Source organism: Strix aluco, chromosome 20 (assembly GCF_031877795.1).
Source record: "Strix aluco isolate bStrAlu1 chromosome 20, bStrAlu1.hap1, whole genome shotgun sequence".
NCBI lineage: Eukaryota > Metazoa > Chordata > Aves > Strigiformes > Strigidae > Strix > Strix aluco.
The window spans coordinates 12,774,513-12,845,229 of NC_133950.1; the positions used below are offsets into that span (position 1 = coordinate 12,774,513).

Below are 70,717 nucleotides of genomic sequence, written 5' to 3' on the forward strand. Positions count from 1 at the left end.
AAGGCAGGACAAGTGAGTGTGAAAATCAAATCTTTTGAAAAAATTGCATCTGAAATATGCCTTTCCGTAGGTAACAAAGCACCATGAAGCTATTTTCACCACGCCTGGAATAGCCTTTATCTCAGCAGGGGGGAAGAGAGCAGGACCCCAGTGAGCAAGAGGCACTTGGCTCCACAAGGGGTTTTCAGAGAGGCAGAAGGAGAGAGGAGATTGCAGAGCCAGGAAAGCTCCCAGCGAGGGAGGTCACTGGTCTGCTCTTTGAGGACAAAATAGAGAGTTTGGTTCTTTAAATCTGGATCCTAGTAAAGGGCAGAGAGAACTAGGCCATGGGAATTAAGGGCCACCATCTGGCCCTGTGCAGGGAAGGCAGTGGATGGGGCTCTGCGAGGTCCTCTGCAAGGACCAAATCAGCTGAAACCCAGCCCAGGGGCAGGCAGGGGCAGGCAGGAGCTCGCTGTCTGCCAGGGGAGCAGCAACATCCTCAGTTGAGACCCAGAGTGGGAACCCCATGCCTGTCCCTGCAATGCACAGCAGCACCCAGCTGCCCATGCCCTGGCTCTGCAGATGCCTCTGGATCCCAGCACAGAGGAAGGGACTGCCTGCCATCCCCTGGCATCCCTGCTGTCCCCTCCCTGCCAACCCTGCCATCCCTGCCATTCCTGTTGTCCCCTCCCATCCCCTGCCATCCCTGTCAGCCCCTGCCATCCCTGCTGTCCCCTGGCATCTCCTGCCATACCTGCTGTCCCCTGCCATCCCTTGCCTTCCCTGTCATCCCTCCCATCCCCTCCCATCCTCTGCCATCCCCTGCCCGCCTGGTGCCTTTGCACTGAAGGCAGATCTGCATCGCGGCCGTGGGCTGCTCTGGAGGGCAGCGTGGTCTGGAGAGCAGAGTGCTGGCCTAAATCATATCTTACACATCAAGATGAGAAAGGAGAAGTGTTTTGATCTCCTCTCCTGCATCACACAGCAGAGTTTCACAGAAGGCTTCTTGCCTGTAGTTTCTGGAGGAGCTGGGACACATCTTTTGGAAAGGCTCTTGGCTCAGATTTAACTATGTCAAGCAATGGAGAGGGCACCATGCCTTCAGCCGAGTTATTTCACAGTCTGATTATCTTCCCCTGAGGAGAAAAACAGGTCCTACTTCTACTCCAAACTGTGGACTCTTGCTTTGACTTTTTTTTATCAGATAAAAGAGCCTTCATGTACAAAAACCTTCCCCCAGGCAGCCTCCTCTCAACCCTCCCTTTTGCTGGTGAAAGAGCTGGAGCCTCTTTAGTCGTGCTCCATGGGCAGGTTCTCCAGACCTTGAATCCTTTCCAAATCTCTGGAAGTATTTTTCAAAGTCTGGGTAAGACACTGTGGGAATCAAAAGATCCGGGTTGTGTTCCCAGACTCCTCTGTCGTGTCATACTGGGCAATTTTTTCCTTTTATTTCTTTTGGTTTCTGTGATTTAGGTCCTGGGAGGGGATCTTTGTGGGACAGGGCTCTTTCCCAGAGGAAAGACTTTACAGAGCCTCACACTCCAGACCCTGGAGCTCAAGTTCAATAACAAGGTTCTTTGTATTAATTAAGAAAGACTTCAAAACAGGAATAAATTAAAACAAATTGCAGAGCTGATGCTTTTGTCATTTACCCAGGTGCAAGCCATGACTATTACCATGAAGGTCAAGGAAACTAGATGTGTATAAAAGCAAAGGGGGAGGAGAAAAGAGATTCCCTGTTGGGGACACGCTGTTGCTGACTTGGAAAAGGTGCCATTTCTGAGCCTGATCCAGTGCCACTGTGGAAAACAAGGGGAGTTCTTCTGTTCTGAGGTCTAAAACACCCGGAATGAAGTCACCTCCCAACAATTCAAGGTGAAGATGATCTCATCATTGAAAATTTTTGTGTGAAAGAAACCCTTATTGCCAGTGCACCTCTCAAATCTATTTTCAGCCCTGTGAGCTCCAGCAGCACCTGGGGCCTCGCATAGAGCATCCTGAGCTGCACCAACCATGCGCTGCCCTGTGTCACAGGGTTAATAGGAAGCCGCTCAGGTGGTTTTTGAAGGCACTTTAAACAGTGCACCAAGCAGAGAAACACAGCCGTGTGTAACTTGCTAGTCCCCCTTCCCTCCCCAGATTTTTGGTGAGAGCTGATTCACAGGCAGGACACCCCGCTGCGATCCCTGCCCAGGGGAAGGTGATGGCCGTGATAAAAAAACACCTTCTAAGGCACCAGGGGAGGATGTGTTCAAACCCTGTCATACCACTGATGCCTTTGGCCTTATTGTGCTGCTCTTGATAAAGTCAAGGGGAGCTTAATGCTTTTTAAAGGTCCTCAGCTTTTATGAGCTATAAAGCACTGACCTTAAAGGGAGGTGCTGAGGGAAGTATATTAAAGATAGATCTATGTGGGATAGTCAGACGTGCCAGCTTTCCCACAGCTGCTCTCTGGATTGCCTTTTTCTAAGCTCTCTTTAAACTAATGTGTTGATTACCTTCCTAGAGAAGAGCTGCCTGAAGCTGCAGGGTGCTGCTGAAACCCAATTTTAGGAGGTCTGGGGCAACCTTCCCTTGGATGTTTGCTGATGGCAACACACAGAAATCTTTTTCCAGTTTGTTCTCAGCTGTTTGTCCCCACTGAGCCTCACCCTGGGGTCACCGTGCTGCAAATTTCCCAGCTTCTGCTTAACGCTGTGCTCTGTGATCCCAGGACTTGTGGAAAAGGCCCTGTGTCAGCTCATCACTACAGAGACCCCATCTCCCACACCAGTAATAACCAGTACCAGAGACTACAGGAGGAGAAACCCTTCGCAATCAAGGGGGAAAATCCTCTTGTGGGGGCTGTGCTAATTGTGGGCCTGGGGCAAGTGATTTCTATTAAATCATTCAATAATCATTAAGAGAAGACCTGCTTTACATTTCTTACCCCTGGAAAGGGGGGGTGATGCTATTCACTTGCATTGCCCAATACTGAGAGATTTAACAGTATTTCTGAGGTCCTGGGAAAACTGTGGTTTGCGAAGCATTTGAGGAGCGTGTGTGAGAGAGAAATGAGGGGTAAGCAATCCCGATGGACCGTGGGGAGGGGAAGGGCACAGCCAGAGCAGTGTGGGGTGGGCACTGCCTGCAGCCCCCTCCCCAGGGTGCATCCTCCCTTGCATCTGCTCCCAGCACCCTGCAAGGGAGGATGCTCTGCAGAACAGAAGGGCTGTCACCGTGCTCCTACTGCCTTAAATTAATTTGAGTCTGAGCCTTACAGGGGCTGTTGCTCCGAGAGCTTGGTTTGGGAAGGCATCTTTGCTTGGGGGTTGGTGCTTGGGGGAGATGAGACGCCCCCCACCCACCCACCGGCACCCCCGGAGAGTGGGGGCAGCTCAGCAGCTCCTTGAGCTCCCAAGAGGGATGGAGGGCGGGAGGGGGTTACCGCCCCCCGCTCACCCCCAGCCCAGCTCCGCTCCCCGCGGTGCCGCCACCCCCCCGGCCCGGCCCTGCTCGCCCCGCACCGCCGCTCCCGAGGCTGGTTTTGCCGTGTTTAGTTAAATTTCCCCCGCCTTAGTTGATGTCACATCCTGTTCCACAGCCATCCCCTGCTAGTAGCCAGCCCTACCAATTCCTTTTTTTTTTTTTTTTTTTTTTTTAATCCCTGTCCTCTCCCCATCACCCCCCCTTTTCAAGGCAAACTTTTGGCAATAGCAGAGATAATCATTTCGTGCTCCGTTGAATTTCTCCTCGCAAATGTCTTTCGATCAGGGGAGCCATTAAAAAAAAAAAAAAAAAAAAAAAATTACCAGAGAGCCAGCACCGAGAGCAGAGGAGAGAAACTGGGATCCCAATAAATATGCAAAGTGAAGGCTCTGCTAAGCAGATTTCTTGCATTGCTTCCTGGGGGTGCTGAGAGCCGCCCGGAAAATCATTCTGATTTTTTTTTTTAATTGCATTTTCTTGTCTTTTTTTTTTCCTTTTTAATTAAAATAATAATAACACTAAAGGACTGAGGAGGCAGCGAGGCGCTCGGTGATCGGCACAGGGAGGCTCGCCCGGGAGGTGATCTGTATGCAAGGTGCCTAGAACTGGGTGCGAGACATGCAACCGGCAAGCAAGCTCCTGACCCTCTGCTTTCTCATCCTGATGGGCACAGAACTCACTCAAGTAGGTTTCTCTCTTGCTTTTCCCACTCCCCCCTCCTTCTCTCCCTTTCTCCCCAACGCCATTTTCTATTAAACCTCGAGAGCACAAAAGAAAACTGGAGTAGGAAGCTCCCCCCCCCCCCTCCCCGGGTACCCGTCTTTGCTCAGCCCGCGGTGCGGGGGGACCCGACGGGGTGTCGCGGGGGTGAGGGGGCTCAGGAGAGCAGACCCCCAGGGAAGGGGGGGTGCCCCGGCGTGGCTACCCCCGAGGGGTGTCTAGTTGCCCCCCACCTGCCCGCCCCACTTGTGGGGAAAGTTGCTGGGGGGTGTGTGTGTGGGGGGGGGGTGGGCAGCGGGACCCCCCGGCGGGGCCGGGGCTCTGCGAAGTTTGGGGCTCCCTGTCCCGGGTCCCCGCAGGGACGCGACGCGGGTGCACGGTGGCGGTCCCTCCTTGTCACCCCCCCCACCCCAGCTCCTCATGTGGGGGTAGCTTTGCCGATTTTAGGTGACATTTAATGTCCCTTGATGTTTCCATCTGTGACAGGCTTGTGGGAGACAGGAGCATCTTATCTATCTCCCTCTCCCTCCTCTCCACCTTTTTTCTTTTTTCTTTTTTTTTAAACTCGATTTTAATGCTTGTCTTTACTGTCCCAGCCCCTGGACTGAGTGAGTAGTGGGGCTGGGGGGAGGAAAGGAGGCACGCAAAAGCCATTTCTTGTAAGTGGAAATAAAAACTCCATTTGACTTCTTTAAGATAACTGGGGAGAGGCAGGCAAGGAGGTTGTCTTTTGTGTTTTTTTTTTTCCCCAGTCACTGAGGAAAGGAAGAAAAGTAATTGCAAGAGGATGCTCTAGATTGTGGGGTTAATTGTGATGCTGCCTGGAAGCAAAAAAGAAAGAAAAAGAAGCTATAAATAGGAGGGGAGTGGAGGCTTCTTAATGTAGGAGCAATTAGCAGCTGGGCTCTCATCCTGGATGCTTTATGTAGATTATTTTTTTCCTTTCCCCTGCTGACAATGCTCTCTCCTGCCACTGCCCTATTGCTGAAGTTTCAGTAGCTGAAGCCTTTTGGCTTTGCACCCTCGGAGTATTTCTGCTGCCCCCCAGGAAGAAATGCCTAAAGAGCTGCCTTAATTGCATGGGGCCCTCCGGAGAAGGGATGAAAAGGTAGTAATTTGGGGGGGTGGGGGGGAAGCAAAGACATCCAAGAGCTTCGTGGATGAGGAGGGGTGGGAAGGAACCAGAGCTGCAAGTGAGCACCCAGGAGAAGCCCATTGTGTGTGAGAGGATGCACGGGGGGATGCGCATGCGCCGCGCTGGACAAAGCAGCCAGCGACCGCCAGCATTGCTCGGGAATCAGCAAAAAAGGGGCTTCTCGCTACGCACCCGGCCCGGCCGAGGTCACGGCCAGCCAGGGACCACGGCAGCGTCGTGGCGAAGCAATGTGGCAGGGCTGTCCCTTGTCCTGCTGCCCCTCCAGCCTCCCCAGGCGCTGTCACCCTAGGCTGAGGGCACCCACAGCCTGGGGACCTGGGTGGTCCCCCCCTTGCCAGGGGCTGTCGCCGTCCCTCATTGGCCTTGGCAGCCCCTGTCACTCTGCATTGGTGGGTTTTTTCAAGGACGCCAAGTTATCACCTCTTGCGCCGAGGATGCTGCTGTGCTTGGCTACTTTTTCCTTTTCTTGCCTTTTTTTTTTTTTTTTTGAGAATGCAGCACTCATAAGTTTTCAACCAACTTTAAATCAGGGTGGGGATGGGGAATCAAATCTGCTCTGAACTGTGGGGCCGAGCGCTGTGGGCTGACTTTGGCGGAGTTACCTCCCAGCCCGTCCCTACCCACTGGTGGGAGGTTGGAAGCCCCTGCTAAAGCCCTGGCTTTGCTGAGCTGGCTTTGCTGGGGCTGGTTTCAGGTCTGCAGTGCCTACCTGGGCTTTGCTGCCTGCAGGTAGCTGAGTCCTGCCAGGCCCCGTGCTCTGGCCATGCAGAGCTCTCCCGCCAGCGTGCCTGCTGACTCGCTTGGCACTGCAGAGCCCTTTCAGAGTTTTAGCATCTCATTTCTGTAGCACAGCTGCCAGATGCAATCCCCAAATATGCCTTTCAGCCCAGGCACCGCCCAGCTCAGTGTCTTCCACATTTAATTCCGTGCTGGATTTACATCTCCATCACACGCGTGGAGTCTCTCCCATCCCCTACTGAGATCTGATGCTGGGGGAGGAGGGATCGAGGTTCAGGGGAGAGAGGTTGCTGATTTAGGCAGCTTTCCCTGATAATGCAGAAGCTACTGCTGTCCTCTCCTCTCCCTCCCTGCAGTGACACTGGCAGGCCAGCACACAAGAAAGAAAGAAATGGGGAGAGGGATGGCTGTTAAATAGGGCTGGCGGGGGTGAGCACATGGCTGTCCTTCCAGCTGGGTGCTGGGAAAGCTCTTCTTGTGGAGGGAAGGGAGTTGTCTTCAAGGTGTTGGGACTGCAGCATCCTCTGATGGTCCCCTGGGGTGGGAGGAAGGATGCCCATGCCTGGCTGGGAGCACACAGGTGATGCACACACTGCAGGCTGCACCCCCAGGCTTGGTGGGGGCTTTGAGACCCGCCTGAGGTGGATGATAGTTTTACCTGTGCGAAACAAGGGGAGAGATGCCCCTATGTGCCCCTGTCCCCTCATCCCAGTCCTTTGCAGAAGCCCCTGCCTGCCCCTCGATCCTCCACATCCTCCACATACCCCTGGCAGGCAGGGCTGAGGGGGTGGCAGGAGCCCCAGTCCCAGAGCGAGACCTGCACGAGGCTCTGGGATTTCTTCTAGCTGTCAAAGGGCTCCTAGTTTGCTTTGGCCTTGACTCAGCTCTCCACAGATCAGCGATCAAAACCTGAAATGACATATTTTGGCTGGGTTGAGCAGGCTGGTTTTGGGGTGCAGCGATGGGGGGGCAGAGCTGCTACTGTGAGCACCCCAGGGTGCAGCACCCCTGCTCTGGCTATGCATGCAGCTCTGGGCAGAGCACGGGGCTTTTTTCTCCTTGTCTCCTTCTCAGTGAGACCCAGGCAGCTCTCCTGATGGCGTGAAGGAGCAGAGCCAACTTACGCTCTCTAAGGATCTGCTCGTCACGTGCAGGCAGAGAGTGCTGCCAAAAGGGCAGAGGATTCGGGCTTCTGTAGTAAAGCCAGAGGTATCGGCAGAAGGGGTCTAGGATGCCATCTGCTTGTCTGTCTGTCTGTCCGACCTGTCCTTTTGTCATGCTTCGTGCTTGCTGGCGGCTGCTGGGATATTACCAGTGAAAACCTCTTTGCATTCCTCAAAAGTTTTGCAGGCGCAGAGCGGGCAGCCGGCGCTCTGACATCCACTTACCCGGTAATCATTGAAACCACACAGGAAGCAATACCTTCCTGGAGCAGAGAGTTATTAAACATTTAGGGTTTCTGCAAGAAAAAAAAAAAAAAAAACCAAAACAGAACAAAACAATTTTGCCATTGATTTTTCTAAAAGCACATTGGGTCCCTCTTGGGGCTATTTTCAAGGGAAGGGGGGAGCTACCAGGGATGCATGCTGCCCTCCCCAAAGCTGCCCGTGCCCCTCTGCCCCAGCAGCACCCAGCCCGGCTGTGCTGGCTTCCCTCCATCCATGGGGGGCTTCCCAATGCCCACGTTGGTGGCCGGGCTCTTCCCTCCCCTGAGACAGAGACGTGGAAACTGGTAGGATTAAGCTGCAAATCTGCAGCCTGTAACAGGAGGCAGCTGCCTCATCTCATAAACCAATTTGTGACTAATTTCACTAACTTCAGCTTTAACCAATAAAAAAGAAAGGTAATTTTCAGCCCTGGGTCATATTTATTGCTCAAGTTATCAGTCCTTGTAATCAGTATTAGCATCACTGCGTAAAGTAATACAAAACTAATTACTATCTGAGTGAATTAGATAGATGAAGGCTGTAGACTGCGTTGACAGTGGAAGAAGCTAATTCTTGAGTTATGAGTGATAAGTGTTGGCTTTGCTCTGCTCTGATGAAGCCACAAATGAAAGCAAACTGGGCAAGGACACCCAGGGAGTGTCCCTCTGGGGTTTGTAGCCTGTGGGGTGCCTCTTTGGGAGACCTGGGTGGGCAGGGCGATACCTGAGAGGTTGAGTCCGTCAAGCAGTCCCCCAAAAAGGGGAAGATGCACCTGGGAAACTGAGGCACAGAGCCTGAGACATGTCATAGCACCAGCAAATCCCAATTGTGGGGAAAGAGCACCTAAAAATCCTGATTTTTCTTTCTTTTGTAGACTGTAGCTATTGCTTGCTACTGCCCTCCCAGAGCTGAGCCCAGGAGCCCTGGTCCCAGCCTATGGACTGGCTTTGCCCTGGGTTTTGGCCCTGGGAAGCTTTGTCCCTGTTGAGGACCCAGGTCCTGGCTCCCAGCCCCCCATCCCAGCTGGGAGGCAGCATTCAAAACCAGCCAAAATGCAAAAGATCTCCTGAAAAGATAGCAGCGGGGCAGCGAGACGTGTCAGCCCTCGGTCCAGGAGCGCGCAGCAGCGAGCGACACCGGAGCAATGCCGTGTTTTCTAGCAAGCAACGTGCAGATCAAGTTTTCAGTGTAAAGGTACTTTCTGACAGGAGGCGTGTGACTGATCCAGGGAAATATGCCCCCCCAAAAATTCATCATCCCTAACCAAAACATCCGAGTCACGGGAACCCACTGACGCACCCGCGAAACCTGCGCCGACTTGAATGGGCTCTGATCTAGCCCAGAGGCTCTGACACGTGTTGGCACTCGCTGTTAGAGCATGGGTTTAATGTCAAGAGCAGCTTTAGCTAAACACAGATTTAGCAAAGTGAAGAACCTGCAAAGGGGATTATTCTGTTCCAGTGTAACATAAGGAGCGTGTTCTTTCTGCTGCAGAGTGTTTCTGCTCACTGTGCCGGTTACAAAAGGGAAGGTTGCAGAGTGTTTTGTGTGTGGAAGGAGTAGTCCCAGTGTCTGTAGCTGGGGGTTAACTTTCTGGAGTATTTTGGGCTGCCTGATCCCGGAACACGGCCGCTCCTGGAGCTAAGTGCAGCACCAGGCACGGGCAGTTTCACACAGAGTCCCACCAAGAGCTGGCAGTGTTCTCCAGCACTGTGGTCACTGTTTCCTAAGCACTTTGGGGTCTTTAATTGCCATTTTCTTCCTTCGCTTTCCCTATCTGTCCACCCATACCCTCCCCACAGCAGGAGGGGATGAGTTTGCTCTGCGTTGGTACACTGCCAAGCTGACAGGGTCCAGCTCCACGACTGAGGTTTGTGTGAGTGATGGTAGCACAGATAGTGACAAAAGCAGACAAAGGGGCAAGGATATTTGGAGTTCAGACCCCAAAATCAGGGAAGCCTGGTATCATTTATTGCTGTGGCAGTCATGACCTGCTGAGGGACAGATGCCCCACGGCAAATGTGACAGAAGATTGTCCCATGCTCCAGAGGCGATGGGTACAAAGTGTATGTTCCTTAATGAGGATGAAGGTACCCACGCTGCCTCCCAGGGTAGGTGGGGTGCCACGTCTGCCTGGCACCATTCACAGTCCTCCCGCTGCCCACAGGCTGGTGCGAAGGGATTTCGGATACCTCCTGCCACAAGCCCAGGCAATGAGGAGTGTGAGGGAGGGGGGTGAATGTTTACGGAGTTGAAAGAGGGATGAGAAACATCGTCCTTCTCTCAAGAGCAGAGTCCAGGGCTCTCTCTCCGTAACTGTGGTGCTGGGCAGAAAGCAAAGGGGCACAGCGACCACCAAGCGCTGGGGTAGGCTTGGAGCCCCGGCCTGAGCCTGCTGAGCTCTTTACCCTCAGCCCTGAGCCCCACTGCAGGGACCCCCACGCAGAGCTGCTGGGCATCTCCCTGCCTTCAGCAGCCAGACGTGCTGTGCAGTGCCCAGGAGCGCGGCCCCTCGCCCTGGCTCTCGGGGTGCTCTCCCATCCGTGCGTGACCAAGGGGATCCTTCCCACCCCGCAGCTCGCCAGCCTCCTCCATGCAGTCCCCACTCCTTTGCAAGTGCAGCAGCACCTGGCAGTGGGGCAGCAACAGAGACTCTGGCAGCCCGGCATCAGGCAGGACACCAGGAGGGATGCAAAGAGTCAGTGGAGACAGAGAGTCCTCCAAGAGGCTGGTTCAGAGCTCCTCCATCAACTACAGGAGAAAAGTCACTTAGTCCAAGTATCTAAGGAGGATCCCTGAAGTTACACAGCAAGATCCTTCCAGAAAAGACAGACCCTTCCCCGCAGCCCCTGGCCCCAGGGCATGGCACATCCTGTGGGTGTCCAGTGCAGAGAGGAGGAGCTGGAAAGAGCTGGAGTATGGGCTGTCTCACACACCACAGAGCTATCCTAGGGCAGACCTGAGTGCCCTGCCAAATTGCAGAGCCCTGCACTGCCCAGACAGGAGCCCTGTTCCCAGACAGACCTGCCAGCCCTTCGAAGGTGCCTGGGGCAGTGCCCTCCATTGAGCAGCCAGCTCAGCTGGACATATCTCAGCTGGAGATGTCAAGTGTTAGCTGAGATGGCTCCAGCATTTACTGAGCCAGCTTGGAGCACCAGCAAGATTTGAGGCTGTTAGAATAGAGGTGTATGTATTTTAAAGCAGATCCCACCCTCTCACCATGCATTAAATAGGAGTTCTCTGACTGTGGTCACCATCTCCTTGTAAACTTGGGAGCAACAGGAACTTCAGCACTTCTTCTCTGAACCAGCCAGGAGAGGGAGACAATGACCGCTGCGTCCTACACACACACACACACACACACACACACACACAGAGGAGTTGGCCCTGTTTGCAAACCTTGACCCTTGTAGTGCTCCTTTAGGCAGACAGTCACATTTTCATTATCACTTCCCAGCAGCCATATTTTCCACTAAGCAGCTATTTTGGAAGACCCTGGTCTTTGCTTTTTTATCTGTCATTCCTCCTGTTCCTCTGCTCAGAATGCATGCAAGGAGGATCTTTTGTTCCCTAAACAGCTCATCTTTTCCTCCTGTTTCCTCTCTGCTTGCAGCAGGAGAGGCACCCAGAGGGCAGCTCAGCACCCCCTGCTCTTGTGGGGTGGGTGTCTGTAGCGAGTGCATCAGGACAAGAAAAACTTGGGGACATCATGAGGTTTTTTTTCAAGGCAATGCCCTGTGCAGAAAAACCCCAAAGTGATCAGGAGAAAGGTGAATTCAACCAGTTCAGCCAAACTGGTACTGAAGAGATTTCTGCAGACATTACGACAGAAAGTTGCTCTTTAAGGGCCGGATCCTGCTTGGCCCTGGGAAGGTCCATCAGTGAATGCCATCAGGTCAGGAGGAGTCATCTGAGTCTCCTCCTTCTTGATTTTGCCACAATTTCTTCTGATTTGCTCTAGCATGAAGACAATGTCAGGTCTCCCACATCAGGTTCACGTCCTTACTGTTTTTTGCTGTGTTTCGTTTTGTTGCCATGTTGGGCTTCTAAAACCAGGGAAATCATTAGGGTAGGGAGGAGGTTTCCATGTTTGCACATCACCTACTTTAGGCACTGGGATGACAAAGGTCATTTTGATGCCCATGACCTAGCACAGCACGAGGTGACGGACAGCATCTCCTCGCACAGCAGCAACCACTCCCTCTTCCCTCTGAATAGCCCTTCACCCCTAATAAAGGGAAACAGCAGCATTTTGGGGAGCCTCTTTTTTGTCAGGTCTCCACTTTGGACCAGCTGATGTGGGCTCAGCTTGCGTGGCCATGCCACGAGTAGCCTGATGTGCTGGGGAAGGGCCGTGGTTACACCCTTTGGGCTCAGGACCATCCTGCTCCCAGCACAGGTCGTTATTGCACTGAACTTTCTGCAAAGGTCTGGAAGAGCAGCCGATCTTTTGACGTCTCTGCCTTAACTCCCTTTATCTTACCAGCAAAGAAAAGACTCCCCAAAAACTTCTTGGGCTCTTTCATAAACACTGGAAGCAAGAGAAAGAAAGAAAATCACCTGGATTTCTCCCCCCCCCCGTTATGACATGCACAGCCCCTCTTTCAGCTGACATGAAGGGCTTTGCTCCAGGGAAGCGGAGCAGCTCTGCCGCTGCCAGAGCCCGGCCTCCCCCCACCTGCACAGACCCTCCGTGCCAGCCACTGGGAAAAGTCTCCCAGTGATGGACCCCCTCCTCAGCAGGGACTTGTGGCTGCTGCTCCTCTCTCTGTGCCTCACTGTCCCCATGTGCAGAAGCTTTAATCATTGCAAAGCACTTGAAGGGCATACGAATGAAATCACCTGCGTGCACTGGTAGGAAATGAGCCTTTCTTTAGTCCAGGTGGAATCCAGAGCAAGGCAGAGGAGTGCTTGTTACCCTGCTGAATACCATTCTAAATAATAAAGTATTCATAGGTCTAATTCCCTTTGTATGTGTTTGGAGTAGACAAATATGAGGGATAAACTTTACTTACAAACTCAGTTTCAAAATGAACATTAAGATGATTTAAGTGTAGCACTCAAGTGTTTTATATGGTATGAAATCAGATAAGCAATCAGGGTCTCAGCTGCTACAGTGCTGAGCACAGCATAAGCACCCGTTAGAGCAGAACAGGCTGAACTGGAACAGAATGGGATTTATTCTAAAAGATGAAAGCCATCGGAGGCTTTTGCCTAATGAACCTGTGCCTACAACCACAGCCTGAAGCACCTCCTTGGTGCTGACCTCCTCAGGCACAATGCTGCACCACCTGACAGCAGTTTTGCCGTGGGAAGGATGCTTGGTGCCTGGGCTGGGTGAAGCTGATTTCACGGGGTGGAAATAGTTTGTGTCCTTTGGGAGCCCTAGGCAGGACAGTGTCCGATTCAGAGGGCAGGAGTGTTTTCTAACTGATTTCAGCAGAAGATTGACCTGTCTGCTGGCTGATTTAGCTGGATTAGAGCTGGCCTGGCCTGAGCAGGGAAAAGGGCAGGGGTGACACAGTCTGAGGGGGCTGGGAAGCGAGGGAAGGGAATGGCATTTCAGCTACTGCAGCCTGTGACATGCACCAGCTGCTGCCTCCCAGCTGCCAGCATCTGATTCTGCTGCTGTGTTGTTTGGGGGGGGGGGGGGGCAGGATCCGACCTGGTGTCAGCGCTCGTACTCTAAAGCATCTCTTTTTCTCCACCTGGTGGACTTGCTAGATGTGCTTTCATTGCAGTGCTTCACAGAAACTCCCCAGCGCTCTCTGCAGAACCAGCTCCACTTGGCTGTCACTGGTCTCTGCTGCCTTTGCCCAGACCAGCAGTGCTGGGGGGCACTGGGATGATCCCACGCCAAGGGCCAGGTCCCCAGCTAGGAGCAAGGTCCTGTTAAAGTGGGACAGGTCAGCTCAGCAGCGATCGCACTTTCAGGCTTCCCCAGTTGGGACTTGCTCCGCACACCAGCCTGGATGCTCTATGGGTCAAGGCCTTGGGGCACCCCTCAGCACCCTCAGCTGTAGCCCAGCGAGCTCCTGGGGAGGGGGCCATGAGACCCACAACCCTGGGGAGCCGTGCCATCAGAAGAGCAGCTCTGGAGGGGGCAGGATTGGGGCTGGGGTGATCAGACTCCAGTGGGAATGTGGTTGCTCCCAGATCCAGTACAGCCAGCCAGGCTGGGGTGGTGGGGCCATGGAACAGCACAGGGTCTCCTGGAGACCAACATGCTGAGGCTGGTGCTGTACCAGCAGAGCGAGTGTCACTTCTATCCTCTGGAGAGGGCCAGGGGATTAATTTCATAATTTGCTTCCCATGGGGTGTTTAAAGGTTGACTTAGGGAAGGATGTGCAAGGAACTGCAGATCTGTGTTGGTCTGAGACTTTGGTTCTGAAGTCACCAGGACAGTTCTGCAAACGCCTTCAGGAAACCCAAGTTGTGAACAAGCTCCGTCTTACTGCAGACTGTTTGCCAGGCCCGTACAGACGGGCTGTTTGCTGTGTAACAGCCCGTGGGGTTCCTTGGCAGGGTTGGCCTCAGAGCTACACCAGCCACAGAAAGCCTGGAGTTTTCTTCAGACTCTGGGGTGGGATGTTCTGGCAGTGTCTGACACTGTCCCATCTCTCCTGTCCATGCAGCCCTGCCTGGTGGGAATGGGGCAAGAGCAGGGCTGGTGTTAGGATTGGGGTAAGAGCAGGACTGGGGCAAGAGCAGGGCTGGTGTTAGGATTGGGGTAAGAGCAGGACTGGGGCAAGAGCAGGGCTGAGGCAGGAATGGAGCAGGAGCAGGGCTGGGGCAGGATTGGGGCAAGAGCAGGGCTGGGGCAGGATTGGGGCAGGGCTGGGGCAAAGAGCAGGGGTGGGGCAGGAACAGGGCAAGAGCAGGGCTGGTGTTAGGATTGGGGAAAGAGCAGGAGTGGGGCAGGACTGGGGCAGGGCTGGGGCAGGAGCAGTGTTGGGGCAGAAATGGGGCAGGGCTGGGGCAGGAGCAGGGCTGGGGCAGGAGCAGGGCTGCCAGGGCATTTCGGTGCAGCTCAAGCAGGTCGGGTCCTTCGTGCTGACGCGGGGCGGGGGGTGCAGAGCGGGGTCAGGGGGCAAGCGGGGAGGACGTGGGGGGATGCTCTGAGGACCTCAGGCCTGGGGGACCACCACATCCCCCTCCCCTCCGCGCCCCACGGCGAGGAAACGCCGCGACCGACGGACGGACCGACGGACAGAGCGGCCCCGCGCCGCCAGCAGCCGGCAGGGGGAGCTGCAGCGCCGCGCCGCAGCGGGGGACCCGCCCCCCCCCCCCCGCCCCTCTCCTCCTCCCTCCCTCCCTCCCTCCCCAAATCTTTTCCGCCTCCTCCCCAATTCTTCTCCGCTCTCCCCAAATCTTTTCCCCACCCCACCGTATCTTTCCGTCTCCTCAGATCTTTTTTTCCCCCTTTCCCCCCTTCCCAAATCTTTTCCCCTCTCCCCAAATCTTTCTCTCCCCTTCCCAAGCCTTTCCGCCTCTCCTCAAATCTCTCCCCCCTCAATTCTTTCCCCTCTCCCCAAATATCTTTTCTCCTCTTCTTCCCTTCGCTCCCCCTTCCCCCCCTCTGGAAAAAAAAAATTCTTTCCCTCCCCCAAATCTCTCCTCCCCAAGTCCCTTCTCCCCTCCTTCTCCCCTCCGCCTCCCACCCGCCCATCCGCAGTCGCTCCGGCTGGCTGGGCGCTCCCGCCCCCCCTCGCCCCCCCTCGCCGCCCCTCCCTCCCTGGTCCCGTCCCGCCTCCTGCAGCCGCTCGCTCCGCTCCTGCTCGCCCGACGGCGGCGGCGGGCGCAGGGAGGCAGCCCCGCTCCGGCGACACCGGCTCCGGTGACACCGGCACAGACACCGGCAGCACCATCGCCAGCGCCGGGCAGGGCCGCGGCGGGGCGGCTGTGGACGATGGGCCGGTGGCGAGCGGCGGCGGCGGCCGGGCGACTGGCGCAGCCCGTCCCCAGCGGCATGGAGCCCGGCGCCGGTGCAGAATGAAGGGTGCCTGGCGCCCCCCCCCGCAGACATGTCTGTGCCTTTACTCAAGATTGGAGTCGTCCTCAGCACCATGGCCATGATCACCAACTGGATGTCGCAGACGCTGCCCTCCCTCGTGGGGCTCAACACCACCAAACTCACGGCGGCCACGGGTGGCACCTTGGATCGCAGCACGGGAGTAAGTGCGGGGAGGAGGAGGAGGGGGGGGGCTGCCCGGAGCATCCCTGCCTCTCCAGGGCGGCTGCACCCTTCCCCCCCACCCCCTGGCCGCCCTGTTCCTCCTCGCCTGGGTGTCCTGCAAAATCCTGGGGATTGCCCTCCCGCCCCGTACCTCCCCGGCAGGCCTTGCAGGAGCCCCCCCCCCCGGCTGCAGAGAGCAGCGCCCCGGGGAGAGGCAGAGCCGCCCCCCCCCCCCCCCACCTTCGGGGTGATGGAGGGGCGGGGGGGGGGCATCGCTTGCAAAGTGCCCCCGGGGGGCCGTGTGGGGACAAGAGATGGGGGGGGCGGTGCGGGGAGCACCTCTCCTCCTCCAGCTGCCCTGGGCAGGGGTTTGGGGGAGACCCGGGTGCCCCCCCCGCCGCCTCCCCGTGCCTTCAGCTGAAGGGTCGCAAAGTTTCCCCGGTCGCCTTTGCCGTCGCTGGGCGAAGCGGGTTGGGACGGCAGGTGCGGGGCCCGCAGGATCTCCGTTGCCTCCCTGCCTGTAATCAGTAGTCGTTAATTGGATGGGAAATGCGGTGGAGGAGTTGCGGTACATTTTGGTCGGGCCGTATGTTTCCTGTCCCTGTTTTGCTGGAGGGCTGGTACGGTGCCTGGTCTTGCCACTTCGGAAATGGCTGAGAAAAACTCTCCTTCTGTCTCTCTTCCCTTAGCAGGGAAAAGCGGGCACCCTTCTCCTCCAGGCTGCGTGCCTGCGCCTTCTGAAAGAGCTGAGAAATCACAGCTCTGCTGGTCCAAGACGAGTATTTCATGTAGTGGTTCTGCTGATTGTGAATGAAGCTGGGGTGGTTTTTTTTTTTTTTCCATGTTACCAGAGATTATAAAACCCATTTATAATTTTTTTTACCCCGGTTGTTTTAGCGAGCGAATCAAATTCTTTGTCTGCCTAGCTGCCTCTCTCAGTGCGTCTGTCAACATGGGTATTTGCAAGGTTATTTGTAATACACCGAAACAGCAGAAAGAACATTTCCCTTCTCTGGGCAAAACGGTGGTACCTTCAGGGTGATGGGAGGCTGCGCTGGGATTAAATAACATATTTTGCAAAGTGCTGTGAGATCAAAGGAAAATTAAGATCCGAGAGGTTTGGAGAGCCCAGGGGGCACGAGGGGGGCTGGGGGACGTGCTGTGTTTGTGGCTGGGCTCCCTCTCTGCCGTCTGTCCTGGAGGCTCAGACGGAGGCACCGATCCTGCCCTCCGGACCGCGTCCCGTGCTCCACAGGGCACGGCACTGGGGTTTCCCTGCCCGGGACCTGCAGAAGGTTTGGAGGGAAATGGTTGTCTGGTGAACCTCCCCATCCTCGGGAGAGTCTGGCAGAGGAGGGGGGAAACGTAACTCCCGGTGTCCGTTTACTCAGGAGAGCTGATTTTCCCGCTGCCGGAGCCGGGCGAGCTCTGCAGAGGCACGTTGATCACTGCTCAGCCCACAGCCAGGACACCGTATCCTCACGGGTAGCTCGGGCACATCCTTCTCACGGTGTCAAGGAGAAGTCAAGTGCTTCGTAACAACAGCCGGGCAGCGGGTTCCCCACCCCGATGCGCTCGGTGCCTTACGGCACACCACAACCCTCGCTGCTCTGTGGCTTTCCTCGTGTCTCCATGCTTTCCCCCTTGTGTTGCCTTCCCACTTCAGCTCTTGCTCTCCTTTTCAGACCCTTCTTTTACTTGTCCCCAATCCATATTTTTGCATTACAAGTGAATTTTGCCATCTGGGCCCTCAGAGGAGCCTCCCTTCACTTCCAGTATCTGCCACGTCCGTCCTGCTTCCTCCACTCAGCCCCTTTCATCTCCCACACCCCTGCCAGGCCTCCCCCCATTTACTTAACCAGTCTTTCCCTTTGTTAATTAGGTGTTGCCAACCAACCCAGAGGAAAGCTGGCAGGTCTACAGCTCTGCCCAAGATAGCGAGGGACGTTGTATATGCACAGTGGTGGCACCGCAACAGACGATGTGCTCGCGTGATGCCAGGACAAAGCAGCTGAGACAACTATTAGAAAAGGTAATGGTTGACCCCTTCTGGGAAAGGTGGTTTGGTTTGGCATGACATTGAGGGTAAAAACCTGAGCGAGCTGGGCTGAGCCTTGGTTTCCAGGGAGGATGGACCCCTTGGGCTCAGCCCTCCCGTTCCGTGGTTGTCCTCACGCGTGTGGTGGGGAATAATCAGCCACAGTTGGGAGGATAAATCTCTAGGTGTTTCTGAGGCACAGAGGAAAAGGGACCGTGGCCTAAGGTCAGGTTAAAACTGCTGAGATCAAAGCAACAGTATTGAAACATATCACTAAAATAAATTAAAAAAAAAAGAAATATGTAATTTACTTATTTTTTTCATTACATTAACGCAAGCAGTTTCAAAGGATGAGCCTCAATGAGATAAGAGAAGATAGAATTAAAAGCCCAACGCCCATGCATTCCTAGCCAAGGTGCTATTAAAAAGGGCAAATAAAACAGGACAAGCTATCGACATCAAATAGCACAGAAATGACAGCTAGTAGTTTTCTTTCTAATGTTGACATCCACTTGATTAGTTTTTGATAGTCTGCTGCCCAAAGAGATCAAAGAATCTCATTAGGGAAACATTCCTGATAACAAGAAATTTTCCAGATAATAGATTTCATTGAAGAAATGCTGTTTCATGTGAAATGGTGCTCTTCTCTAAAATATGAGTGGACTCCTGTGCTGGATATGTAATTATCCCTCATGCCCTAATGCTATGTTGGCGTGTGTACTGCATGACAAAATAATTTTTATTCTGCTGCTTTTGGGAAGTTGATGTATTAGTCACTCATAACAATATCAAACCTACACTTAACTGATTTTCCTATGTGATAAGGACAATAAAGTGAGGCAGGAAACATTTAGCCCTAAAACACGTCTTTGGTATGTCAGAGGCTTCTAAAAATAATCCCACTCAAGCTTTTATTTCTCTGAGCAAGAACGGCAATCGGTCCAACAGCACATTTGTCTAAGAGGCAGCAGCGTTATATTAGCAGCTGACACAGGCGTCTGAGAGCCATCGTGTTCCCAGAACTGCTCGTATGCATTAAACGAGCAGGATTTGACCCAATGCCCTCTGCTAATGGACAGGCGAGTTGGGCGTACGAGTCCTGGGATAACATCGGTTCCCGTGCGGAGGGTGTCAGTGCTCAGTGATTTTTTCCTTATGCAGCTCTCCGGCTGCCAATGAATACAGCGAGGGAGGAGCGGTATTTCAAGGCATGTGTTCTGGGGATATGTTACCTGCCTGCTAATCTGTCTGCATCTCACTCCTACGCTAACCTATATGAAAACCCCAAAATAAAGAATAGGCTCTTAGTGCCAGACATCTGATCTTGACGAAGGCTGAAATGATAATCCCTATAGGAAAATGCAACTGCAGAGAAGAGCTTCCAGCTTCCCAGGAAGGATTTCAAACCTGAAAATTCCTTCCCTCGTCTGACTTCTTAACTCTAGCTTTGTGATGGGAAAACTCACATCTCCTGATTTCTCTGCCAGCAGACGAAGAAGCATAATGTGTCAAAGAGGTAATTGTATTTGGATTTTCAAAGGCGGAGACCTGGCAGTCACCAATGGAGATAATAAGGCATTGCTTTTATGGGCAAGAAATAAGCTGCGTGTGTGTGTGTGTATGTCTGTGTACACAAAGCAATTATAGAATCATCTTCAGTGAAAATATCTGCATGGAGGCTTCAGCAGCTGAATGTACTTTGAGGTTCCAAGCTGCCAAGACCCCATCTACCCACAACGCATGGGCATATGTGTAGAAACTGCAGTTCATGCTGCTTGGAAGTGAATCCTGGGCACCCCATCCGTTTAAAGAGCAGGCATTAAGTGAGGTGAGGTGAGCCAGGTCTGCTTGCCACCGCACAAACTGTTCAGCCCGTGTTTTGACACAGAGGTGTCTGAGCTCATCTTTGGCTGGAGTACACAGAGTCCTTCCAGCCTTATATGTGTCAGGTGCTGAGTCCAGATCTTGGACTGCATCCAAACCAAGACATCACCTAAATCCTGTTCGTAAACAGATTATGTTTTATCTTCAAACGGATTTTTATTTATTTTTTTGGCCATGTTATCTGGGAGGACTTCCTCCTCTGATGGTTAAACCGTTTTTGGTTTCCTGCCAATTCTTATGCTTTGCCAGCACTGATTTCCAGATTAAACAGTTCTTTTTGTTCCCTTGATATTCACTCCAAGGTGTATATAAGGAGGATAATGACATGTCAGCCTTCACTTTGCCTTCTACAGACCTTAAAAGATGAACTCTTCATGTCCTGGTCCATTGGCAGAGTCCATCTCTGCTAATCCTTCCTCTAGACCATGAAAATCTCCCTCGAGATGCCTCCTACTATTGCTCCACCAGCTTGTCTGGCTACCCAAAGCTAAAGGTTCATCCCAATTCAACGGCCAAAGATGGGCTTAGAACAGCCCTTTTCTGAGCTGGCATGAAAGGCTGATCCACAGGGAAGCTTGAGCAGGGTTTAAACCATGGCTTTGACTATATAAATCTCGCTAGGGTCATCAGGCCAATATCAACTCTCTGTTACTCTGGCTTAATTCTGAAACAACTCAGTGTCAAACAAGATAACAAGAACAGCACTGGAAGTTTTGTTTGTATCAATTTTCTATTTCGGATGCTAAAATTAACTCTTTTCCCCAAGACAATCACAGGTATCTCTCTCACATTAGCTCGATGGAAAATGAGGTTTCATGTTACGAGTGCGTGCTCCACCAATGGAGGCAAAAAGCATTTTAGCTGATGTTTGAGGATAGCGGTTAATGGATGAAGCTGAGGGAATTTGAGAGACAGTATCCTTGAGTCTCAGTTCATTACAGCACTTATGTACATGCTTAAGTTTAAGCTGTGAGAACAGTCTCATTGAAATCTAATCATGTGCCAAAGTACTTTGCCGGATCAAGGGCGTAATATGCTAATGAAGGAAAACAAGTAGATCTTCAGCTGATGAAGCACACATCACTGTCAGAGGTCAGCAGTGATGGAGACTGAGTTTCTACAAGTCTGGCCAGAATCTTGCCTGGTTGAAAACTATATGGGCAACAAATAGCGAGAGTCCGGACTTGTAAAACACATCCCCGAAATAGCACAGCAGCTAATTTTAGGTGTCTCAGTTTAGAGACATGTGAGGAGGCTATTTTCCTCTGCAGTCAGGGAAGAAGCAGACTCCTCCAGAGGTGATTCAGAATAGAAGCCTGAGCGAGATGCTCTGATTCATTTCCTAGCAGAGTCTGTCTCTCCCTCCCCACCACCCAGGAGGCAGCGTAAGGAGCCTCCCAGAGCCTCACTCAGCCCCTGCAGGGTCAGATACTGGTGTATCGTTACAGAAATGCACTTTCCTGATTACTTGCAGCTTGGCCTTTAAGTGGGGTTAGACATTAGTGGAATAAATGAGATCAATTTTGTATGATCCCTACAAGTCATTCCTATTCCAACCCATTGGAACAATTCTGCTATGTAGATACCGCTTGACTCGAAGGAGCGTAGAGTGGATTACCAGAATAAAAATATCTGCAGTCCAATCATGCTTGTCTAAGACTTCCATTCTCCTGCCTCAGGGTAGAGAGAGGTCTTCAAACTCCTCCACATCCAGCCCAGGTAAATTAGCACCCAGGCATGTCCACTGAGAGCTCGCATACCCCAGGGGAGGCACGGCTGAACAGGAGCCACATGGGCTCCAGCTGAGCTCAGATTTGCTCTTTTCCTCTTCAAACCAAGAGGGGTTTGTTCTGCTCTTCCCTGTTCCTCACACCTCCCCGAGCAGGGGTGGTGGTCAGGGTGGGTGCTGGTTCCTCTCTGGGTGATGTGTTGGGACTCTGAAAATAGCTTCACCTTTGCTGAGGAAGGCTCTTAGACCCCCGGAGCAGTTGTACAAAATGTTTCCTTACTGTTGGCCTTTGAAATACAGGTTGTCCATGCATTTTTAATAGTTCCCCATAATAGTTTTCTTGTCGTTGTGCATGAGCAATGGGCATTTTGATTGCTTCAGAGATGCAGACGCCAAAGTTGGCATTTGACCTATGCTGGTTTCAGCAAGTAGTCTCCGAGACCTGGCTGCACGCGGGTGTCCCGCCGTCCCCTCGCTCTGTCCCTCGAGGTAAGTCGCAGCAGCCCCGTGTGATTTGCTGGAGGAAATATTGCACTTGCACCGTTCCTTCCCCCTCCCAGGCCGTCCGTGCTTGGCTTTGGTAAGGATGGAGACAGGAGTGGATGTGGCAGCGTGGGCTCTGGGAATTGTCTCGGAGCGGATCTGCAGGGACGGTGCTGGCTCACAGTGGGGTTTTGCTCAGACGCTCACAGATGAAGAGACTTGAACCAGGATGCCTTTAATGTGAGGGCCCTGATGCAGCAGCATGCCTGGATGCCTGATTCATTTTAAACACAGGCATCATCCCTACCAGTGCCGATAGCTGTATTTCTGTGGGTAACGCCGCAGTGGCAGGAGCACCAGCCGTGGTACGAACACAACTGCCCCTGATGCAAAGACCTTAAATTACCCCCATTGCTTCATGCTAAATAGGTGCTTAGGTGCCGATGTCGGAGCTTCATTTACCCTCTCCTAGCCTGAAAAATGAGAGAAGGGAATATCTTAATAAATCAGATGGCAGCCAACCTTCAAAATCAGGTCAGCCTAGCTATCGTTTCCCTCCCTTCCTTACACCTTCAGCTCTTTTTCTCACGATGAACCCAGCCAACCTTCTTGCATCATTCCTTCGGCAGGGCCAGATGGGCACCGCGCAGGGAGCCGCGGGGATGTGGCATCGCTCGGCTAGAAAAGATGCCGACGCGGCACAACCGCCCAAGTGGGCAGGCACCGGCGGGGCCAGGGCATGCACGCTGCAGCCCCCGTGGTACTTCCCAGCTTCAGGGTGCCCTCACCTGCAGCTGGATTTGTTGTGGCAGATGCTGTATAAACAGTAGGGCTGTTTGGATAATGACATTTTTGCTAGCTGGGAGTAAAGTTTGCACTTAGGCAATCAGTAAGTGTCACTTGCGTACATTAAGGAATTATAATGTGCACCTCGGCAGAAGCGTCTCTCGTAGTTGGATGTGCTTCTGCTCAACCAAGAGCCTCTCCTCGCGCGATGGTGGGTGTCGTTCCAACCTCTCAAAGAGGCCATCGTGAGTGATGTATTTTAGCCTTGACTACAGCCCTTATTTGCATGTGTGATTGTTAAATTATTCTCTGCAGCATGGCAGAATAAATGTTTATGAAACCAATTTGCTCTGTTTTAGAGCATGGGGTCATAATTCTATGAGATGCTGTTGATTAACTAGTAAATAATGCATAGGCTGATTAGCCTTTAGCTTTGTTGACTGTGTAGGAAAAGGTCAGCGTTCAGCGTTGGGATGCGAGTGGGGCTGCCTTGCTGCTGGGGAAGCACCTTCTTAACGAGTCCCTTCTCATTTGGCAGGTGCAAAACATGTCCCAGTCGATAGAGGTGTTGGACAGGCGGACTCAAAGAGACCTACAGTACGTTGAGAAGATGGAAAACCAGATGAGGGGACTGGAATCAAAATTTAAGCAAGTGGAAGAAAGCCACAAGCAGCACCTGGCAAGGCAGTTTAAGGTATGTCTGCTTTCCACACTGCTAACGAAGCTGTGGCCAGGGATTTAGCGGGGTGTGGACGGGACCGTGGCCCCGGTTCCCATCAGCTCACGTAGCTGTTGGTCCGGTCATACACGACGCTGGCAGCTCCCTCCTGCCCAAAGCACAGCCAGATCCAGGCTGCGGCATCGCACCCTCAGCCACAATGTATTTTCTATAGGGTAAAAGCATAAATCTCCACGTTCCCCTAGCACTAACCACCTGGGTGCCCCAAACAGGGCAGTGGAGGCTCTGTGAGAGGGGGAGGGGGGTCTGCAGGGAGATCCTGGGGCAGTTGAGGTCAGGGCAAGGTGGGCTCCCCCCGCCCCAGCCAAGCAGCCCTTCCCCACGCTGTGCCCAGGACCCCATTTTTCTGGAAAAAGCCAGGAGCTGGGGCTCTGTTACCATTCCTGCAGCACGTGGCAAACCACAACCGGCTGTCACCAAATCACTTCCCTCCTTGGGGTGGTTGTAGCAATGGGGCAATCGATCAAACAAATCAACCCCCTCAAAAAAACCCTAAAAGCACAACCATTGCAGGTGTCCTCGGGCTGGCAAACTGCACGCCTCAAGGATGTGCAAATGCTTAATTTTGAAATAATGGTGTTGGCAGCAGAGCCAGCACCTTCTGATGGATTATATGTGTTTAGTCCTGGTGTTGTACTAATGAGAAATAAAGGTACCAGCCTTTTACATGACCTGTCATTGCGAGCAGTGGTCAAACTTTCAACAACTTGATTGAGAACAAGTGAAATTGCTAAAAAAAGGCTGTCAGCAAGATTTGGAATCTTAAATTTTAGTGATGCTTTGAATTAATAGGTATAAAAACCAAATCGAGAAGATTTCTAGTGAAATTTGGGGACATTTCTGATCAGCCACCCAGCTGATTCCCATCCTCATCTCCAGGCAGCTGCTCAGCTGGCTGGTGTTTTAAAGCAGAATTTTTTTAATTGATATGTTAAATACTGAAATACCAAGATTACATCATAAAAAGCTGGGAAGAAGGTTCTTAAAACTTTTTACCAACTCCACCTCCTCCACCCCCCATCTCCAGTTACCACAAGACCCTAAATTTAGCTCCACAGTCTGGATGTAAGGACCATCTTTCTGATTTAAGCATGAGTGAGTTTTTTTTTCTTTTTTTTTTTTCCCCCCCCCGCCCTCCATTCTGATGAGTTTAATCCTCCCCATTGCCTGCCAGGGAGCTTGCATTGAGAAGTGCAAGTAAATAAGAAAATAAATATATTCCCCACATGCAAACCGCAGGAGGGAAAGCCTCTTGACTTAAATAAGAGGGGATGGGAAGGAAAGGAATGAGGCTGAGAACCAATTTCTGATCCCGTTCACCCCAGAGTTGCTTCAGCAGCCAGCCAGATGTCACAGCCCTGAGCGCTGTGAACTTGGCCACTGTGCAATAGTTTAAGCAGCAGCAGGTATACTGTGTATACTAACATGCTTCATTAACGGGTAGGTGCATGCATATTTATGTCTGCTCATTAGCTGCTGGAGCAAAGCATCTTCAACAAAATGCTGCATACCGTGCCTTTAAATGAGGCCTTCATTTAATTTATAAAAAAAAAAAAAAAAACAAAGTCTTCGTTTCTGCAAAATAAATTTGATAATGACTTTGATTTTTATGTTCTTTATAGCATGCCTAAAAACAGTAAGGGATTTTTGTCTAATTTGCTGCCAAAGCACCATTTTAAATAACAGCCACAGCATTTTGTTTCTGCTAATGCCAGCATTAAAATGTGAGTGGTTTGGAGCTCTTGTGTTTTTTTTTTTTCTCTTTAGTTCCGTAAGAGTATTTGTCTATGAATGGCTATCTATATAAGGCAGGTTAGTGAGCTAGATCCTCAACAGTATTTCATTTTCTTGCTTACAGGGCTAACTTAAAAGCAAGTTTTTTCAATGCTGCAGTGACTGAAGAAGCAGTTCACTCCCATGTAACCATGAAAAGAGGGCCACAGAGCATTTTGCACCATGCATTTATTTTTTTGATTATTTTCCAAATTAGCACCATATCTCACTAAGGAACCTTGAACCACACAACCGAGATCTTCCTTTGCATGCAATTGTAGATGCATTTCATGAATAGTTTGAAACCCTTGTCAATGCATATATATATTATTTTATTTTATTTTTTGGAAAGAAAAAAAAAAAAGAACTCTTTGTGTATGTGATCTGAAGCATGTAACCCTAAGATGTTGCATTCTAAAAATGACAAATAAAGGCCTTTCCCAAATATTTTGGTGTTCTGCAGCCTGTTTAATATGTTCTTTCCAATACATCATTTGGACCAAAATAATAATTAAAATAATTTTAATGATAATAATTGTGGGATATGAACATTGCACTCACGTAGGAAGCAACCAGGTCAAGGCAGAGTGTTGCAGATTTTTGCACGCATAGCACTGAACCAAGCTTATTTTAACCTTGCAGGCAATAAAAGCGAAAATGGAGGAACTTAGGCCTTTGATACCAGTGTTGGAAGAGTACAAAGCCGATGCAAAATTGGTATTGCAGTTTAAAGAGGAGGTCCAGAATCTGACGTCAGTTCTAAACGAACTCCAGGAAGAGATTGGCGCCTATGACTACGAAGAGCTTCAGAACAGAGTGTCAAATCTTGAAGAAAGGCTTCGTGCATGCATGCAAAAATTAGGTAGGCTCAGAACAACATGGTGGCACTGGCTAAACACCATCGATGTTAAACCACACATCCCGTCTGGAGGCAGAGATGCTAGACTGGGCATCTCCATGTGCCTGGCCTGGCTGTAAGGGATGAGCTCGCACAGCCACGTTTGATCCTGTAAATATTTATGCGATAAGTGACATTAATCCTGGGAGTAGTCCTGCTGAGGATTACTTGCACGAGCGATGTTGCTCATGGCGTAAGTGCTTCAGGATCGGGCCCTTGACTGGGCATGTGATGTTTTGCAGCGCTTGCATAAGCGGACGGTGAGATGCGGTAAATGCGTGGCCGGTTGCAAGTAACGCTTATGCAAAGCAAACACATGCACCCGTTGTGCTTACGCATCGGTGTCCGATCGTTTTGCTAACTGGACCTGGCCCGTCAGCAAAGGTCTCTGCGCACCGCTTTGAGTAGCGGGGGTGTGTGTGTGTGTGTGTGTGTGTGCGCAGGCCGTGACTCGGTTTCCCTTTTTCCTTTTGCATCTTGCAAATCCCCGTTGAGAAGAGCATGATGTAGCTGGTGCGGGGTCGCGGTTTGGTCCGGACGATGCCACTGTGTGGGATATAAATCCTCCCCATCCCTCCCGTTCCCTGAGGGAGCAGGGAGCCCCTTCCAGCAGGCCAAGTAACCAGCCATGCTAAAACGTGAGAGATTCATCTGTAATCTCATTCAGAGAGTATTAATTGACTGACGCCTGTGGGTCCACTGTGGGGAGACACAGCTATAGCTAAACCCAGCATCTGACCCCAAAAAGAGGGTGGAGAAGGGTGGAAGAAAGGCGCTGCCTTCCGCAGCTGCAAGAAATCTCCCCACTGTTTGTTGGCCTAGCTCTGACTTGATTTAATTTCTACTTACATTATTGACTTTCTTGTTAAGCAATTTAGATAATCTAAACACATTAACTGCTCTGCAGTCTATTTTGGTAGCACATATGAAATTACACTCTCAGGTAACTTCATGGAAGATCAGATCTCTTTTGAGCACTTTATATCCTTGGCAAGGTAACGCTTTGTTTCTCTCTTGTCTCTGCTGGTGGGATTGCTTTTGCTTGTTTCTAGATGCCTCCACACTTCTGTAAGCAGCCGCCTCCCCGGTATTTCCCCCTGCGTTTCCATCCTGTCCTCTGTTACCTTGTACGTCCCTTATAAGCTACCTCTCACTTGAAATCTTGGAGAGGAAAGTGGATTTCCACGTAAGCCTGGATGCTCAGAAGTGTTTGAACTACGAGTGTGCAGCGAGTGGTGCACCGAGATACCCCCGGGGAGCTGCCTGATGGGCAGGTATAACCCCCTGCCCTGGTTAAGTGAGAGGGAAGAGCCTGATTTCTCTTTTATTAGCAAGCACTGATGTGCCCAGGTTTGGTTTGGGGGCAGAACAGGCTGAGGCGAGTCATGCCATGGCTTTCTGCAGCATGTCTGTGGTCCCTCTGCCCATCCTGTGATGGCCACAGGGAAGGCAGCAGGGTTGAGGGATGGCAGGGAAGTCCTGACCTTCTCCTCACCCACTCAAATTTCACCCTGAAAGCTTAATGGGGACAGAAATGATCGAGGTTGTAACGACTTGGTGCTTTCTGTGTTAGCAGTACCTAATGCCTGGAGCTTTATCATGTGGGGACCATAGAGCCATCTCAGGAATGACAGTCCTGCAGTGGGTAAGATAAGAAAGGATGGAGAACAGGCCCAGGAGTGTCTGGTTGACTGAGGTCACACAGCAATCCCCTCGGCAGCCCCACACCGCAGCTCTTTTCTCATTCCTCCCCTGCTGAAGGCAAAGGTGGGTGTGATGAGAGGCGATGGTGCCCAATGAGGCATCCACTTGCTGCATCAGTAGCCTTCAGCCCATCTCTTGAAGATGAGGAGGAGCTGTGGGTGATGGGGAGAGAGAGAGGGAACAGCAGCAGGACTGGGACCAGGGATTTGAGTCTGGACTGTAGAAGTACTTTCCCAGGGATAGTTCTTTAAACAAAACCATCCTGGACCCCACAGTCCCTCTCTAGCTGGCCTCGGTGGAGCTGCCCAGCCCAGGCTGACTCTACCAGAGCCAGGGAAGCTGTGATGATCCTCCTGCAGACCCTGGGCAGACTTTAAGAAGTAGGTAAGAAGTAGCTCCCAAACCATTCAGGGCTTCAAAAACAATAAGAGTTTGCTCTTGGACCATTAGCCCCTTCTATTCTGGGCCATGTCCTGGCTCATTACATCCCCTCATGCTCAGGTCCTCCAGCTGGGACACCCACCCAAGGCAGTAGCCCAGGTAAGACTGAGTGAAGCAGCTAGGAAGATGAGCTCTTGCAGGCAACTTTTTTCTAGAACCTTTTGGGCACTTTTTGGAATCCTTTTGAGGCTTTATTTGGGCTTTTTGACTATGTCCCTTCTTTCTCTTCTCGCTCTTTCTGTGGCCGTGGGGTCAGGGTAGCTTTTCTGCCTTGGGGCACTGCAGCACCCCTGGGTGCTCGTGGAGATGGACACCAAGTCTTGCAAAGGTTCACCTGTGGGGGTTTGCTGCTCACCTGGGAGGGTGATTTATTTGGTCACTTAACACCAAACAGCACGGATTGAATTTCCAGTGCTATTTATCGCTCTGGAGTGTAAACCAGTGAAATTGGTAGTTAATTGAGTTAAATTCGGATAACAACCTTACAGACACTTTGCTGCCACACAATGAAGCCCTATTTGCTGCAAATTATTTGCTCAGAGGGATTCACTGATGTTTCCAGTAGCACGTTTTAGCTTAGATTTGCTCTGCATGGGTCAGCAATGCCGCTCACCTGGTGCACGTTCACCTGCTAGAGCTCAGGATACAGCTTAGAGTGCCCAGAACAGGATCAGGGAGCCGCTGCACTAAGCACGGGACAAGGGAAGGGATGGGGATGTGCCGTGTTCTGGTCCGGTTTGCCTCTCCCCATCCTCCGGGAAGCACCGATGCTCAACAGTGCAGCAGCATTTTCCTTAGACGAGGTCCTGTTTTGCATTTTGGGTTTCCTAAGCATTATTGATGGATCAATAGTGAAAACACTTCCTGACCCTGGCATGTGTGTGAAGGGAAAAAAAAATCAATAATGGCACGTTCAATTTGTTATTTTGTTTACACTCCTAAAGATCACTATTTATACAGGGATTTTAACGTTTCCATTAACGTTCCTAAGAGGAGCTTTGGAGGAGTGGAGAGGTTGTCACTCCTTGATTCGAGGGGGAAATTAACTCGGCTGCGCTGCACAGGCTCACGTTTGCCTGATAGCACAAGCTGTCCCCAACTCCTGCAAAAAATCCCAGCCCATGCTCCTGGTGCAGGGGTGGGGACAGAGCCCTGCCAGCCTGTCCCAGATGGTTTTGGGATGCGGGGACTCCCGGCCAGGCAACAGAGGCGAGGGCAAGGCACAACCCAACTGCTGCAGGTCCATCCCTGCTGCGGAGTGCTGGGACTGGGATGGGGGTGGAATCAGAGCTCAGTTTCTTGGGAAGCCCCAGGAGGAAAGACGCTTGGCTGTAGCAGCAGCAGCCTCGGCAGAACCTCGGAGTCCAGAAGGAGACGGTGCTGGTGTTGGTGCGGTGGCTGCGTTGGTGGATAAATTGCTGCTGAGCTGCTAAACATCGCTTGTGGGCTGGATCTTAGGAGAAATATGGAGCAGGGGTGTTAGTATCCTGGGAGGATGGTGATGCTGGTTGTAACTGTCTGGAGGAAAGTGTGTCTTCTGCTGGAGAGTTTCTGCTGCGTCTAGAGGAAGGGGCTGTGTGCGTTGAGGTGGCGTTTTGTTTCTGGTCTTTTGAGCTACAGGAGGGCAGGTCAGAGGCAGTTGGCTGGGCTGGCCTGGAGGGTCACTTGGGAAGAGGCTTATTCATGCTGTTTTCCAGGAACAGGGAGATACAGGCCCCCAAAGGACCTGAATAGTGCTGGGGAAACTGGAGTGAAAAGAGATCCTCTGTGCATACCCCAAAAGCTGCTACTCACAGGCTTCCCCTGTGTCCTGGACTCATGGATGAGCACCAGGTCATGTTTTCCTATTGCACATTTGTCCCTGAGTGTCCCTGCCTGTAGCAGCCCATGCTCCTGCCATCCCAACAGGAGAGCAGGTTTGCTGCTAAAGGCTCAGCACCCATGGGTGCGGGGCTGCCCGGGGCCAGGCTCTGCTGGGCAGTCAAGCAGCAGCTTTAGGGCAGTCACAGCCAGGGCTTAAAAACTCCCCTGTGCGAGTCAGTAGAGTCTGCTAGAGGAAAGACTCGGATGCTGGGCGTCCTGGGGTCTCACCCCAGCTCTGCTCCCAGCCATGCTGAGCTGAGCCCCACGCTGAGCTCCCCACCCACAGAGGAGAGCACTGCTGAGACTGGCCGGGTGCTGCTGGCAGGGGCTTCGAGGCTGCTGCTTCGTGCCAGAGCATCGGGAGATGCAGGAATCCTGTCGAGTGAGCTCCTGCTCTGATTCAAGCTGCGACATGTCCAAGGGAAGCAGGAGAAGACAGTCCCCTCTGCCCCCAGTAATCTTCCTGATTTTAATGATTGCTAGCCCTATAAACGGGGGGAAAAATGCTGATGGTGTTTGGCGTGTGGTGTGGATCTCATCAGGAACAGATGGGTGACTGAGGACCACAGAGGCTGTAGGTGTCCTTTCCTGGGAGGTAAGCCCACGAGAGCTGCAGGGACCTAGCTAACTAGGGGCCTTAAAGGATCCATTTTAAAGTTTCCCCCTAGCACCTGAGTGCCTGTGATAGATTTACACCAAGAAAGAAAACACCTTGCCCTGTGTAAGAGCAACCCTCTTGCATTGCTGAAGAGCTGTTGTGAATGTGCCTCCAGCTAAACGTGTATGAGATGTAGCCTCACTACTTGCAAACAACACTAGTTTACCCTTATCAGTTGCTGCTGCATTTTTTTTAATTTTTTTTTTTTTTTTAAATCAATGAGCTTTTATACAACCTTTCTCTCCAGGGAAATGGAAGGAGAGATAAAGTGACAGCAATGTAGGGCTGTGATAATGGAAGGCAGCTTGAGCAGATCTGTGATTAGAGGAAGGCTGGTCCTCTGCAAGGGGAATTTGCAAGACATTAAGCATTTATTATTTTAACCCGTTGCATCCCTTTGTCTTGCTCTCCTTCTGCTGAGAGGTTTTGAATGCATCAGACAAGCGGGAGGACAAATGCCCTTACATCGTGTCTCAGTGAGGCCAGGAAAGCTCTTTGCTTTTTGGTGGGCTCTCTCTTTATCTGCCTGGTGTCTGAAGGCTGTGGGAAGACTGATGGTCCCCTTGGCCTTGTCGTGCTGGTGCATATCAAGAATATCTTCATCTATTTTACATTTGCCTTTTTACCTTTGCCCGCAGCTCAGAGCTGAGGTAGATGGATGTGTCCCATGGCCATGATCAGGAATATAAAGGGGCAGATGAGAACAGGTTGAGGAGAGAGGCAGCTAAGAGATATTGCAGAGTGCACATACTGGAACCATTCAAGGCCAGGTTGGATGGGGCTTTGAGCAACCTGATCTAGTTGAAGGTGTCCCTGCTCATTGCAGGGCAGTTGGACCAGATGACCTTTAATGGTCCCTTCTAACCCAAACCGTTCTATGATTCTATGATTCTACTTGGTAATTTTGAGCAGGACCTTGCCCTGAGCTGTCAGAAATCTGCCCCTGTTTCAGCAGCATCCCCACGGGCTCCCGCCTGCGACCTCAGCCCTGGATACCCACCGCTGAGCACCGTACCGCAGTGCAGCTGCAGCTCAGCCTGCAAACCCATCACCCAGCGCAGCCGCTCCGTCCCAGCACCACCACCATCCCCTTCCCCGGCCTGCCAGAGGCTTCCACGTCAAAAAGGAGAAGTCAGGAAACACCTTCTGAACTTCAGGTTGTGGCTGCCCCCCTGGTGCTGCTGACCTTAGCTTGTCTTGCTCAGGAGATGCTGCTGCAGAACCAGCTCTGCATTGAATGTGCTCGGGTTTTAAATGAGTGCTCCTGTAGCAACAGACCGTCCAACGCCAGCCCCAGCCCCTCCCGCGGCATCTTCGTCTCTTCATCTTGTCATTCCTTAGTGCACATACTCTAAAATGCTGGTGTTTGCAGGAGACCAGAATGGCAGCTTTGCTGAAACTTGGGGATATCGTTGGAAATAGGAACTCAGTGTACAGCTGCGCCTTCGATGCTGAGGCTGTAGCGTTGCAGGCATCTATTCACGGGCGTCCCCGGAGGGGTGCTGGGTTCAGTGTCAGGGGACAGAACCATGGAAGGGAAACAAGCTGCCACGGGCAGCCTGCTCAGCAAGCTGGGGGAGAGGTGCCACTGCTTCACCTCATATTTAGGGCTTAAAAACACAGCGAGGCACTTAGCTGGGCTTGCAAATGTGCTGACATGCCTACCGAATTCAGTGGCATGAAATCAGTGGTGTGAAACACCTGAGTGTGCTTCAAACCCAGGCTCGTAGCGCTGTGTGGGTGCATGTCCCTGTTGTGGTGATGCTGAGTCTGGGCAGGATTCCCAGGGTGGCTTCTGAGGGACCCAAGGGGACACCCCACCTCCTGCCCTCCATCCTGCTGCGCTTGGGCTCCTCTCCTGGAGCTGGTGAAGCCCAGGCTGGCAGAGATGACGGGAGGAGGCTGGTGAATTCATTACCGTCTCCTAAGCTTGCAGACATTGAGAGGGAACAGAGAAGGTGGCTGGTAGAAGCCAGTAAATGGTCTTTGCAGGGAAGAGATTTATATTGCACGTAATTTCCCACCTTTTTATTTTTCCTCCTTTGCATAACCTGTAACAAATGCATGTTTCCAGCAGGGCTGGAATAGACACATCTATCTTTTTATCTTGGCTGCACCCACTGTATCATACAGAAATGAGCAGTGCTATTCAGCTAATTTCTCCACCTGGTTGCTCGACCCTGGCTAACTCTTCTCATTTTCTATTCTGTGACATTAGCAGCACGGCTGGTTCAGGAAAGCTTGTTTTCTTGGGGGCAGTGTGATAAGGACAATTGTTATTAAGAGGCATGAAACAAACAAAAGCATCCAACAGTTGTTCTTGGCCTAATTACCTCTAAAAAAATAAAAACAGAGCTGCCCATCAGCGGGGGAGAGGAGTGGGCAGAGCGGTGTGGGTGGTGGCTGGCACTGGTGCCCCTCACTGGGGCTTCGGGGCTGGCTGGCAAAGACCCGCCACCAAAGGAGGTGCAGTGGTCTGACGTGGTGCTCACCAGCCTTGCACTCTTTTTCAGCTTGTGGCAAGCTGACGGGAATAAGTGACCCAATCACAATTAAAACTTCGGGGTCCAGGTTCGGATCGTGGATGACGGACCCTCTCGCTCCTGAGGGAGAGAACAAGGTAAGACCACGACACCTTCATCTCTGTGTTCCCACCTCCACCGATGCGGCTGAGGTCATGGAAAACCCATTACATCCAAGCACCAAAGCCCAGGTTGTGCCCTGTGAAACCTGTGGAAGGTCCTAATTCATTTCACGGGGCTCTGCTGGCCTCCTCTGCAGTGGGAGGGGGCTGAGGATCCCGCAGGGAGGGAGGATGAGGAGGGGGCTGAGCAGCCCCACGCAGTGGTCCCTTCCCAGGGCACATGAAACTCACTGCAGGGATGAGCGTGCCTGGTCTCAGAAGTGTCACCACAAGGTCTGTGCCACCCGCGGGAGGGAAGAATCAAATATTGGGTTTCTCATCTGGGTTTGGCAGCCAGGAGGGAGCTGGGGCTGAGCAGAGGGACCCGTGGTCCCAGTCCCTGCTGCTTTTCTGCTGCCGGTGCCTCCGATAATGTGATCTGACTGCATTTGTCCTCCGTCCTCCGCCTTCATTGTTGTGAGGAACCAACCGACGGCAGCCAGAGAGAGATTTGTTTTGCTTTGTTTTGGTCTTCTTTTTTACCATTCAGACCATTCAATTTTGATCCCAAGGAGGTAGGAAGCCAATAACTGGCTGAAAATCAATCCAGGCTTCCCATGACTGATGGAATGGAAAATATCTCAAGTGTTTGCTGAGGATTTGCAGGCAGCAAAACAAAACAAAAACCACAGAGCTTGGCTGCATGGTAATTCCCTCCTGCATGCAGTATCCTTCATCAAAGGATGCAGCAAGGGCTGTATCAGGGCGGCTATTTTGAGAGCTTTGCCCTGTGATCAGCTTTCTGTAGCTGAGAGAGGACGAGGGATGCTCTGGAGAAGCCACCCCTGGGGTGGCTCCATTTGCCCGTGGATGTGCAGCAATGAAGCAGCCGTGACTTGAGATGTTGGGCTCTTTCCCTCCAGCAGCCAACTGGTTGGCACTGGTTGCCCAGTACAACACCCCTGTATTTTACAGTTATTAAACAAAACTTCACCTACAGCCCCAATAACATCCTGATTAGAAGTGGGATGGGAAGGCTTTACCCACATCACATCTTGTTTTGCTCAAGAGACGGGACAGACTTGTCCTCTTCAGGCTGTGTTTGCTGCATCCCTCGGCACTAAAGTGATTTCTACATCTGTGAAGGAAGAGTCAGGCCTGTTGCAGCTGAAGCTGGTTGATCAAATGCTAAAGATCTTTGCACGTCTTCAGAGAGTTTTGTCTCAAACCAGTATTTTTCAGGTTTTTTTTTCTCTGTGCCTTTTTCTGCAGTGTATTTTTGTCATGAGAGTAGAAAAGCAGTTTTCTCTGGCCTCTAGCTCAAGCTTCACAAGTGTGTATGTGTATATAATACATAAATCTACTGTGAATTTTATTAGAAACACACAATTAAGTGAACTTCATTGGCTGCCTGGCAGAGTGGGAAACTGGGGATGGGAGGAGATGGGTAGGATATCATATCCATCTTATGTCGCCAAGACCCAGGAGGTGTTTGGTGTTCGTGTGGTCATTTGTTCATGTCATGAAATCATTGAACACAACTGGGGAAAATTGTGAGTCTCGCAGGAGCAGCCCGGCGGCGAGGCAGCAGGTGGATGCTGAGCGCCGGGATTGATGTGTATTGGCAGGAGAAGGTTGCTCAAAGCCAGCCGGTGCGATGAGACGTTGCTATCCATCAATCTCCGCTTCTCCAAAGCATGAAATGCCTTTGGGTCCTGCCACCTTGCAGCCCCAGTGTGATGATATGGGGTTCTGCTCTTCTGGGTTTCTCTTTGTCTCTCTAAAAAACGGAGCACGAGGCATTGCCGTGCATAATTTTTTAATACCAAATAATGAAATGGGAGCAGCAGAGAGACAATCGGTTTTCTGGGGGATTTTTTTGTAATTTCCCAAGCTGCTTTAGTTGAACGCAGGCATTTCATTAAGCGAGGAATGCTCTCTGGTGCCACGTCTGACAGCAGAAGCTCTCCCACGCTGCAGGCACTTCTCTGCCGTGGGCTCAGGGACGTGTGTGGTTTTTCTCTGGTGCTTTTGCAGCCGTCCTCGAGCCCAGGGTGGAGGTGTGAAGATCAGAGCCGTTTGCCACACGTTCATTCCCCACCTCTGCAGTGTTTCCGGGGACGTAAAGATGGAAGGCTGAAGTTCCCCACAAAGTTTTTGCAGACCCCTCTTGGCCTTTCAGATAGAGCAGCCAGAAGCAGTTTACATGCACACACCGTGTGTAAATGTTTGCTCTTTGAAGGGGCCCTGGAGACAGCCATAATGCAGAGACAATACTATCAGATTTTGCAAGGAGTTTGCAAAAGAAGTTTGCACTAAACATTACCCAAATCTGCCTCCTTAAAGCCTTCCCCCTTGCTATTTGATTTACTTTTTCTCCTTCCTAAACAGTTTCTGCAGAAAGCAGCTATCTTATTTTTAGGCAGCAACTGCATACAGAATGTCACTAACTGGCTGGATATTTCTTCTTGATATTAACTGCACAGCTTTGTCATTTGCCTCAGAATTGGTTTCATATGACAAAACCTTTTTTTCTTTTAAGGAGTCTAGACAGTGTCCCTAGTGAACTGGCACTTAAATGATGATCTAAAATCTCTCCCCCATCCATCGATAGCAAGATTTCGGTGTCTTCGTCTCTTATATTTTAGTGGCGTCGGTTCCAGCTTTTGTTGTAGAAGTGTATGATTTTTAAACCAATATGGACTTTGCCTGAATTTCCTTGACAATAAACAATTGCATCCATCGCTTCTGCATGCCAAATTAATGGAGTTCTGCACAGCAGCTGGTATAATTTAGAGAGTGCTACCACGATGGGGTTTACGGGAAGCAGAAGCAGCATCAACATAAGATGCTGGGTTTAGCCAGAGAAAAGATGTTAATTGCCCTCTGTAACGATGGTGCCAGTCATGCAGCACTCCCAGCGAACCTCTTAAGCTCCCAGGTTCCTGGGGAGATATGAGGTTACCCCTCGGGAAAGCTTTGCTGTTCAGTTGATTTCTTGGCTGATTTTGGGTTCCAAAAATTGGGTTTATTTCTGGGCGTAGGTGGCAGGCGTTGGACACATCGTTTTCCAGCGGATTGGATTCCTTGCTCGGGATTTCACTCCCAGCTCAGTTTCTAGGGTGATGTGCGAAGGGTTCAGTCGAGTTTCTGCTGTTTTCTAACCCCATGTGTTTCTGTTGCTTGCCCAGGTCTGGTACATGGACAGCTACCACAACAACCGCTTTGTCCGTGAATATAAATCCATGGCAGATTTCATGAATACTGACAATTTTACCTCTCATCGTCTCCCTCACCCGTGGTCAGGCACCGGTCAAGTGGTCTACAATGGCTCCATCTATTTCAATAAATACCAAAGCCACATAATTATCAGGTTTGACTTGAAAACAGAGACCATTCTCAAGACTCGCAGCCTGGATTATGCTGGCTACAACAACATGTACCACTACGCCTGGGGTGGCCACTCGGACATTGACCTCATGGTGGATGAGAACGGGCTGTGGGCTGTCTACGCCACCAACCAGAACGCGGGCAACATCGTCATCAGCAAGTTGGACCCCAACACCCTTCAGAGCCTCCAGACCTGGAACACCAGCTACCCGAAACGCAGCGCCGGGGAGGCCTTCATCATCTGCGGCACGCTCTACGTCACCAACGGCTACTCGGGAGGGACCAAGGTGCACTATGCCTACCAGACCAATGCCTCCACCTACGAGTACATCGACATCCCCTTCCAAAACAAGTACTCGCACATTTCCATGTTGGACTACAACCCCAAGGATCGGGCCCTCTATGCCTGGAACAACGGGCACCAAATACTTTACAATGTCACCCTCTTCCACGTCATCAGGTCTGACGAGTTGTAGTCCATCCTTGTTTAGAAACTGATTTAGAAAAACAAAAAAGGAAAAAAGGGAGAAATGAAATTAAAAAAAAAAATACTAATATCAAGGAAACACACTTTAAATAAGTAAATATATAAACAGCTGCCAAAATTAACACCAACATCATGGAGGATTATTCAGCATAAACCTGACAGATCAGCATTACCTCTACATTTCTAGAAGTCTGGCCCTGTGTTATAGACTCACGAGTAACCATGTACTTGCAGCTGGAACTGCACTTAAAGAACCACTTAAGTTTGGGGTTTTGTTTTGTTTCTGTTCCGATAGCAAACCTATAGTACATACTAAAGAAGTAAGGCAATGACTGTTGAAAGTTTATCCTTGGGAGACTCGCTCTCTTCTGTGTGTGGGTTGCATGGACATTTTCCCGACATCACGGTCAGCTGTGATGGATGTGTGATTTGTATTTCTAAGCAGAAAAAGCTGACCCGTGAGGAGCTCTCGCTGTCTGAACAAGACCTATCACAGGTTAGTTTTCTTCGCCTTCCATTGCAGCTACTGTCTCTCAACTGTGTTCTTGTCACTTAGATTAACTGTGCTGAGACCCGAAGTAGCTCATGGATCTGTGTCTTAGTAACTATTAAACACGATGGTTTAAGTATGTATTATGAACAAGTTGTTGTACCCATATTGTTTGAACTTATGTATTCAGCAAATATATTGTATAATGTATGTCTGTTATTTACCAGAGGTGGCAAAACTTTGTATGTCCAGTTTATGCAATGAATGTTGTAAATGCAATGATGTAGTTTGGATTAATAAATGATGGTTTTGTTTCTAAAAAGAAAAAAAAAAAGATCAGTGTTCACCCTTATACACAGATAACCAATTTCATGTTGATAATTACAAGAATATTCTCTTACTGTTATACTATCTACATAGCATTATGGTGGTTGGAAATGGCTTCTGTGGAAATTCTGCGGCATCAGATTCCCATGGGAAGCCCTGTTTATGGAAATGTGAAGGTAATTAATTTTTTTTAAGAGGAAAACTTTGTACTATCCACAGTTATCTAAGGAACAATAAAAATATTAGGAGACTTCCCTACTTTGTTTATTGTCTTCTCTGTATGAGTGACCAAGTGTAGAGGAGGGGTAACAAGGATTAATTTGGGATTTTTTGGGTAATTGTTGAGCAACCTTCCTGACTTTCCTTATGTCTTGAATTGCGGATGACCCGATGCGTGGCTGCCGCTGGAAGCCGGCGGGGCCGGAGGCTGAGAGGCTTTGGCTCTGCTCTCTAGGGCTCACGCAGCGGGACTGCCTTCCCGTTTGCATTTGGAGCAGAAACTGCTTCAAGGAGATAAAACCCTTCCTCTGCTCCTACGGCTGCTCTCTGCTGCGAGGGAAGTGGAGGCGGCTGCAGCGAGGCTGTGTTGCTGCTGCTAATGCGGGCAGGGGCTCCGGCTGCCCGCAGCGCTGTGCTCAGCCCCCTCCCCATCCCAGGGCTGGGGTCGGGGGGTGACAGCGTTTGATACCTGTGCTACAGCAGGAGGAAGTTGTGTCGTCTGCTGCTTTCGTTAGAGCTGGAGACGTGGTGCCTCAGACTGCTGCGGGCAGCTGCATCATTTCCCTTCTCAGATGCTTAGAGCGCTTCTTATCCTGAATTTGCTGTAGTCTTATGCTAGTAAAAATCTCCTTCCATTTAATGCAGCTAGCACTGTGATGCTTATTACAATGAGCAACTCTTACTGTTGGGGCCTGAGCACTCAACACAACCATTCCTCTTCTTTCTGCCAAAGCAGTGGCCTCACAGCATTGCAGGATGCTGCAGTACCACAGCACACACCTCGAAATGATCCGAGGCACTTTTCCAGTTGAATGCTCCTAAAGCTCTTAATATTTTGAAGCTTAAGATGCTGGATGCTAACACGCTCTTCTCAACCACCTTTAATAAATCCTGCACTTCCCCGCTCTCCCCTTACATGCTTCCAGCGTACAGTCTTCCCATGGCAGGGCTCATTTTTCCGGGAATCCAGCACCACCGGCAGCTTCATTCTGCTGCCACTGTCTGGTGTGAGATGTGAGGTCCCATCTTTTCCCTCTGCCCCAAGAAGAGCAGTATTCAGCAATTCCCATGCCACAGCCAGCCTCAGGCAAAGGGACAGGAGCTGTCCTGCCTTTTCTGCCTGCCCAAGGAGCCCACTGAGCTGGATCTCGTGGGCAGCAGGGATGCCTGGTACCTGTGCAAGCTGCAAAGGGCTTTCTCTGGCATCGTGAGACCATTGTTGCCTCCTCTCCAAACAGAGAAGCAGGTGACCATGTGTAGCACCCCCAGGCATGGCAATTTTTCAGCCAAGGGATATGTGAACAGCTATATTCACTGATGAGGTTCAGCCTTCGGACGCGGCAGACTGATGCATTAGGGCCCCTGGAAGGAACACGGATCACTGAGGTCAGGAAATTGAATATAAGCAATCGGTGACTGCCACAAATTGCACACACGGAGTTCAACCTCTCAGCCTTCGCAGAAGGTCCCTGCTGGGCTCTTCAGCAGGAGGGGAGGGGGAAGGGAAAAAAAATGGTGTAATGTGGTTTCCCAGAGCTGGATTAAACCACAAGCAATGAACGACCCTCCACATGTAGATGTCTGAGCCAGTTACAGAGGTTTGAGATACTGCCCTGTGTCAGCACTACGCCTCTTACTGAAACACTGGCTGTATCCAGAATGGGGACAGCTCTCTGAGGAGTCGTTTCTATGCTACACACCATATTTCCAGGACTCTGGACTGCCAGATTCGTGGAGATCTTCAATGTTTAGTAGTGTTTTTCCCTCCAAGAAGCTAAAAAAGGGGGCTAGAGACCCATGGTGTAATTGGCAGCAGTATTGATCTTCAATGTGCAAGTGAAATCTGTTAAGCCAAAAAGCTGTGAGGCACCTGCAGTCATTTCTATTTAATTAATGTATTTTTCCAGTGCAAAGTCATTTAAGGGGAGCACGCTATTTCTATAAGATTTAGAGCTGGGTCCAACAACCACTGCAATCAATGGGACGGACACCGATGCCTACAACAGGGGCTGGGCTTTAGCAGCCAATTGAACCTGCTCTCCGCTCAGCTCCTCAAGTGCATCGGAGTGATTCGCTCGCACAGTCTTGCCGTAGTTTTGAATCATGGCTGTTGTCAGCTGTACTACACGCTGAATTGCTTTTCGGTGCAGATTATTGTCCCAGCAGCTGGGCTTTGCATACTCTGCTTCCCACCTGCCTGTGTGCCACGGAGCTGTGCTGATCGCCAGATGGTTCTTCTCTAAGACCTCTGTAGGTGATCACGGAGATTGTCCCAGCCAACCTGTCCAGTTTTTGGAAGATGTTTCAGGTAGACCAGAGCACATGGCAGGGCACTACCTGAATCTGCCAGCAACCCAGCCAGGCACACTGCCACACCGAAGCACTGCCATGCGCCAAATTACCCGAAATCAGCTTTGCCATTAGTCAAGATTTGAGGACAAAAGAACACGTTTGCTTCAAAACATTGATCTGCAAAAATAAATTGAATTACAGAAAGGCAAAACAACGCTGTTTGCTTTAGGGTACAGCTACATTTAGATTCTAATTTTCGTAGTGCAATTCGTTTAAGACAAGACTCAACAGCACAAAATGTCCTTGAACGCAACAAAGACAGAGAAGCTTTTCTGTAACATGTACCCAAAGTTAATGAGATGAGAAAAGTGCTTTAAGGGGCGTACCTTTGTCCTATTTGCCTGTAGTGCAATATTCTATAAATGGATGCCATATGGTCATATACTTAATGGTATGTATTACTTTTCAAGTGGATGAGCCATTCAAAGACAAGTACGTCCCAGAGGATTGCTTTCTATAGCCTATGACTTAATTATTTGGTGCACGAGGCTTGGCGGTCCAAATTTAGTCATGGGAGTCAGTGAGTTACTTCAGAGAAACATCTGACCATACTTTTGTATGTGTGTTTATGTGTTGTCAATATTTTACAAGGGATTAATATGAAAGCACTACACTAGGTATTTGTGTAGATATTTGTGAGGGGTTTGGTTTGATGCAGAACCCAGGTTCTGCTCCCAGCCACATCATCCATGCCACGTAACAGCTCCAGAGCTGAGCAAGTAACTGAACAGATTGAATTTTGCATGTCACGACATGGCTGTCCTTCACCCTTTGAGTCAGATGAACCAATGCTCTCCAGCTGGTTCGTATCTGCCTTGGGATGAATGAGGTATCTGGTGGGGTTTGCTCTCTTTCCTGCAGCTCACCAAGCCACGGTCCTTTTCTACCCTTTGCTCTGAGACAATCCCTTTCCCTGGAGCCCTCGTGACCACCCCAGAGGATGCTTGCCCAGCTTTTGGGCACAGTAGGACACGAACGCAGCTACCTGTGTCCCGACAGCCCGGCTGTGTGTCCGGCCAGCCCAGACCACGGGCAAAGCAGCTCCCTGTACCTCGTCACCGTGATACTGCTGCCATTCTCCAGGCCATGTCTAGCAACGTGTGTAACTGGTTCTGTGTGCAGGGAAGAGCCCGGCTTTTGGGCTGACATACAGAAACTGAAGCTCATCCTTCCCCCACCGGTGGTAAAGCCCATGGGGAGCAGCAGTGGGCTGTGAAATGCAGCTTAGAGCTGCGCTAGCGCTTACACAGACTGTCCCGTTGAATTAAATGAAGCTCGCTCAGCACCTGGCCTAAAACACAGGCAGAAATACTGACTGTTGCTTAGCATCATCACAACACCGAGAGCCAAAAATTTTCCTTTCTTCCTTTGCTGTTACTTCTCTGACCTTCATTAGTTCTGCAAGCACTGAATGCAGAGCCCATATGGAGACAGTTATCATAAAAAAATGAATCCTGGCCCCTTAATTAGCTCCTCATTATCTGAGAGCTCCATATTGAAGCATTAAGACATTGCAAAGCAATTTGTTGAGTTTCCAATTAAAACTTTTTAGAATTGTTGAGCCTTTTAATACTTTGTGTTTACAAATTGCCTTGGACCTACACCAATACACACATTTCCTTCACTGGGGAAATATAGCTGAGGAGCTGATAGTTATTAATATAAAATCCTTGGTTTTAATAAAGTCATAAACCATGTCAATGAGGCTGCTCTTTTTATACCTGATACAATAGAGATGACTCTCTGAATGAGTGCAGAAGAGTAAGAACCATTAAGAGGGCAATTATAGGCTGATTTCCTAATAACTCCAGTTTTACAGCACTGTAAAAACAAATGTACACATCCCTCTTTATATTAACTTACCCTGGATATGTTCCTACCAGGTGATGGTAGGTGCTGAGACTCTCCGTTTCTGTAGGGATGCAAAAGGAATTAGCAAGGCTCAGCTCCTCCCAACAGCACATTGCAGGATCAGGCCCATCATGAATAAATAAAAGCCAGATGGGCATGGATTATATTCACTGTATTGCACAAGCTGTTAGCTGGAGGAGTGAAGCTACCAGATACAAACACAGAAGAAAAATGGGTGTCTCCTATAAAGCACAGAGTCGCACAGGCTTTGCCTGGGTTCCTTGGATGAGTCTGTGGACTGACCTACCGTGGTGGCCAAAAAAATGGGGAGGTGGGTGGCCTATTGACAAGCCCAGGCCTGAGCTCTTCCTAAAATCTGCAGAGCCAACGTGAAGCAAGAGGAGCAGCAATGGCTCCGCTGACCTGGAGAGGGATTAAGTGATTTGCTTAAAACCTCTTAAAAATGGTTCCCAAGCCATTTGGAAGGGACAGCCACCTTCACATCGCATCCAATGAGTATAAACGGGGGATGCAGCTTGTCAGCAGCAGAACAGGCACCAGCCCACAGAGCTTTAACTAACCCCAAACTGCTCCTTCCTCCTGTAGAATAGTCCCCAGGTCCTCCAGGCTGAATAAGTTCATGGTCATTAAGAGTCTGTTGTATAATCATCATAGGAGGACACGTATCGCCGAGGGGAGCCGACCAAGGGAAGTGGCTTTGGTGTGCGGCAGAGCTGTAAGGAGAGATCTGTGCAAGCCATGACAAACAGCACCGTGCCGAAGAGACGTGCGCTGGGCTTTTGTTCTCAGCCTGTGCCAAGGCCTTGTGATAATATGGTACTTATGTTCTTTGGGATGTTGTAAAGCCATGAGCTGATCTGTATTGAACATGTCATTTGTATTCCCACGCTGTTTTTTAAGCAAATCTGTCAAATAAAACCCAAAAAAAGAATGAAAAGACGAATGCAAAGGAGTGATTACATAAGGAATTCGCTGTGCAGGCAGCCGTGGCCACTCCAGGCACCGGGGGCTTCGTGGCTTTGCTGCCCTCCAAGGGGAGGTAGAAACGACCCTGAGAGACAGCTTTGGTCTGGAATAGAGAGCAGCATCCCAGACCACTGGCTGACACCCAGACAGGGCTCAGGGCCTTCTCCAGCCGCTGGGCAACTGTGTTTGTCCGTAGGCTGCTGCTTCCCCCCCCGGCCCTCAGCATCCTCTGAGCTTCGGGGCTGCTTTGCAGTGAATCATCTCCCTCTCGACAGACAAAGGGGTGAGCTCTTTCTCGCCCTCCCTCTGGCTTTTTAGTCTGGCTTTTAAAGACCTCATCACTTCCAGGATCATTTTTTTCATGCCTTTCTGTGAATATTTCCCATTTTTGCACTTTCTGAGCACCCAGCTACCAAAAAAAAAAAAGGTGTCTACAGGGCAGATCAGCACCTGCAGCAGCAATGTGGGTCCTTCCTCAAACATGCATAGCAAGCCCCCAGCCACGCAGGCAAGGGACCTTGGGGAAAGGAAACATAAATCTGCCATCTGTGGCAATTTAGCATTTACCAGTCATATTGCACTAGGGCACTGTCACTTTGAATGAATGTTAAAGTGTTTCCTCTCTGTGGCCTGAGCAGTCTCCTTTTCCCGTCAAATTGGCCATGGCGTGCCATAATAAAATAGACATACTGGGGCTGCGAAGGGTCACTCAGGGGGGCTGACATTAACTCAGGGAGGTCCCCTTTTGAAGGAGGCATTCAATTAAAGTTTTATTGCAATTCTGCAATGTGAAGCTGCAAGGGTGAGTCTCAATAGCTGTGCTGGGATTTTAAATTAGCAGCTGAGTACAAATTTGCCAGTGATCTTGGCCATGAGCACTGAGCACTGCTCAGCTGCGGGAGCAAGGTCCAGGGAAAATACACTGGTGGCACCATGCACTTGGCTTTGCTTTCCATGACTAGCAGGATGAGCAAGTACAAGCATGGGATCACCTGGGAGCAAACGTTGTGGAAGGATGAAAGGACAGATCTGTCTTTCTGGAGCACCATGGTGAGCAGGACCGTCTGGGGGACACGGTGGCTCTGGGAGCTGGGGTTCAGACAGCACTTCTTTGAGAAATAACACTTGGGTGAGTCCTGCAATTCAGGAGGAGTTTGCAGGAAGAAAAGGCGTTGGGTTAGGCCCACTGTCTTTGAGCACAAATATTTGTGCTCTCAAGCAAGATCTCCTCCTGCAAACACTGCTGGAGATCTGGCAGCCTTCAGCCGCGAACGCACAGGCTGCACAGCGCGTTGAAGAACTCAGACAGGAGCTGAGAAATGTTTCCAAACTTGCACATTTCTTCTTTCTTATCATTTCCCATGAAACAGCAGGAAGAATCAGCCCAAACCACTGATGCAGCAGTAGCCAGAGGCATTTGGGACTTGCAGAGAATGGAGCAAAACAGGGCTGAGATCCTCTGCTACAGCTGCGGTGACAGAGATGATGATGATGACGATACTGGGCCAGGTCTGAGCGCCTGTCTCCCTGCTGGACGCAGGGCTGGGCCCTGGCTCTCCCCTGCCCGCTCATCCCTGGGAAGGAAACCGCCCTCTGGAAACGCAGCGTGTTCTGAAGGAGGAGATCCGAAGTTTTGCTGAGTACCCCGAAGTACCTAACACGTTACCGACACGCTCAAGTGCAGGTGCTTGGAGCACAGCCGCTGCTGCAGTAAAGGCAGAGGAGGGTAAGCTGTTGTAAACGAACAGGGCTCTGTGCCCGGATTTTAGCCATAACACTTTCTTTCAAAAACTCAATAAACCAGTGTTTTGCACAGGAAAAACTGTCAGACTTTTAATTACCAGCCATCGTTACTGTGTTATCATAACGTGAGTGAATAGAAGCTGCTCTGTGGCTGCCAGATGTTCACGCTCTGGCTCGTTACAGCAGCGATGAGCGCGGTGCTGCCCGTCCCCGGCTGGGAGCCAGGGTGAGGAACCCCAGTCCAGCCGCCCCGGGCACGCACAAATCTGGGATAAAGAGCTGTAAAATGTTCCAGCCTTCAGCATAAAAATAGCCTCTGCAGTTAAACCAGATGGGATAAAACCTGCAGAAGGGCAATCAGCCCTCATGCACCAGGGCACATGATGGTTGTCAGCTAAGGGTCAGGAAGAAATTTGTCCTGGGGGTGATGCTATCTAATGGACTGTGTTAGGAGTTGTAATGCTCTCTGCTGAACACTGCTGCTGCTGGAAACAGGCTACCAGATCTGATAGTCCGCAGTGTTGCTCTAATACGTTTTGCATTTTAAATATTAAACGTGGTACTAATATTGTAATTCCTAGCTGTTAAATCAGTACCATAAGTACTCTGTTACGTCAAACGCCCACCCCAACCCTCGCACGAGCCCTCGGACGCTGCAGAAACTGCCGAGGCTCTGCCTGCTCACTGCAGGAGGCCAGAGACCACAGTGGGTTTGGCTGGTTTTGGTTTTAGCCCAGTTGCAGCTTAAACTCCACGGGGCCATAAAACTGGTGGCAGCTAATTAATTCCCTGGAAGGGAACGGAGGTGCAGGGTAGGGACACCCCACGGGACCGTGCAGCCGGGCCTGGGGAGCACACCCAAGGGTATCCTTCAGCGAGGAATGAGAGCTGCGTGTAAGCAGAAGGGAGAAAAAGTACAAAACCAGGGAACTTGGATCACTTTATCCCATAGCAACAAGCCCGTTCAACAGGAGGAGTGTGTTCACAGTAGAGCCCTAAAAAAGGAGCTGTTAAAATAAACATTGGCATATCTCACACCTCCCTCTTCCCTGAAGGATGCTCTCTGGAAGCACATGTGGACAAACTAGGGAAAGGAAGAGAAGGAAAATAGTGATGAAGGGGAAGATTAGAAGTACTCTAATTAAGTGCTGAAATTAATCCTCTGTTGTCTTTCACTATCTAATATGTTTAATCATTACGGCTTCTCTGTTGTTCACTGATGAATCCACCAGTCTCTTTCAGAGCATCTGGTCATATTATTCCCTTGCTTATTGATAGATGAAAAAAACCAGGCGTTTTCTGCAGTTTTTGCCTTACATATCAAATGCCATCTTGTAGGCAGGTAACGAAGAGGCCCTGTAACCAGAGGCTCGCAGCCCACGGCGATGCTCAGCCCGTGCCCCTGCACGGCGAGGCTGTGCGTGGCCCCGTCTCGCACCCCTCACTGCACCCCAGAGCACCCCCAGCCCAAGGAGGAGATGCTGCTGTGAGAAGGGAAAATCCTGCCGGGGCTGAGAGGTGTTAGAGCAGTGTGCCATGAGCATGCTTATAAATGTGAGAATTCATCACTGGCACAGAAAAAAGGACTCTCTGCAAGCACTCTTCTAGTTTCGAGGTGGATGGCTGGTTCCACGGGTTTTTTCCTGCTTTCTGTGTGTCGCCTTGCTATGTGGAGGGATAAAAAACCCCATTTTTCTTCTTGAAACTGAAATAGCTCAGAGCTTTTATAAGCCTGTGCTGCCCCTGCTCAGGACCGCCTGGGGTGGATGCTACGAGCAGCGGAGGTCTCTTCTGTGGGTAAGCAATCTCCCTTCACTCTGAGCATGCAGCCCTCAGCAGGCAGAGCTGGGAGGATGCACACGCCGCTCAGAAACCCCCTAAATTTCCTACGTGCATGCAGATAACATCACACCCTGCCACCACGTTGCTTCCAGTGACACTGCAGATGCAAGCAGGGTCACCTATGTGTGTGTTAGTCTTCAAGGAAAGACCAGGACAATGTCACTTTGGAGTTTGCATCCCACTTGCATTTGTTCCCCTTCCTCTTTCCTCTCTTTTTGATTTTATCTTTGCATCAGCGCAGACCAAAACACCAACATGTCACCATCACCGCAGAGCAACTGAAAATGTGACATGATTAGAGATCAGGGCAATAATGAGACAGTTTATCTTCCCTACACACACAGCACTGGATGAACCACTGGGAAATAAAAAAAGCTTCAATAAATCATATTGTCTCTGCCACGGAAGTAATAACACCAGCAACCCCAGGTACAGGGAGAAGTTTGCTCTGACACCTGCTCCCGAGGCATCGTGGCTGTGAACCAGGAGAGCCCCTGCTAAATCCTCCCGACCGCCTCCGGGCACGGCTGGAGCTGCTCCCGTGGGCTGTGGGGCTCAGTCGTGGGGCTGGGGGGGGCAGGGACATCCAGAGCCATACAAAGGCCTGGGGAGCCCCGTTCCTGTTGAGTTCACTCCTGTGCTGGAGTGTGGACTGTTTTCTTATTATTTTATGAGCTTTTACCTGGGGGAGCTGTTTAACTCTGTAATGGGGTTGTTCGCTTGAGGAAGGCTGGTTTGTAAGGGGAATTCAGTGTGTGCAATGCCAGGTTAGCCAGGCTTTTCTTTTTCTTTGCTTTTCCTTGCCAAATCACAATTTCTCACTGCAAATACAGCACAAAGAGGCTTTCTCCAAGCCCTAAACCCAACTGCATTTGGAGGAACAAAGTCTGTCAGCTGTGAGGAGACGGGAGCAGACTACAACTCCCATGAAGCGCTGAGCAATGCAGGCACCTGGCAGCTGGGTGGGGGCAGCGGGGTGGTTTGTCACCTCCATCCTCGGGCAGGACACCGTGTCCCACCAGACACTGCCGGGAGATGGCATGGCCCTCCCTGCCCCTCTAAGAGACCCATCTCTGCAGGACAGACCTCCAGCCAAATGCTGCAGGTTGGACACTCCATCTTCTCTTGCATAATCACTGGGCTGAAGAAAAGCGACTCATAACGACTTCCCACTCACATGTCCAACCCCCTGCAAATGGCTTCTTGCCCCGGTGGAACAGAATATTGTGAGACTGCCATAAATAGGTAGCAATCAAATAATGCTGCAACCCACTCCCATCTGCTAGTGCAAAATCCTGCCCAAGCAAAAGCAAGAGAGAGCTGGGAAGAATCGCTGCATCTTGCACCGTACCCTGGGCATCGGCACCTGCTTCATGTTTCGCACCCATTGTGCTGTTGGCACAAGAATTGGGTGGGCAGCACCCCTTCTGAGCCAGGAGGAGTTGCTGGTTGCAAATGAATGTGCTGGAGTGCAGACATCTGGCTGACGGAGTCATGCATTTTCTTTATAATATGATATTGGCAATGTTATATGAAAACATTGATGAAAAATGAAGCCAGATACTGAGGGAAATGTGTAAAACTTTGTAATTCAGACTTACATCACTTTGAACATGACCGTGTGGGCTTAGCTTATAAAACAGCAAGAGACCAGCTCTTCTGCTGGAAAAATTCAGCAAAAATGAGTGTAGAAGTGAGTGCCCCTTTGCAGCAGCCGCACCAACATGTGCTGGGGGGCTCTGCCCACACACTGCTACATGGCTGCTCCCACCAGCTCCTACCCTGGGGGTCCTGTCTGGGGGACATGGGGCACCCACCCATGGCCCTGAAGCAGCCAACACCTCTCAGGATCCAAATGTCCCCTGGCTCCACCTTGCCCAGGTCCTTAGGGTGGCTTTGCAGACAGTGACCTGCCCAGCTGGGCTGGCTTGGGATGAGCAAGGCGTCAATAACCCCACCATACCCCTGTGTTTGTAGGTGCTTATCTGGGTTTGTTAATGGGGTATTGGATAAATGACTTCAGCTCTGCAAAGAGAAGATTCTCTGCAGCTGTCTCAGAGGACGTGTTGCTTGTGCTGAAAGGTGAGAGCAATCCCCTGGCTCCTGGAGGGCTTGGGGTGGCTGCAGGATGAGGGGGGCTGCTCTCTTCTGGGATAAACAGCTAAGGCAGAAAGAAAAAAAAAAAAAAGAGTTAATCACAAGAAGCCTTTTCACCTGCTTTCTCTGGCACTTCTGTTGTAGCAACATAAGCTCTGGTTGATCTATGGTGAGTCCCTCAGATGAGAGGGGAGGGAGAGGCAGGGTCAGCTCCACTCACACCCCCACCCTCTGCCCCCAAGTGAGCCCATCATCCCTGGGGACACGTCAGGGCTTCTTCAGCCTGAGATGTGATTGATAGCGTGGGGATGCCCTTGCTTTTAACCTGGTGGTAATGTTATCAAAGGCACATTGGGAAAATGCGGCACTGGAGGCCTTGGGTTGGGGTCCTGGGTGCTGGGCGAGCCCCCCCGTCCCCTGCTGTGGGTTTTTGGAAGGACGGGGATGGGGGGTGCTGGGGAGCCAGTCCTGAGCGGACACCTTGCGCACGTAACGGAGAGTGCTGATTCATCTCACTGCCGCTTGAGACAAAAGAACATCTAATTAAGTCACCAGCATATAAATAAATGTACAGGGTATAACCTCAGGAGCACAGAACAGCATTGGAAAATCTCAGAAATGCACAATATGCTTTTCCTCCTCTCCAGCAGGGCCGGAGCTCACCTCTGGGACTACCCCTTTGTTTAGAAAATATCAAAGAATACAATTATTTCTTTTTCTGGTGCAGTATTAGTTTTTACGTTAAAATTAGGTAATTTTCTCTTTCCCTGCAGTTCATCCCTACCTCAGGTACACCAAGTCTTTGACAACCCTCCAAATCTAACTCAGCGTGGGGCCGTTTCCCGCTCAGTCAAAGGGTGCATGGGGTCTGCATCCCTTTTTGGAAGAGAGTGAAAAACAACAGCAAGTCCAACAAAAACAGTAAGCAAGTAATTGCCAGTGCTGCTTTAATTGCCAGCACCCTCCGGTACTAATGGGAAAGCTGATATGCCCACAGCTTCAGGACACAGCACCAATCTCTACGTTTTAATTAAGCCTCATTAAGTGGACTTCGCATTTTGCTCAGAAGGCAGCCAGAACCTGGATTAGTCCTGCAGCAGGAGTGAGGAGTGTGCTAACAAGAGCCCAGACTTGGGGTTGGGAATTGTTTAGCTTTTTTTCTGAAATGCCACACCTTTGGGACGGGGCTGTGGGGGCTCCCCCTGCACAGCCCTCTGCCCTGTCCCCGGTATCTTCCCAAGCTTTGCAAACCACTGGTGGTTGCTTGATGTTGTTTTCCCAGCCTGAGCAGGCAACTGTGGCCAGGTTGAGTCTCCCTGGCTGCTGGATGCGCACAAGCATCATCGCTTCCTTGTGGAAGTGTCTCTTTACCATAAAACTATCGATCATTACTTTTATGGCCCTTTTCCTCTTCAAGCTCTTGCTGTTAACACCCCAAAAGAGGCCTCTGTTGTGTGTTGAGCTGTAGCTCTGAAGCATACAGACGATTTGTTTTGATGGCATAACGAGGTTTATAAATTACCACCTTGGCCAGGAGCTTTGGTGTTTGTGAGAAAAAAAATCCCTTGGTGTCTTCCCTCTGCACACAGTGCTCATTAGGGCTTTTACCTCTGTCCTGAGGCTAACACGAACCAACGGTAAAGTAACAGGAAGAGTCCTTGCCTGCTCCTGCCTTTCTGCAGAGGGACCGCGTTGGTCCCATCCTGCTGCCCTGGAGAAGCTGGTCTTGGTGGCTGTGCCCAGTGCCCAGGAGGAGGTGAGAGTCCCTTGCCAGAGGCAGGAAGCTGATGCAGCTGGCTCCCGGGATGACCTTGCCTGCCAAAATCCGTATTTTTGAGACAGCGAAGCACTAATTATCTCCAGTGGTTTGACTGATTTAAAAAGAGAAGATCTGAAAGTTCTTGCGTTGAACGTGAGTAATAATAATGTATCCCTCTGACTGCTCCAAACAGGGGGCTGGGAGATTATAATTAAACCTGCAATCTACGTGCATACCCCACTGCTCTCCATTGCCTGACGCTTTCCGGAGGTGATGCTGCTCCAGCCCACGTCACGGGCCCACGCTGGCTGTGCAGGAGTTTTCACTGTCCCAGTCTCAGAGGCATTTGCCTAATTGCACCAGCAGTATTTTTTTTAATGTGCTTTCCCACATTGCCTACCTCTGATAAGGTCAAAACCACCTTGAGGACAGCTGCTCAGCTCTCTATTTTGGCTTTTCCTCTTCTGGGTCCAGGGAGGACACAGCTGCTCTGACCTTTTACGTAAACCTAGTTAAAGATGATCAAGAAACACACATATATTTCCCGAAGTAGTTTAAAGGAAGTGTCTGGGATGTATTTTATTTGTCATCCCAGCTCTCAAATAATCACTCACAGGGTGGCAAGGCTCTTGAATGTTTTTCACAGAAAATTAAGGTAAGTAGAGAAAGGCTACCTCCAGGAAGAATATCCCTGTCTAAAATTGGAATTAGAATTTTATGGCCAGAAAATAAAGGAAAGAAACAGCAACCAGCTTGCTCTGTGGTCTTCAACCAGGCTGGTTTTTTTCTTCTACCTTTTTTTTTTTTTTTTTTGAAGTTGGACCAACACTGCTGAAGATCCAAATAATTAAGACAGATTTTCTAATGGGTTCTTGCAAGGCCTAAGTTCGGAACAACCGCGTTGTTGTGACATGATGGAGGCTTCCATGGGCTTGGCCTCAGATGTGAGGCCAGGAGCTACAAAATGCTGCTGAGTCCCCCTGTGAGGTCCCTGCTCAGCACCAAGCCTGGCTGCAGGTGCAAGCCATGGCCACCTCCACCAACGCGACGATCTCCAACGCTGGCCTGCAAGGGAGGAACCAGATTTGGGAACCGGTGACTGCAGAAAGCTACACTGACCCATTTTCCTCTGGATGATGGATACAGGGACTGGTAAAAGCTCCATAGCAACTGGATGTGCACAGTTTAATTATGAAATCCCTATGGTGCTCCCTTGCAAAGATAAATGGATCCAGGATATTTTCACCTCTTTCAGCCATTAAAAGCCTCTATATTTAGAAGGTCCTATTCCGCTTTGCGGTGTGCCAGGCAGCAGCGCAGCTTGAGGAAGGACAACGCTTTGGATGAGTATGTCTAGGTCAACGCATAGCATGTCCTTCCAGGAAGGTTTGTAAGCCTGAGGGGTCTGGTTGTCATTGTATGGCACTTCAGGTGGCCATCTTCTCCCACGCAAAGCCAGCGCTAGGCACTCTAGATCATGGTGGTGGTATTCCACACCTATTTGACTCCAGAGCAAATAATACTGTGTATAACAGAGAACCCAATAACCCCATCCCAGGCGTTAATCCCAGATGGGGAGACAGATCCAACAGTGGTGCTGGATCAGTGTGTATCACCCATGAAAGATTTGAGAAAGACAAGGCAATAGCAGAAATGTATTGTTGAGACTATTTTTTTAACATTCGGGTCCTTTCTTAGTTGTCTTTTGTTTAAGCTCTCCACAACAGCTCAGGTCAGCTCTTATTATGTTCCAGCTGTCCCTCCTGTCCCCTGGCACAGAGTATTGAGACACAGACAGCGAGAACTTTTAGATGGCATGATAAATAAAATAGATGCTATTATTAAAGCACTGTCCTGTTTTCCGCTGCCACGGTATCTCTTGTCTTGTCTGGCTTATTGCTGATGTCTTCTGTCAGCCCAGCTTGCCTTTCTCGGGTGTATGATTTATGGTCCAGGGAGACAGAGCAGAAACATGTGAAAATTGCAAATGAGGGTGCTGGGAGGAGCAAGGCAAGACAAGAAGCTATGATAAGGATGTGCAAATGGGTCTTTCTCCCACTACCCTCTGGCAGGGGATGGTGTTAGGGACAGTGCACTCCAAGCTGGGAGGAGTAAAACCTGGAGCAGAGACAGCACTCCCCATCGCTTTCCAGGGTGAGCTTTCCAAGCTATGTGTGAATGCCTCCAGCTTGGGGTGGCATCTGATCCTAAAGGCCAGGCAACAGCCACCAATGTCCAGATCCAGCAAAAACATGACACCCAGCAGCCAGATCCTCAGCTGCTGCAAGTCTCGTTCCTTCTGCTTCAGGGAGTTTGTCCTCTTTCGTATCTCTGCAGCCCAAGATGGCTTGGGTGTAGGCAGGATACACAACCACGCAGGAGAGAAACCCCAGGACTCTGCGTGCATTAGGAAGCTGTCCTTGCTGGTAGCTCCTGCAGCTCAGCAGGATGCTATTTTCATTCCCGTGTCTGAGGCTTGTGATAATTGAAAGCTGTTCCACTCGGTCCTGCAGCCTCTCCAAACTCCACACACCTCTCACGCATCCCTCCTCCTGCCAAACCGAAACCTGGGAGGAATGCTGAAGTGCCAAACAACCAACCCTTGATTTTTGGTGCCTTTCATTGCATTCTCCATGAGAGCAGAGCTGGGGAAGGGGGCTCGTGTCTCTGGCATGCCTGGGCACCCTGTCTGCCCCCCCACTGCAGAGCAAACCCAGGTGTGTGAGTACCTGTGTGCTGGGGAGGGAGAGCGTGTCCAAAAGGTTCCCAGTAATCCTCCACAAAATTCAGGGAGAAGATGAGAAATGGGGATTTGGGTTAGTTTGAAATGAAAATTAAACCAGTGAGTCATTTCATTTCCTTGCACTGAACAGCACAGGAATTCCAAAGGCTGTTTTGAGGCAGATGCTGCTCTTTTAATCTGGTATTTTGGCCAGTTACACACACATGTACTAGTCCTGCTTGGATTACACTTTTGCATCAAGGATTACAGTCCAAATCCAGCAGTGCTTTTAGTGCCTGGAACTGGGCAAAGAAGCTGATGTTAATATATTTCAGGAGTGAAAACACAGCTGGAAGTTTAGTCATTATAAAGTATGATGCAGGATTATAATGCAAGTTGGAGAAATCAGGCATCCTGGTACATCTCCAGCTGTGCCTTTTTCTTGGGCCATGTCACCCACTCGTTGATCAGTTCTAGATAATTATTCCAGGGAAAATTTGATGAGTGGAGCCACTCTGGAATACTAATGCGGGCTGCTGTGCTTGCCCAGGGGCTCAGCACACCCTGCCACGCTGCTCTGCCACACAGGGAATCCCAGCCAGCGGCCTTGTGATCTACCTGCTGGTGAACCAGTGGAAACTTCAGTACAGGAGTCACTGCAGATATATCAATAAACACTAATATCCAAAAGTTGTCAAGAGGAACCAGGGAATTCTGTTGCTTTGGGTTCTGAATGCTCTGTTTATGCCAGTTTAACATTCAGCTGAAGAGACAAAGGTGCTGTCTATAGGTACATGTGTAAACGTGTATACAAATCACATCTAAAGATTAGATGATTCGGGGTGCCCTATGAATGTAAATTGCCATGGTTACATGGACAACATTTCTTCCTGTTGGCAGTGGGTAGATGGTTGCAGGAGATTGAGTTATGGGAACTTAATGAATTACCATTTATCAGCAGGCACTGTGTAGAATCTTAAACTGTTAGGGGCAAAATAAATGAAAGCAAGCAGTTCCTTTCTTTGTCCAGTCATCTCAGGAAGGTCTGGGTGATCAAGCAATTCCCCAGCTCCTTCTGGATGAAACCATTTGTTCTCTATAATACAAATCTGACAAAGAAGGTAATTGCTCCTGTTGGCTAAACAGGGGGGTAAATCTGTAGGAGAATAAACGCTGCCTGGAGCAGTGAATGCCAGTTGGGAAATGCAGCTATTCAAACGGCTCTGCAGCTGAGGGAGCCATCACCATGAGCAAGGAGGTACACCCAAAGCCAAAACCACCGTGCTACAGGACGTGGGGAGAGAAGGGCATTTCCCTGGCTGTGGTCTCACACCATCTTTTCTGGCTAGGGAAGGGTTAAATCTGTGCTGGCAAGGCTTGCCTCTCCACCCTCACCCCCTGCAGAGAGGGTGTTAATTGAACAGGTTGAATGGCCAAGAGATTAGCAAGTGAAACAGGTGAAAATGGAATTGATGAGAAAGAAGGCTCATTAGCTTCCACCTGCCCAAACCATGAAGTACCCCCAGGTGAGGGGCCTAGCTCCCCTGGGTGGGCCTCTGCCTTGACCACAGATGGAGCTGTGCCTGGGACCAAGCCGAGGACAGGAATAGTTCTTTGTTGGTCAGACCTGAGCAATCCTGCATCCGAGTGAGTACCACGCATCCTTGCCCTCTGTATGACCTTGATTGCATCACTTTACTTTCCTTCCTCAGTTTCCTTAAAGCAGCTCTGACCACCTGCGTGTGTCACCACCGCAGAAACATGAGACGTCCTTGTCTGAAGGACACAACCTCATCAACGTTGGCTTTCCAGAGCCTGTGCTTGGGGTTTGCTTGTGGAGGCTGTTGCAGGGACCTCTTTGAAGTTGCCTGTCATCCATCCTTCTGTCCGCTTTTGGTTACTGGTGATGATGTGACAAGGGAGAGGTAAATGTCACCTCCTCAGTGGAAAAGTGGGCTGGTTTCTCTCCATTTTGAGTGTGCATTAGTCACTGGCGTGGTTAGAGGAGGAAACCACCAGGCGCTGAGCAGCACCAGCGACGTGAGCAGCGAGGAAGGGTTGGATGTCTGAACAGTGCCAGGCTTCAAGCCCACAAGTGACAGCCTGTGTTAAATGCAACCCGGCTTCCCTTGGCAGCATTAAACTAAGCATGGCTATTAAACCCGCTTTTAATTTTAATGTGGCTAAATATAAATATTTTAACTCTTGCTCAGGACTTAGTATTAGGCATTAGCTGGAGTGGATTGCTTTCTCTAAGTGTTTTGGGGAAAAGGTTGCTATTTTTCTAGTGATTCTCTAAGAAACTCGAAAGCAGCTTGGAGTTTACTTGCAAGTGAGGTTGCACATCCTCCCTGGACCACTAGTTTCTTCTGCCAGGCCATGGGGTGTCACAAGAATCGGTTGTATGTTTGCACACAGTAATATTTGGCAAAGCTTCAGCAGTCTCCATCACTGGGGCCAGGCACCCCAGTGGTAGAGATCAACGGTGCTCAACTGAACCGTCTGAGAGCACAGTCCTTTTATTTCGTTTCTACTTGCAAGCAAAAAGAGTTCAGAATGGCTTTACCGTTGGAGAGTGAAGTGAGTTCAGTTGAGGACTGTCTTGAGTCATGTTGGGTGAAAATCACTCTGGGTAAACTTTCCATTTCAGTAGATTTAGGAAAGCAGAAATTAAACTGCTTGGGCATTTTAGATGGTGGCAGAGGTTACTAAAATATTGAAGCAACATGTCATCTGTAACTCCTGGAGGGATTGGGGAACAGAAATACCAACTGGGCAGCTTACCTACATGCCAAGAACAGAAGAGACTGCTGTCCTGCTTAGGTGGACACCCATCTTACAGCACAGGAGATGTTCCCAGGAAAGGTAGATGTCTGATGGCCAGGATGACAGATGGCAGAATTTGCTAGGGATTTGCATTCCTCTTTTTCTGGTATTTGTGACTGCCATGCTCAACAACATGCAGGTGAGAGGCAGCCCTGGGAACACCCCGCAGTGGCTGTTCTCTTGCTATAACTTTATTTAAATAGATTGTTGTTACACACATTCAATTAAAGCAAAGAACTGAAGGAAACCGTTTCCCTGTAGATTTGATGTTGGTGTGGGACAAAAGAAGAAGTTGTAATGAGACTTTACATTTTGGGATGCTGTAATCCTGCATGCCAGGACCGCTCAGGGCTGTGCTGTGTATCTGATGTCTTCTTGCTCAGACAGACCTTTCCCAGGGGAGGCTCCATCAGCCGTTCGTGGCACAGGGCACATGACACTGAGTGGCATTGGGTCCATCTAGTGGAATAATTAGGGCCAAGCAATCCGAGAAGCCATATACAAATTAAGTCATTAATTGCAATCTTGGCCTTGGCAGTCCGGCAATGAGATGCTTCTTCCCATTATTGCCAAAGAAAGAACTAAAAGCTCAGTCTAGTGCTAGCAAAGTGTGAGGCACTCTCAGCTTTCACATACGAGGTGGAGAATCCCTGGGAGAATTGGGCTCCTTGTTGCTGCCTAGCTTTAGCTATAGACAGAGTTAAAAGAGCAGCTCTATTTGCAACACAAAGAGAGATCTCTTTCAGTTTGTGTGTTCGCTTGATGTGGCCTATGGCTAAGAGATCCTGCTACAGCCAAAGGAGCTGTTCAGATCCTCCTCGAGAAGGCAACTATAAATAGGCCGCTTTGATGCATGAAGATGTTAAATGGATAACAAAGGAAGAAAAACAACAAACACGCGGTTGAAAGCGTTTACAGCTCAGGGTTGCCAGATGCAGGGCTGAGCTGCAGAAGTGAAGCTCCAGGGAAGCTGCTGTGGCAGAGGGCAGCCAGCGGGGACCTGCCAGCGGTGGGGAGCAAATCCCCTCTGGTCCTCAGCCAGCTTTGCTGCCCTGGGGCTGAGCGTGGGACAGAGGGAGGATCAGCAGTGACATGGGAATTAGGTAAGGAAACTTGCTTCTGGGTTGAAATCTTCTTCACATGAGCAATAAGGTAAGGCTTTAGCAAAACAATTAGGTTTGCAAGTGTGATTTATTTTTTTTTTTAAGATGGCTTCTTTCTATGTAGAAAGCAAAGTGCTTCTGCTGAAGTTCTACTTTGTTACGCACATGAAAAATTTGCTGTGGCAGTGGAATCAAATGCAGGAGCCACGAGGCCTTGGGAGACCCCAGCTGTCCCAGGAGAGATGAGAGCTGCTCTCCTGCACTGGTCCTCCTCTTGATTCTGGTGTCAGTCTTGGCAGCATCTCTTCCAGCTCAGGTGCAACGAAATACTCCCCTACAGCAGGCTTCTGCAGGAAAGGAGCTCAGTAGAAGTTATAATCCAAAATTGCAAGTCATATTTTATTCCTTTTTGTCACCATATTTCCTGCTTGGCAGTTAAGAACATTGCTTTCTGCTTTGCTGGGACTCCTGCACAGTGCCAGTCTTTCTCAGTCTGAGGTTAATCCGGGTCTAGAAGCAGCCTGGACTGCTCAGTTTGGTGTATCCTTTCTTGCATTCTCCCTGAGAGAATCAGCTCAAATGCCATCATGTGTGCAGGCAACCTCCTGGGACTTGGGAAGCTCAAAGGTGAGACAGTAAACCCTTAGGGACTTGCTGAGTTGGTGCTGGCAGCTGCCACATCTGGGACGGCCATCCTGCAAACATCTGGGGGCAGTGAGGGACTACAAATTAAGGCCAAACCCTGCGTACAGTCCTCTCCTTCCCCTGGAAACTCTGAGCTGCACTGGTTTTGCTGAACACTCCCATGTTGAGCCTGCCTTTTCTCTGCCTCCCTTGCAAGCAGGTGTCTAGAATGCATCAAATCTTTGATCCGTGATGAACTTTTTCCATTCTTCTCCCCAAGCCTTTTGTTTTCCTGCTGAGCCCACCACAGGTGAAGGGATGCCTCTTCTCTGCTTGCCTCCAAAAACAAGTCTGGCAGGCTGTGGAGTCCAGGTGTTCTCATTTTGCCTCTGAAATGATGCATTTTCTTTCCCAGAGAAGTGGCCACGTGTTTCCCAAATAGCTTTTAGACTTTCTTTAACCTTTTCAAACTCCTCACTAGTGGGGCCTGCTCTGTTATTTCCAGATCAGGTTGGCATTTTAACAGGAAAATAGCCTTTCTATAGAAATCATAATTTTCAGCAGCAAAAATGGATTTATTGAATAAAAGAATAGATCTTTCCATTGGGGGAATGGGAACAGCAGCTCTCCGGTGCCTACTGGGATGGCTGCTGTCTGCTTTGCTTTCTGCCTGCAGAAGAACCAGCCAGGTGGGCAACTTGCAGCTGAAAACTGGCTCCCTCAAAAGAGATTTAATTTTTCTGGAATGATTTTCTGTAAAATATTCCACCTTTTTATATTCTGTTCCAATTCAGAGCAAACAAATACAAATAAATCAACTCCAATTATTTCCCCCTCTGTATTTCCCCTAGGGCTGTACTGCGATTATGTGCAGATAAATAAATTAGGTTAAACAATGGTAAATTGTCCTGAGCTGCCTTTTATTATCAGAAAGTTGCGTTGGCAACTAAATAATTTGCTGATGTTATTTGACGTGATCCTAGTTCCTGCATCTATTCATGAGATTATTCCAAATGTTATACTGGTGCATTTAAATTAAGCATGACAGTGTTTTAGGGCTTTTTGCAATGATTGCTTATTTATTTTATTATCAATAATAAATTTAAACCAAAGCTAGGAGTCCCCACTTTCAAGGACAGTAAAACACAGAGAAGAAGCTGGTGGCACATAAACAACCCAGAAGCAGAGCTGAGCCTGTAGAAAGGCTGAAGAGAAACTGAGCTGAGATTTCTGGGTGGTTCCCCCAAATCTTTCTCTTTTGAAGCAAACTGTTATCTTCTCCAGGCTCCACAGCCATTCATAATGAAAGGAGAAGGATGATCATTCTCAAAGTTGTAATGTTGTAGCTGTGCTACGTGGGGAAGTACTTAAAGGCTTTTGGTAAACTTTAGAAGTGGTAGACTGGTAGAAAATTTGACCCTGTGGTTATTTTTAATGACAAAATTATGGTTTTATGTAGAAAGCAACTTTTACAGCCACTGCTCTCTCTTCTCTGGTATTTTTATAGTTTTTTAAATAATTACATTTATGTTGGTGTATTGTTCTTATGTAATTAATTGGTTTCATTTTCCATCCAGGCTTCTCAGGGGGAGGGAAGGAGTAGAGACAAATCACACCTTCCACTTTGGCTCTACCTGTTTTAGAATTGTCAAATATTTCCTTTCCCAAATAAGCCAGAATCCTCACAGAACTTCTGCCCTAAGGATCATGTTCATTTTCTTTGCATTACAACTGAGCAGCTGGAAAATATCCATAAAGATGCTCTTTGGGGAAGCTGTGGCTGCATGGGCAGCTCAGGGAAAGCATCTGCTGGGTGCCTGGGCTCTGGCTCATGTGGTGGACGGGTGATGGACTCAAACTGGTCTGGAGCTCATACCCCATCCCGCCGACTGTCCAAATCCCCAGCTCTCTGCCCATCCATCAGTGTGCTATATAATTGAAAAATTGATTAATTAACCAGAGAGATAACAGCCTTTCTTCCTCTGTGTATTAATTAGACTTGCATTGCTACTCTGGTCCTGGCACAAAGTTTCCAGCACCATGAATCTGAGAGCTGTATTACAGTGGTGATGGCTTCAAAGGCAAAGAATGTTCTAGTTTCCTCCATAAGATGGAATGAGTGTAATGAGAGAAAAATCCATGCACAAAATCAACTCAGATATGGATGGTGCTGATGTGCATCAAGAGTTTCACACCTTGTGACCTGTGTGCAACTGGGTGAGTGGTTTCCCAGATACCCAAAAACTGACCCTCAAGTTTCCAGGCAGGAGGTGAGGCCGGTCCTTGTGACAGCTGTTTCATCTGAGCAGGACAATATTGACCCAAATCTTATTTCCCTAGAAGATGTTGACCCTTTAGGTCTTTCCTTCCCACATGCTAGCTGGGTTACCATGCGTTTGCAGTTCCGGCAGGATGTGTAATGAAACACCTAATATATTATGACAAGTAAAGGGCTTTTCAGCGTTGTGGTTAATGTTCTTTTTCTTTCGCGTGTGTGGATGATAGATCCTCTGACGTTTTTTTCAATTACTAGGTACAGTTTTAGTGACAAGGATGCTGTTTCTAGCATTTTGTAGTAGAATCCTTATTATAATAATTATTTAAAATTAGAAGGTGAATGGAAATGCCTCTGACAGTGAAGGATTATTAGTGCTGATTAAAGCCAATGGCAGTATGGACAGGTATTAATAGACTGTTCCCTGCACATTTTTCTCTCAGCCTCTTTCTCCTGGCTTGCAAACTTTATTCTCTTGGTTGTGCTACTTTTCAGGACACTTAATAGTAATGTCAGGACCCTTGCACTCCCAGCTGGGGGGTTATTCCAGAGCAGAAGTCATCAAACTTGCCAAACAGGCCAATACTTCTCCTGCAAGCTACTGGTCTATCGTGGTCCTCTGGCACGGTCCCGTCAGCTGCAGAAGCTGATGCTCTGAAGAACCTTTGGGCGGTTTCACTGCGTGGGCTGTAGCGGCAGCAATCACTGTCCTGTGCTCGTTAACGTTTGTGGGTTGATACTTGACCTGGCATGGAGCACTGCAGGGCTTTGGGGTTGTTTGGGGGTTTTTTTGCAAGACTTTCCTGAGATCCCGCAGACCCATTACACACGCTTGTCCCATGCAGATACTACCTCCCGCTGTTGTCTGATTTGGAAATGTAATTGCTGAATTAGTAGGTCTGGACACGCATTTCCAAGTGTAACTTGCTGATTTGTTTGCCATTTTAATCTAACTCCTGGGTTTGCTTTCTCTCACTTGAACTAGAGGCACATCTTAAGTAGTGTTATGTATTGTGGATTGATCTGATCTAGTGACACCTTTTCCTTGTGTAATCAGTGTTATTTTCTCAGGGCAAGAAAGCAGACTCCTTTATTTCATGAAAGGAAAGGCTATAGACCTGTCAGAGAAGACAGCAGAGCTATAGCCCTCTGGAAACAGGGGGAAATATATAATACGGTCACTGCCATAACTGGCGCCTAAATAAAGACCAGGGGACCAAATCATCTTGGTGCAATGTAGAAGAACATGTCTGAAAAGGTGGCTGATGCAGCGCAGTGCTGAAGATCAAATGGAGTGTGCAAACAGGGAGGGCTTAGGTGAAAGCTCCGAGTAGTCAATCATGAGTGCTGGTGCCCATCAAACCTGGCGAGGCGGGTGGATGAGGACAGCAAGGAGCCGTTTCGCAGATCACAGGGGATTTAATTTACCCCGTGTTGGAAGGGCTATGAGAAGTGTGGAGTGGCAGGGCTGGGGCAGTGACGGCAGTGGGTACATGGGAGCTGTTCGAAGAGAACAAAGTGGGTGGGATGGGAGGGGAAATGCTCTTGGGAAATGGAGCAGCTCGTCTGCTGCAAGAAACAGCAATCTTCAGGCATTGCTGGGCACAGGAACTTTTTGCCAATATGATGGGCCTTCACAGGCAGGGCAAATTTTTGCTTTTAGTATTGACTTCTGCCAAGCAGGCTTGTTTCCCTGCAATCAGGGGAAGAGTTATAGCCTTGTGCCTGCTCTGGGAATCCAGCCTGCATCAGAAATGCAGGTGAGGAAGGATTCCCATCTAACTGGCTATTTCTTGGTCTCGGAGCTGAACAAAAATTTGACACAGAACCAAATCGATAACGACACATTCTGACGGCAGTGATGCTTAAGGTAAACCTTGGGATCTCTCTAGCACCAGGAGCTGCTTCTCAAGAACTCCAGGGCTTTGCCTTAGAGATAAACTGTGTGTGTGTGCACGCTTGTGTGTATATATATGGCATCGTGTAAAAGTCAGGAGATAGGTTAGGAATCATAGCTATTAAAGCCTGTGATAGAGACTGAACAAGAGTCCTTAAGTAGTACCATCACACAATGCTGTATCATTTGAACTGTCTGACTCTCTATCACTTTAACGAGTCTATAAGCCAAACATCTTTCTTGTATTTGGGCAGGGATTTGTTCTAAGCACAGATGCTGCCTGGTAAGAATAAACTGAAAACTGTGGTTAATGAATAACAGAAGATTCTTTTCTTAATTTTCTTCTTTCCTTTTGTGTTTTATTTTTTCCCCAGGCTGTGGTCTTGAGGGTCAGCATGAGGGATGGCAGCCTGCCTTTCCCAAGTCAGTGAGCATTGCTTTCAAACCAGCTTTCATTGCAATTTCAGTCTCCTGGAGCTGATACATGGTCCAGGATGTGTCCCTTTCCTGCCACAGATAGTATGGGCATGCAGGTGCAGAAAATGTGCTCTTATTTCTGCAGACTTCTGAAAAAGAGCCGTTCTGTGTGCTCCTTACCAGCTATTTACAACTCTCTCTGCTGTCTGGGTAATTTAGAGCTTTGGCTGGCGGGGCTCCAGTTGTTTGCTCTTCAGTAAGATTCTGAGTTTCTGATGTTTGGTGGCTTTCGTGTACATTGGCAGCGGAACGCTATGCGCTGCCACTGGTGGAGATCACAGAATAAAGGTGAGGCATTAGCCATTGGGAAGAATTTATTAAGCCTAGTTTAAATGCCATTTGTATTGGAAAGCCTCATTGCAGCATCACGTATCAGTGAAATGAGTTGCACCATTATGGAAACTCAAACTGGTTAATCATATGAGGTTACTGAAAGGAAAGAAAGACTTGATCCCCCAGAAAAGCAAATTAAATCTCACAGCCCACATAAGTCCTATAGAGAGGAGCATGCTCTGCTGCCTCCACCAGGCAGGAGGTGCAACGGGAAGGGCAGTGGGGAGGAGCAGGAGGGAAGGGGCAGCTCCCCTCCCTCGGGAGTAGATGGGGCAGATGCCTCCTGGTGTGTTGTCTTTGGTGGCTCCCAGAGTAAGAAAGCATCCTCTCTACTTCTGAAATACTGGTGTTGCTGCCACAGGAAACATAAGTCTCTGTGACAGAGGAAAGCTGATAGGATGCTCCTGGAATGAGGGTGACATTTCTCAAAGGTAGAATGCCTCCTCTTCCTAGTGTCAGACTGATTTATGCTCCTTGGAGACAAACCAGGTCTGAGTGCTCTTTGTATGAAACGCACGTGAGCTTGCCCATCCCCAGCTGGCTGCCAAACTCTTCATCTTGCAGTAAGTTCTGTCCTCCTGCCATGCCCTCAGGGCTTTCCTAAATCTCCTTGGCTTGTCTAGTAGCTAAAAACAAAAGCAGAGCTGACACCGGAGATCTTCCTTGAAGCCTTCCTGAAATCTAAATTAATTATGTCATCTGTGATAGTCTAGAGCCCTACCTCCAACATCTGTGAAAAAGGAAAAGTTAAAAAAGAAGGCCTGAAAATAAATGTTGAGCTCAGAAGTTGGACTGTATGTTTCCATGCTACACCTCTTCACTGAAGTTAGTATCTCTGATAATCCCCAAATCCTTCCTTTCTGACTAGCAGTTTTGCACTTAGAATTTCTTATAGAGGTTCTGGGCTGCCTTGGCTGTCCTAAAACAAATAATTGGCAGAGGGGTGATGTTTGCCCTGGTTGAAGCTCAGATGCCAGAATTGGGCACTGTGATCCCTGTGGGGAGCTGTGGGCTGAGCAGCCTTTGGGGATGAAACCTCCCTTCTTGACCACACACTGCGGACAGAGCAGAGATTGCAGCAGCGCTTTTCATCCTAAACCTCCCCAAACTGGCCTGAATTCTGCACTTCCTCTGCTTTGGCTGGAGCATTTGCTGTCCCAGGAATCAGGTGTCTCCACAAGCTAGGATTAAAAATAAATTATTAAGCAAACAACAGATTTCCCTTCCTCTCAGTTCCACCTACCAGTGTATATAATGCAAAAGGAATTTTACACATATGTCCTAGCACAGTCAATCCACACCACCCTGCACCTTCCGAAACCCTCCCAGGGCAGCAAGAGCCTCGAGGCTGCAGAAGGCTTAAACAGAAATGTGTCTATCTTCCTCCTCTCAGCGCTTTCTGTATGAAAGGAAGAACAGCTTTCCCTTCCCCCAGCCTGGGATATTAATAAAAACCTGGATTCTGGCCAAAAGTCTGCCTCCATATCTTGCTGGAGTAGATTACTTCTAGCTCATCCTTCTGTGCAGGAACAGCCCAGCACCGCCTCCGGATGACTGCAGCCCTCGGGAAAAGGCTTTGCTGGGCAGAGGAGCCTCCCTGCTGGGACCAGAGGTGATACAGGGGAGAAAGCAAAGGGCTGGCTTGGATGAAAAGGCACAATGGTCGGTCAGGTCACTTTGAGCACCAGCAAGGACATTGCTCTCTCCCTGCTCAGCACTGAGCCTTTGAGTCAGTGGTTTACGCTGTTTTATTCGTATTGTTCCTGCAGCACCGCCTTCTCTCCTCCTGGAGTAAAACATACTGTGCAGCTCAAGTTGTCAGTGGTAATGTTTCCCATCTGCAAGGACAAAAGTAGCAGAAGTCAGCTCCTTCGCCCTTCGAGACTCACCAGTTATTTGCCACTAGGAATGGCAGAGAGATTACAAGCCATTAACAGGAGGATTTTTGCCTTGTAAGGGGAAAACCACATAGGAGAAATTCAGCTCTTGCATATTTTTAGCAGCAGAAATGAAGCTTTAGATGGATGCTCTGTACAGAGCTGCTCCAAGACCATAGCCCTTCTTTGGGGTCCATTAATGGACTCTAGAGCTGCAGCCAGTGATGCCATGGAGCTGTCACTCGTGTCCTGCTCCTGACTTTCCTCCCCCCATAGAGGCATGTGAAACATCTACTGCACAGGGGCTTTTCTACATTCAGGAGCAAGAGAGGCCAAACCTTCAATGGCTGGGTGAATGCATCTTACCAGTGTAACATAGGCAGGATGCAGGGGGTTGTCTGAGATGAGATCAAGCCTAATTGATTCATATCAAATGTTTCCTCCCTAAGAGATCAGCTGGGCAAGAGGCTGGCACATGTAGGGTGAGGGATTTGTGATCAAGGAGGGGCCTTGCCACAGAGCAGGGTAAGCCGGTGGAAGAGGAAATCTTTCTCTTTAGTCCTCACCCCTCTAAAAGTGTTAGGGATTCTTTTAGAAAGGCCCATCCATCCCACTTGACAATAGAAGGTGCTTTCCCTACACACACCCCCAGCATCAGGGCTCCTAAATCAGTTTCATGGAAGTTCAGCAACTGCCTATTGTTCACTTTGTTGCAAGACTGATTGCATCCTTCCCCAGAGCTGGAAGCTTTGCAATTCAAAACTGGCTGTGCTAGCTCTGCATAGCATGACTTATGAGATGTACCATGGCCTTACCCTCAGGTATCATTCTTCCCCACCCACTTTGTCATTACCAGCTGGAGATGATGTAGCCAAAAATATTGAGAAGTCCATCTGTCTTGATCATTACAGAGAAACTTTGAGTTTGAACATCCCAAGCCACATGTTGGGGCAGGAAGAGCCATGTGCTTCAAGGAAGTTTTCTTGCATCTTTGGAGGAAGTGATGAAGTGGTGGTTACTGCCTGGAGATGGAGGGCATAAATCAGACTGGAGGGTTGGCCATTCCTTATAGCAATGAACAAATTCACAGTAGAATGAGATTTTGATGACTGCAGAGGAGTGTAATGAGAAACATGTTCCAAGAGGAGAGGTTGGAAGAGTGCCATATACCTTCAGGTTTCCCGTGGTGAACATTCTCTTTTGGTAAGTGGTGGGTGGGTCTGTTATTAGATACTGGAGTTAGCAGCCCTTACCTGAGGCCAGACATTTTGCAAAGCTTTTCTTTAAAGGTGCTGGCCCTGGAGTGGCTCAGTTTCCCCTTGGATGATAAGATCAGAGTGAAATCCCACATGAATTCTTCTGCAGCCCTCACACATCTTGCCAAGAACCACATGAAGCAAAACCAGCACTACTTTTCTGACCTCCCTCCTGGTTGGATGAGACACTGAGAGATTTCAGATAACTTTAGGGAGTGTTGTTGTTATGTCTTGTTGTAGGACTCTCGCTTAAACGTGGATGGTTGGAAGAGCAAGAAAAATGGGCATCTCTCAGTGATAAGTCAAGAGCACTTAAGGCAGACAGGAGGCAGTAAGAATGGGTGGAATGAAGCAGTGAGTAGGGTGAGGGGTCCATAGATCACCTCGGCAGAAGAAAAGAACAAGAACAGACTTTGCTCTGTAGAAGAAAAAGTTGAAGGGAAAGATAGTTCACCAAGTATGTTCAAGTTTTCCACAGAAAGGAAGAGACTTCAAATTATTTTTTTTTTTTTTTTTTACAAGTTCACTGCTCTCATGGAAAGAAATAATGGGATTAAAATAGCAGCAGAAGAAATTCTGGAGGAGAGATCAGACAAACATCTGTCAGGAATGGTTTTGGTCGAGCTGATCTTGCCTGGAGCCAGGGAAATGAACTCAATGATTTTTTCAAGGTCCTTCTACCATGTCTCCTGTGACTCAGAAGAGCCCCCTGGAGCCATTTACTTCTCTTACCCTACTGTTCTCTGTCTTTAGATGGCTAAGGTCTTCACTGAGGCTTTTTAGTTAGATACCTACAGTTAGGAAGCATGAAAGATCCCCCAAAGACTTTACAACTTCATTTTCCCCATCATGAAAGACCATATGCCTTGGAATAAGGTGAAGTCCTGCCTTTCATAGCATAGGAGATTGATATTTTTTTTTTTAAATATAAATATATATATAGGGAGAGAGACATACATATGTTGTATATGTTGCATCTCTGTCTTTCTCCAGGAGTAGCTTTGTGATGAGTGGACACAGATGAACATGCAGGATGGAGACTGGACCACTTCAAAACTCAGGGCACAAGCCAATTAAAGTGCAGCTGAACTGAAACTTTAGGCAAAGTGGCACATTATTCATTTGTCTCACTGTTTCATAAGCAAAATGCCCTGAAAGGTTAATGAAAGTGCTAGGCAAACTCAGCCAGAATGAATGTTGTGAGGCCAGATGACAAAAACAGGAGCTGGCACTTCCCAACAAGCTCAACAGTGAGAATTTGTTTAAATGTAATTAGTTGGTATAAAAAAGAACAAAAAAATCCCTCTGGAGCCAAGGCCCTGTGACTATTGCTGTGCCTTTAGATTGAACCAATACATCTTTCTGCATTCAGTTACAAGGGAGGGGAAAAAAAATCACTCTCATTTCCTCTGAGAGATGGATGAAGAAGTGTGAGCTGGTAGCTAATGCTGGTAGCTAACGCGAAGGGTCACACCATGATCAACGATTGTCTGTCTCTGACCTCGAGCAAATCCTCAAACTCTCAGCATCTGTGGTTGCCCAGGTGTCAAGTGTGCAGCATTTATATTCCCAGGGCAAGTTGTGAGATTTTTGGTATCATTTACTGAAGAGCGCTTTGGCCCCAAGTACAAAGTGCTCCAGATACACACAAATTGCCATTGTCACCAAGCCTGGCTCTGCTGGGACCTGCAGCTCTGCTGGCAAGCCTTGCTTCAGTCTTGTTCCATGGCAGCTTTGACATGTTTGCAGCCACTCTTTCCAAGTGAATCTCAGACTGACTTTTCCAGCCAGATCTTTCTTCCCTTTTTTTATCTCCCCTACTGATTTCCCAGCCAACCCACTGAGAGAACAAAATCCTGGTGACTATCCTTAAGCCATTTTCTCCCTTCCCCTTACCCCTTTTTCATTTTTTGTTCATCCTTTCTTTTGGGCAATAAAATGTCCACATCTTTCTCTGGACACTCCTGTGATATCATTATGGCACCACACTGAACAGCTGGCATGGCTTTTGGGGTATGCAGCACCCCTGATTGGTCTCAGCTTGGCTCCAAGCCATGAAGCAGTTTTGAGCCACGGCTGGTCTTATCTCCAGCTCAGAAGCAACTTCTCCATCCCTTACTCTGTCCCTCCAGGTGAAGGGATGCACCTTGACATTTCTTTTTCAAGTGGAAAACCTCTTGCACAACTCCCTGTCCTGGGGAAAGTCCATATGGGATGGAAAAAACACCCAGATTGCTGGGCTTGCCTGCTGCTGCCCAGGGGATGGTGTCTGACAGAGTTAAGGAAACAAATTGCCTTGCCAGCGCAGGTGAAAAGCTTGGGGAGCAGATGGCATGATCATTCTTCTCATTACTTTTATTGCCTTCAGAATGGGAGAAAAGCGAGTGCTTCAGGGGCTGAAGCCATCGCAGGCTGACGAATAGGTGTTGGGCCCTCTCCGGCACCTTGGCTGATGCCGTAGCTTGGGGAAAAGGGCCAGAGGTGCCACAACACGGAGGGGGGTGTTATCAGCTGGTGCCCCCTTGGACATGAAGGGTGAGGGGGGCTTTCCCTGGGAGAGAAAGAGGACAGCTTGGAGGATGCTGTAAGCCAGGGAGGACAGCGGGGGGTGATCAGAGAGACACCCACTGAAGACACTGAGGGAAGACTCCCTGGCTATATCTGTCATGAACTGAGAGGGGGCTGAGGAAATCTCTGTACATCCCCCACAGCATCACTGAACCAGAAGTACAGTGCCTTTCAGCGATGCTGTTAAACCATGTTTTGTTAAATATTGAAATATAACCTCTTCTCTCTGCTCCTTGTACTCTCCTCCCCTCCCTCCCCCACGAAGCAATGGCCTGAAAATTGCATGTTGTGGCCTGAAATTAAAACAATCTCTTTCTGGAGCCTTTCATCATTAACTGTTCATCACTTTGGAGTGCCTCCTAAGGTCAAGAGCATTTCGTCAGAGCCATTCATCAGCCAAGCGTTTGGTGCATTATCTAGGGCTGTCTCTCAGGGAAGCCAAGGTCAAGCAGTAATACACCAGTGAGGTGACCTACTCATTACTTTTGGAAACATTTTTTGTCAATGAATGGCCCTTAGTGAGCATTTAATTTAGATTTAATAAGGCATCTAATGTTTGTTTAAGAGGACACTATACCTTCAAGGTATTTGTTATAATTGGAAGGAGGATATTTACCTGCACTGTTTATTAATAAACCCCTCAGAAGATTGAAATGAAATCAGCTCTTTTTATGTCTTCTCTGGTATGCAGAGGGATGGGCCTTGTAATTACAAGAATCCCCACTCCCAGCCTGCTCCCAGAACTAAAGTCAGACCAGAGCACTGGGTCTAAGTCAGATCTGCTTCACCAGCTGTCTTCTTCACGGGGACATTCACAGGCATCGGTACCTACCAGGGTATCTACAGCCACGGGGCATGAATACATTTCCCCTGCCTTAGTCTGAGCCCCTCGTGTGCTGTGGGTCTGCCCTGCCAGGAGGAGAGGGGAAGCCCTAAATTTACTTTGAGTCCATCTCCCTCCACGCCTTTCGCTAGGCATCTGCACCAGGGAGCCAAGCCACCTCTCTCCCCCCGTTTGAAGGGTAGGCATGATATCATGAGCTGGGTGGTGACACTGCAAAGAAACTAAGTGATCTTTGCACGAGATGTGCCACGGAATATCAAAGACTCGTTGTCTTTTTATTCCTCTTCGGATATGTAAAACTCTAAGACTCCAGCAAATGGAAAAAAAAAAAATGCTTTTATGTACTCTCTCAGTTGGCGCCCTTGACAGATTTGTACACCGAAGAAACAGAGTGGTGTCAAGGCTGCAGTTAAAACCGGGACACGCTCGTCAATTGAGAGCGCAGGCAGCAATACACAGGAATATAAATTTGGGAGCAGCGCAGCCCTCCTGAGCCAGCAGCCCTGCCTGCTCTGCCGCCCTGAGCCAGGCGCTTACCCTCTGCGAGGGCAGAAAGAGGACGATCTCCCAAATGGGAGCTTCATTCTCCATGGAGCCTTGACCACCTGTATGAGGCCAGGCTCTGCCCCACACCTGGGAGCAGGCAGAGGGGCTGCTCACTCTTCTTGCTAGCAGAGCAATGAAAGCGCCAATTCCCCCGCCAAGAATTCACTTTGTTTTATTCTAGAAGGCGCCGTTGCTAAGTGAAGAACCCATCGTGTGTTATCAGTACATTAAAAAAAAATTTAGCTGATATTTAACTCTAAAATTACGTCGCCAAATAGCATATATTCATTCAGAAGATCATTAAGAAGAGTCTTAAAATGAGATGGGCTAATTTCAGGCTGCGTCTTCATGTTCCATTTTTTGGGAAGCCCTGACAATGAGATAGATGCTGGTGGGAAGATACTGGAAATGGCAATTCATTTTTAATCCCATTACCTTGACACACATCAGTTTTTAAATCAAGGGATATACCTTTTCAGATGATCCTGCTGTTATTAGGTGCTGTCTATGGCTCGGGGGGGGGGAGAATAGGTAGAATT

General features: G+C 49.5%; 1 protein-coding gene across 2 annotated transcripts; it reads left to right on the forward strand.

Annotated features, from left to right (window-relative positions):
- Positions 1-3,393: 3,393 nt before the first annotated feature.
- OLFM1 (olfactomedin 1) lies at positions 3,394-38,238 on the forward strand. Of its 2 annotated transcripts, none has more exons than XM_074846156.1 (6): positions 3,394-4,134; positions 17,550-17,699; positions 23,126-23,281; positions 25,742-25,961; positions 33,177-33,283; positions 36,478-38,238. In XM_074846156.1, exons 1-6 carry the CDS (start codon positions 4,069-4,071, stop codon positions 37,150-37,152), a joined length of 1,374 nt encoding a protein of 457 aa, XP_074702257.1. In that variant the 5' UTR covers positions 3,394-4,068; the 3' UTR covers positions 37,153-38,238. The 2 variants fall into 2 exon arrangements, with proteins under 2 accessions (XP_074702257.1, XP_074702256.1); XM_074846155.1 differs by lacking the exon at positions 3,394-4,134 and adding an exon at positions 15,224-15,665.
- The last annotated feature ends 32,479 nt before the right edge of the window (positions 38,239-70,717 follow it).

Coding starts and splice junctions, on each gene's coding strand:
- OLFM1 (XM_074846155.1), top strand. CDS start 15,516: ATGTCTGTGCCTTTACTCAAGATTGGAGTCGTCCTCAGCACCATGGCC. Junction 17,700..23,125: donor TGAGACAACTATTAGAAAAG/GTAATGGTTGAC, acceptor CTCATTTGGCAG/GTGCAAAACATGTCCCAGTC. Junction 23,282..25,741: donor ACCTGGCAAGGCAGTTTAAG/GTATGTCTGCTT, acceptor TTAACCTTGCAG/GCAATAAAAGCGAAAATGGA.